Source organism: Eubalaena glacialis, chromosome X, assembly GCF_028564815.1.
Source record: "Eubalaena glacialis isolate mEubGla1 chromosome X, mEubGla1.1.hap2.+ XY, whole genome shotgun sequence".
NCBI classification, from domain to species: Eukaryota; Metazoa; Chordata; class Mammalia; order Artiodactyla; family Balaenidae; genus Eubalaena; species Eubalaena glacialis.
The window spans coordinates 26,064,789-26,136,877 of NC_083736.1; positions in this window are offsets into that span (position 1 = coordinate 26,064,789).

A 72,089-nucleotide genomic window follows, 5' to 3' on the forward strand; every position below is an offset into this window, starting at 1 on the left:
CAAAATGAAACTTTCCAAAATGGAAATACTGATTGAGTCTTAAAAACTTCAGTTTTCTGGTTGTCATCCTTTATTATATAATTATTAAAAATTTTTGTGTATGTTAAGTCTATGTTTTATTTATCAAAATGCAAATGTGATTTTTTTTCCATCATCAAATAGTTGGTGACAGGTCCATTCTATATACTAATTTGGGGAAAATTTTTATTAAATTGGAACTTAACTTTGTATATTTGAGAAACATGGGAGCAAAGCTAGAAATGTGGGACAGTTGGAAAATTCGTATCTCCTCCTGCTCCAGAGACCTGAGAAAACTCAGTGACCTGTCTCAAGTTCAATTTTTATTTTAGTGATCTGATTACTTTAGGAGGGTGGGAATAAAATGCTGCCCTAAGTTTGGCAAAAGTTCTCAGACCTTGTTCTCTTCTATTTACGAATATAGTTGTCGCATAGCTATTTAATACGTCCAAAACTGAATGTGTTTTATATATAATAATATAAAAATGACAAGGCAGGTACTGAGATTTAGTGGCATGTTTGATTTGTTTACTTTTCTGTATAATGTGAATTAAGATAGCTTCCCCCGGTATCTGTGTTAAGGTCTCACTGGATGGAAGTTTGTTTGATTTTTGAATATTAAGTGTACAATTTAGATAATATTACTTTACCCATATACTTTCATGGCTTGCACTCATTTCAACTGATGCCTGTTACCATGGCACCTTTGTTGAAAGAAGCAGATATGTAGCTTACTGAAGAGCGTCATTACTGATCTCCATAGATCAAGTAGAAGAGGAGTGCACTCGGCATCTTCTCCTTAAAAGATTAATGGCTCAATCTTCATGCGCAGCCCAACCTATAAAACCAGAGGCACCAAGGCCAGGGAATAAAAATCAATTTTTGATGTTTGATCTTGCATATTAACCAAGAGGGATACTTATCCTTGTTCTTTCTTCTTATTTAATTCTCTTTTTTATTTTCAATTTTGTAAAGCTTTTTGAAAGTTCAGTAAACATGATTCAAAACCCAATGTTTTTCATGTGTCTTTGCTAGAATATTATTTTTAATTCACTGTGAGCATTAGAAAACCAGAACTTGCTATTTTAATAACCAAGAATATATTAAGTATGATTATATCGCCCACAGTGACACTGAGTTTTTTAAGGCACGTTAATTGTGTATGGTGTTTACTTTAGGTAAACACATATGGTCATTCCATAAAAATTTAGAAGTAGGTATTTGCTTCTCGTTAATAGAACTAATTTGAAAGCAATAGGAGCTCTTCATACACAAGCTGGAAATCTATTATTTTTATCACACTGGCTTACACCCCCATTGCTAGTAATTTAAGGAACAAATTAAATATAAAAAGGCAATTATATTATCATAACATTCTTGATTGAAATATTAAAACTTGAACTTTATAATGTTTTGTTTTAAATAGCACTTCATGTATGTATATGATTATAACAGTCAAGGATTTAGTCTGGTCTCTCAGGTAATGTTCTGAAGTTTTGCATACGTTTAGGATCAAGGCCTTTAATATCTATGGGAGCAGATATTCAGCCTTTTTTACACAATAGATTTTTCTCTTGGAACAATTTTTTTACCTTCTTTTTAGTTTTTATAAGCAGCATTTGAAGAAAGAGGTAAAAACTATCAATATTACTCATTCTCCTCAAGTGCGTGAAGCATTGTAGCAATCAGAGTTGCTGTCATTTGTAGAATTCTGTACGGAAACCACATGTAAAACAGATTCTTGCTTGGAGGGTCTTTGTATCTCAACCAGTTTAGAAAGGTTAACTTAGTGTTCTTGTTGGTTGGTTTGTTTGTCTGTTTCTCTCTCTCTCTCCCTTCCTTCTTTCCTCCCTCCCTCCCTCCATTTTCTTTATTAGTGTATTTGTCTGCAAATGAAATAATCTGTTTTCAGTATTTCCATTGTGTCTTTGTAGAACTTGTTTTTAACTATAAAAATATTACCATGACTTTGCTTGAAAGGTTAAAGTCTATGAAATTCTATTTCTTTACAAGGTCATTCCAAGAGGATAGTATGGCCTCTGTTAATAATGACTGTTCTTAAATATTTATTTTTCTTTTGTGTAACTAAGTTTGGAATAGGATTCAGGGGCAGGGAAATAATCTATACATACAAAGTATTAGTATAGCACTTTTAGGTAACTGAAGTGTGAGTTGTGATTTGGCGTAAGAGTTTGGGACACTGGCGAGAAATGAAGCTAGAGAGACCTGGATGAGGAGATTAGGGAAGAGGAAGAGATCTAGACCTTTTGTCTATTTCTCCCTGCTCTCACATCCATCCCTAGAATATAAGATGACAAGTGCAAGAACCATGATTTATGTATGCTTATAACCTCTACAGTGCCAAATATGATGTGTGTTTCAGAGTCAGGGTTCAAGGAACTGTCTTAATGAAGTAATGATTATATGAATGAATGAATGAGTGGCTTTAATGTTGAGCCTGGGTTATGTCAGTACTAGGAAAATAAAGGTAAAATAAAGACATTTAAGAAAAAATGTTTTTTTATTAAATAGAAAGTAGTATAATGTGTAATATGAGACCACTGAAGCAAAAAGTGTCTAAGATATGCTAAGGGTTTATATGAAGACAGTGAACTTTTGCAAATCATGAGTGTTTTCATGAGATTGAAATGCACTTCAAAATCTGTTAGAAGGGCAGGAAAGTGATTCTTTAAATATGATTATATTGAAATTTTACTAGACTTACTGCTGCTTTAAAGAAGTATAGTAATCATGCATACGTTTTCGTTTTAATGGTATTGTTCAACATAGACCACCATGAAAAAGGGTGTAGTTCATGATTACTGATAAATGAAACGTAAGCAAGTGACTTCAGAATAGAAAAAAAAGTATTCACAATTATTAGCGCATATGGAGAAGAGGAAGTGACTATAATATATAAACCAAAGATTACATCTTATTCTAGAACGTATTTAAGAATCATTAAAGCTACCGAAAGCAGCCAGCTATTAGAGAGTAAAAGGGTTGCCACAGGGAGTTGATCTTCTCTTCATTCTAGAAATTGACAATGGACACTTATTTGTGTAAAAAGATTTAGATGCAATTCTTCCTGACAGCAAGAGGAAAACAAGTCTCTTGAGGGTTTCCCAGACTCATAACTGTAAGCCCAGATAATTTGTAAAAGATATGGGTAGTTAAATAACCAAAGACACAGTTTAGGTTCTAATCTTTGTGTGTGTTATTTTTGGATCATCATTTCTTGAAGTAAAAGAAATTATGCTACTGTATAAAGAAAGGGAGATTTAACTGAATAGGAGTGAGAAAGTCTAGTGGGGTGTTTCCACCTCATGCCAATGTGATTTATGTGTATCAGCTGTCTTGGGTGTTCCTGGATGTCAATGAGCTTAATTCCACATGATTAAGAGACAACCTAGTCCCCCAGCATCTGCGTTTTATTATGTTACCAAGTGTTTATTCCCAGTTTGTCAAACATGTCAAAAAGTACGAAACATTTCTCCTATTTTTCCTTTGGGATAACTTCTGAGGCTTTTTTCCTTTACTTTTTGAAGTTAAAAAAAGTGCACTTTACTTTTTCTTGGGGAAAAAAATCCCTCTCTTCTATTTATCTTGCTTTTTAAAATAAATTTTGCAATTAGATCTAGAATAATTTTAATGTTCATTTGAAATGTTTTTAATTAGAATAAGTCTAACAAACAAATGGACCTTACACCTGACAAATACAATAAAATTATCCAGTATCTTTGTTTAATAATCATGTGATATACTTAAGAATTTCACCATAAACTTACTTGTTCAGTTTTAGTTGTCAATACACTTTTACATAGAGTTGGCATAGACTAACATCAATTGTGGAGACTGATGCCTGGTTCATGGTGAATTTACATGTAGAAGATAAAAGTCAATATGGATGAATCTTGCAAGTTGAGTAGGATTTCATTGGGGAGGGGAATATCCCAAGTTAATGAATATATCAGTAGGACAGTGTATCATGGGGATAGTAAAAGGTATATTCTTCTGTATATTTAAAGGGAGAAGTATAGGAGAGGCAGAAGCAGTGAGGAGTCAGTCAGTGGTAGGCATTTTAAATCATGTTACAAAATTGATGTTCATTCTAGAGACAGCACAGAGGTGACCACTGCTGGACCAGAGGTTGAACCCCTGATCCATGGGCCATCTACTGTAGGCTTGAGGGTGATCCATGAGGTGGCTTGGAAATTAGGACACTGTTGTGTTAGTATCCAATTGCTCCTTTAACAAATTACCAAAAATTTAGTGGCTTAAAGCAACACAAATTTATCATCTTATAGTTCTGGAGATCAGATGTCTGAAATAGATTGGTAGGGCTGAGTTCTTTGTGCAGGCTCTAGAGGAAACTCTATTTCAGTGTCGTTTCCACCTTCTAATGACTACCTGCATTCCTTGGCTCATGGTCCCCTATCACTCCAACCTCTGCTTCAGTCATCACATCTCTTTCTCTGGCTCTGACTTTCCTGCCTCTCTCTTTCCCTTAGAAGGGCCCTTGTGATTACATTGGACCTGCCTAGATAATCCAGGAAAAACTTGCCATCTCAAGATGCTTAGTTTAATCAAATCTGCAAAGTCCCATTTGCCATGTGATATAACATAGTTATATGTTCCATGGATTATGTGGACATTTTTGGGGAGGTGCATTATTCTGTCTACCACAACTGATAATTTTCTCAGTCAATCAAACAAACTTACTGAATTTAGACTAGAGGTTAGAGAAAGAATGGTCTATCAGGAATTAGATGGGAATGGGGGAGATAAGAAAGGGAAGTTGAAAATTTTTGCTGAAGGGACAGTGTGATCTGTGGTCTATGATAAAGAGAAGGAATTGGGGAGAAAAGGAGGAAAAGGGAAAAGAAAACAGGACAAAGAAAGAGGGAGGCTGGGAAGGAGAAAGAGAAGAAACAGAATCTAGTGAAGCTTTGGATCTTGATAACTTTTAAGACTCATCTGCACCCCACAAATACACTTTCAGAAATAACCCTTTTTCCTTGTGGAATCCTAAAGGAGTCTGCTTTCCTCTTGACCAAAAATGTTTGACACAAAAATGATTTCCTGACTCTAACAGCAGTGAGAACAGGGAAGGCAGAAGACAAAGTAGCTTTAAAGTTAGAATCCATTGAGTTTGATGACTAGAAGTGGAACGTTTGAAAAAAAGAGATGGAGAAAATAATTCTGCAATAGGAGGATTGCTGTGCCATCAAATATATTAAAGGTCTTCAAAGAACAGAAACTTGGAAGAACCACTTAAATAAAGGGACTGTCGGTAGGTCTTTGTGACTAAGATGAAGCTGAGAAAGTAGATGGGGCATAGAGTATAATGGGTTTCATATGTACTGCAAGGGATTTGGGGTTTTATCTTCTAGAACAAAAAGTTTTGGCTGAGCTATTTAATTACTTTGCAGATCCCTTTAGTAGAAAATTTGGTCTTTGAGGTTGGGCCTCTGATTTGCAGATCTGCTTATTGTGGTGTCTTCTATACACCATAAAGATGAAACTCCTTGATATATATGTGATAGTGCTATACAAATGTTTGTACCAGTCCATCAGTAAAGCTGCTTTTACAGAGGAGGAAACACAGACAATCAAGCTATAAAGGGTCACACATGAGAGTGACATGGTCAGATCTGTTTTGGGACAGATAATAGTCCCTGTAGGAAAGACTGTAATGGGATTCCAGAGTGACGGTCAGGGACTCAATAAAAATGATGTTCCACTATACTAAGGGCCTGAAAAACAAACAGTCACAGGGGCTGAAAACATGTTTTTGAAGAAGAATAAATGGGGTCTAGTGAATATTTGGAGTTGGGTTGTGAAAGAATTTGAGGAGAAGTTATATTGATGGTGTCGTCAATTACAGAGAGAGGGAGGAAGGAGAGTTTTTTCAGGGATAGGAGATGGAGTGAGTTCAGTTTGGAGCATATGAGCTGTGGCAATCATTGGAAATAATAAGCTGATGGATTGATTGGTCTGGAGATGTATTAGTTTCTTATGGCTGCTGTAACAAATTACCACAAACTGGGGGACTTAAAACAACAGAAATCTATTCTCACAGTTCTGGAGGCCAGAAGTCCGAAATCAAGGTCTCAACAAGGCCAAATTCCCTCTGAAGGCTCTATAGGAGAATCCTTCCACATCTCTTCCACCTTCTGGTGGTTCCTTGGTTTGTATCTGCATCATTCCAGTCTCTGCTTCCATCTTTACATGGCCTTCTCCTCTATGTCTCTAGTCTCCCTCTGCCTTTCTCTCATAAGGACACTTGTCATTAGATTTAGGGTCTACTTGGATAATCCAGGATGATCTCGTCTTGTGATCTGAAAGAAGATGTCAGATTAAAAAATATACGTGTAAATATTACACAAAATCAGTATATTATTGATATAATGGCTGTTTATTTTGTAAAGTTTAACTCTTAGAAATTGTTACTTTTGTTATTTTTTTCTATTTAGGTACAACAAGTATAAAGCTCTTGGTCATGATAATAAGACCAAGATCTTCATTGTACTATAGAAAGGATAAAATTTTCTCCAATCAAAAATTCTTTGACCTAGATTTAAAATATGTTTGCATAGACTAATCTCCTGAAGGTAGGATAATACTGATTCAATTTTCATTCCCTCATTTCATACAAACAGGTGGGAAAGGTGGCTTACAAGTGTATTAAAATTTTCCATGGTTAATCATGCTGACTATTGCAGAACATTTCTACATAAAACTAATATTGACATGCCAACTTTTGTCTACAGCAATGATCACTAAAAACACATGCTTTGAGTTATTTTTACAGAAGTGATTTAGGTTGTTCTGGTGAATATTATTAAACCTGCAGAGTTGGAACTTAAGAAACTTGGATTTCAATCCAACCCCTAGTAAGCCTTGCTGACTGGGGACAAGTTCTTGAACCTCTTGGGACCTCGGTTTCCTTTTTCATAAAGTTAAAGTTTTGAACTGCAACATCATCAGTGGAAATAGAAGTTTATCCTTTTGTTCATTTCACAAGCATTTATTGAACACCATGAATGCATACTCAGTACATAAAATGGTACCTATTTTCTGTAACATTGTTTACATTTTTGCACGTTGATCAGACAAATTTAGATGGGCAGAGTCTGTAGCCAGAAATAGGTGGCTACATTTCACTTCATGCTACACAGTTTTCCTAAAGCTACAGAGCAGAGGGTGTAATCAGTTTAAAACAGAGGTTCGATTAAGGAAAAAATTATGATTTTTGTCTTGTTAAAAAGCACATGCTATATAGTTACAAAGCTCAAGTAAAAATAAGGTACTTTTCCTTGCAGGTGGTGATATGTCTAAGTGAAATTAGGTTTGGCACTTCAAAATACTAAGCCATGTTTTAGCCTATGTTTGCTTACTTATGGCAAATTTCCTTTTGTAGAGTTGTAGTCTCTTAAGACATCTAGAGTGCTGCATTGCATGGAAAATGTTGCCTTAAAGCAATGACAATGAATAACTTTGGTAAACTTTAAAATCTCTGGGGTTATACATAAAGATTTCTTTAAAAAGTGTGTGTAAGGCTCTTGCGGGTATCCTAAACACTATTCACTGATCATTTATATTTTACAAACTAGTAAAATATTTTCCTATTAGTATTGCTACCTTGATTTCAGTGAAGTTCTATCATTGGTATTTTACTTTGATTCCTAAAAGTATGTTCCAGTTACTTTGTATTTCACATATGATATGAATATGTTGTGAATGATAAAGAAAAATTATTTTTATCAATGATAAGAAAAGATTTAATATTCTGACAAATTAATATTTTTTCTTCAGTATATTTTCATATTAGAAAAAAAGACAACTTCAACTTGAAAAGACGATTCTTCCAGTTTTTCCTGTAAATGTGTCCTATAAAGTAATTGGACTCTCCAGTGCCATCTGGTGGCTTTTCAGAGTTGGTGAAAATTCAGTAATTATCACAGAAAGAACAGAGAAAACAAACATGAGAAGAAAACTTCTAATGAATTATTGTTCATAAATTATTTTAATTGGCCCTAATATTTTCCAAACATTTTTCTCCAATTTACTGCCCTATGTTTAAAAAAAGTATATAGATTTCTGTTCTTTTTTTAGATATTTTTAATAGAAATTTTCACTGAGATTTAAGGAGACAAAAAAATTATATTTTTAACGATATCATCATATCAGTCTGTAGCTCTGTATTATCAGAGTTCAAATTATGCAAACAAGTGCATTCATACTCTAAAGTATTTTAAAAATTATTTTTAAAACGTATGTTGCTGCCATTAAGGTCTCTTTATTGTAATGATTCAGGTATCAAAAGGAAAAAAAGTCAGTAAAGATTTATCATTTGTTCACTAGGTAAGAGCTGCTGGTAGGATAAGAACAGGATAATAAGAACATGGAAGGATGAATGTATGATAAACCACTTAGATTTTCCTGCTGGTCTAGAGGTCTGGGCCTGGAAGAGGAGGTTGAGGGGTCCGAGATGGTCAAGCTAATATAAAGCATTAGTCATCAGGGAAAGTTAACTTGAAAAATCAATGGCTCTTACCTGCATATCCCAAGAGAATGGGGTCCAATTTGAAAGGAAATTCTTGGTTGGCAATGTTTTGTATTTAAAAAAAGTTTCCAAAGGGCTTTAGCTATTATAAATATATTTTCAAATTAAAGGCATATATTACACACACACACACACACACACACACACACACACACATGCACGCACACACACACACACACAAATACTAACACACTAAGAAACTTTGAAGAGAATTTCTGCTTCCATTTATGAGTATTTATATATATAATGCATACAGCTGTATTTGCCTGTTAGTTTCTTTTAGGGTTTTATGCATTTCTGACCTAATGTTGAAGCCCCTTCATCTTCCCAAAGGACAAAGTAATAGGTTCTGCATACAGTTGTTAACAAACATTTATTGAGTTCCTACTGTACTACGTGCTCAAATAACATTGACTGACATCTGCCATTTAACCTTTGACATCAGAGGTTAAAATGCTTAGATAACTGTAGAATTGGACTTTTGGATTCCTTTGTTCCTTTAAGAACAAAATTATAGGAAGCTTTAGTGAAAGAATGTGAAATGCTTTATCTTTGTTAGGTTTGATCACTTCATTCTTCATTTTCCACATCCATGAATTATATTCTGAAAATTGTTGATACAGTTCCCACATAGCTTTGGTGATTATGGTTTTGGAAGCATATGGAGTGCTTATTTTTGTAGCTGCATGCTTTTTCACATTATAAAACCCATGTAGCTGTCATAACTTTGGAACTGGTGGTGCTATAGGCATTGTCCTTTCATATTCACTAGTCAGTTATAGTTACTCTTTTATACTTAGCAAATATTTTTCAAACAAAGCATACTATAAACAAGCAATTTGAATTATTCAGAGGATTAAAAAGATGAACAATCTACTATCTCTGTTGTTAAAGATCTTGCAAAAAAATAAGTGATATGAGACATACAAGTGTAGTGTACTATTGATGCTGTAAAAACTACCACAAACTTAGTGGCTTGAAACAACACAGGTTTATTATATTACAGTCCTCGAGGGCAGAAGTCCTAAAATCAAGTCCTAAAATCAATCAAGGTGTCAGCAAGGCTGTATTCCTTCAGGAGGCTCCAGGGGAGAACCTCTTTCCTTGTCTTCTCTAGCTTCTAGAAGCTATCTGCATTCCTTGGCTTGTGGCTCCTTCCTGAACTCAAATCCAGTGGCATAGCATCTTCCAAGCTCTCTCTCTGACCTCTACTTCCGTTGTCATATCTCTGATTCTGACTCTTCTCTTTGTCTCTTACAAGGACCTTTGTGATTATATTTAGGGTCTATATGGTTAATCGAGAATAATCTCTTCGCCTCAAGATCTTTAATCACATCTGCAAAGTCCCTTTTGCCATGTAAGGTAACATATTCACAGGTTCCAGGAATTAGGACATGGAAACCTTTGGGAACCATTATTTTGTCTATCACAGAAGTACATTAGAGTAGCTTTTACATGAAAGAGTTTAATATGGTTGGAATACACGTACATTTGGGCACAGTATGGCTGAAAGAAGGAGGGAGTATGTCAGGAGAAAAGGTGGAAAAAGAGCCATTTTACAAAGGACTTTGTATGACATGACAAGAAATGTGAATATTATCTTGTAGGAAATCAGGAACCACTGAAGAAATTTAAGTAGGTGTGTAACAGGATTAGCCTGACCAGATAGATTGGAAAGAGCTCTGAGACCAGAGAGTGGGAAATGGGGCCAGTAGTCCAGGTGAGAAAGTCGTGAATTGAGGTGGTAGCATTAGGAATAGGAAGGAAGAGATGGGTTTGATTGCTAGTACAATATAGAATTAATAAAAACCAGTGGCTGATTGTACAGTGGAGAGAAAGAGAGGTGGAAGGTGATTCCAGTTGCTTTTATTAAATTTAAAATTCCGTTGAGAGTTAATAGCTAATTTTGTATTTCTAGTCTGTAGTCTTAGTGGACAAATAAATATATAGGTTTTCAATATGGTGTACGTTTCATGGTTTGGGTTCAGACTGGCCCACCCTACATATGACATCAAAACCTCATTTTGGAACTAAACCCCTCTCTTGTAGTAGATCTCTCACATAGAGCAGCGGTCCCCAACCTTTTTGGCACCAGGGACCGGTTTCGTGGAAGACAGTTTTTCCACGAACTGGGTGGGGGGGATGGTTTCGGGATGATTCAAGCGCATTACATTTATTGTGCACTTTATTTCTATTATTATTACACTGTAACATATAATGAAATAATTATACAACTCACCATAATGCAGAATCAGTGGGAGCCCTGAGCTTGTTTTCACTTGTCACTCACTGATAGGGTTTTGATAAGAGTCTGTAAGCAATTGATTTATTATGGTCTCTGTGCAGTCAAACCTCTCTGCTAATGATATCAGGGTTGGGGACCCCTGATATAGAGCATCTTCCTAAAGTACCTGTTTCCTCCTCAGAGTTCTTTCGACTTTCTTCTATCATGTGTGTTTCTAGTGGAGGATTGTATCAATGAGTCTTCCTTTGCTAATTTCATTGAACTACCTCAAATGAACACAAAGGGGCATTTTTAAAGGTGTCAGGCTTTTAAAATATATTGTAACATATGACATATGCATACCTACATGCATATACACATACGCCCACATACACACATGTGTATGTACAAATATACACACAGTTACCTATTCATTCACAAAACACACATTTATCAAAGAACCGCCATGTGCCACGTGCTGAGGATTCAAAAATGATTAGGATATGTGATTGCTGTGCTTTTTAACCTCTGTGTTTTGTTTACACAACTAAATAGTATAAGCTCATTGAGTGCAAAAATATCTTATACATGTTTATGTATATGTCTTTTAGAATCACTGTGCTTAAAAGGAGTCATTGCATAATTAGTGCTCAATACATATTTGTATTTGATTGCTGGATTTAAGCACATCGACGGAATCTCATCACAACACTCTATTTTCCGGTGGCAATTTATGTGCGTGTCATAACTCTTCTCCAATATGGGAAGCTCCTTGAAGAATGATGTCTATATAGTTTAACTTCATAACCTTTACAAGCCCTTACCCAGGGCCTTGCACATAGTGTTCTGTGACTGATTGTTACATGAGCATATGAATGACTTTAACTTACATGAAATCAGTAGTTTTATCGGAGTTAACATTTCTCTGGAAAGGGAGAATTAAATTTTTTCTTTAGCTGTTAGGATGACCTGACTATTCATGGTTATTGTATGTGCTTCCCTACTGGAATTGTAATACCTGAAGCCAGAAGCACTGAGGCTGCCCTGGGAAATGGATCTTGAGGTGTGGCATTTCTTTTGCTCGAAAGAGCAGCTTTTCAGTTACTTCCTTGTAATGGAAATTGTGCAGCTTTTTACTCCTTCTTATCCTTGGAGTTTTGGCCACATGTGTGCATATGTAGGTCATTCCATGAAGGAGGACTAGATGCAAGAAAGGAATCCTGCGTGGAAAGGTGCCTGCCAGGAACGGAGTATGAGCCAAAGCAGCTTTCAGTGTTTCCATGCGTCCCAAGACAGATCACAGCAAACCCTAGGAATGCTGGGCAATAGAAGTGGCCTATGACATTGAGGGTGTTTTATTTTAATTCAGAACGTGAATTAGTTCAATTTGGCAACTCGCACGTTCATTCTGCCACTCTGTAACTGACGTGCTGCTCTGCAGTGAACAGTGGTGACTTACTGTTTGTTTCAAAGGCATGTTTTTGCTTCTTTGGGAGACGTGCTTGGTTTGTTTTGTTCAATTTTTAACGATACATGATTTTATTTTAAATTTCTTTGGAAACTGCTTTGTATCCTAGGGTTTCCAGCTTTCTCTGAATTGAGAGGAGGTTATTACCTTCTAAGTTTTCAATTAGGAAAACAAAACAAGTTTGGAAGCTCCGTTGGGATCTTGTAAAACCTCTCAAAGCATGTTTTGAATGAGACAATTTTTGTGCAACTAACTCTAATTGTCTGAGATGAGACAGTCTACAGAAGCTAATTGGAGAGGGTCTCATTCTGTAGTATGCATGGGGTTGATAAAACAATAATTTTGCTTCTTTGGCTTTTTTGTTTGCTGGTTTTTAAAATTATTTTGAGGGTTGGTTGTTTGTTTAGTCCACCCTTCCTTTCAGTACTTAGTATGTTTAAGGGGAACTTTTTCAAGTTTAACTTACTTATTCTCTAATGATAAGGTTCAGGCTTTGGGTTCACATATAAACCCTTCTCAAATTCTGCATATTGTTCCTAAATCCACATCCATTCTGTTGCTTTAATATGGAATTAGTAAACTATTAATGACCTTGTATCCCCTTGTGCTTTACCTGCATGTGATACTGGATTCTTTTTCAGTTTAATGTTTGTGTTCTGAATAAAGCTGGCAGGTACAGAATAGTATTTATCACATTTTCTTTCCTATGATCACCACCTGAGTGATTACACTGTTGACATATTCTGAATTAGACAAGAACATATGCTTGACTAAATTGATGCCTCACATAGAAACTTGCATATAATGAATTTTATTTGTGTAGTTATTTTAATTTTTGATTACATTCTTTGGTTTTAGTTTTATGTTGTTTATGCTTCTCCAAATCTGTTCCTTCATGACTGAAAAAATAGATTTCTCTAAAACTTGGAAACTTATGCAGACCTCGTATCATCCTAACCTGAAGAAGTCAGGCTTGGTATAATTGAGGAAGAATATTTAAACTTTATAGGTACATGCCATTAGTTCTCTTATCATCCTGAATTTGATTTACAGTTTATAATATTTATTGTTTAATAAATAGTTTAGTTCAATAAATGGGAAAAATAGAATCATATTGACACTTCCTTAGACATAATTGGAAGGTTTTCCGGAAAGCTCTCTCAGATTGTCTTTTCTACAAATCTTCTGGTGATGCTTGACAGCTCCAGAGGAAAACTCTCCATTAGGTGGAAGGAAGGAGAAGAGTCCCAAGGAGGAGGCTGCTGAGAGCACAGGGTAGGGAAAGTTTCTGAGGCAGAGTAATGAGTAACTCATGATGATAGAGACTCGTGTCTTCTAACCACTCCTTTCTGTGCCTAGTGCCATACTTTCCATTACACAATTTGGTCATAAAATCAAACCAATTTTCCTCACAGTAGAATGAGGTAGCATCACGAAGAAGAGGATAGAAAATGTCAGTGGACAACATGGCTTAAATCAAACATGTTTCTGTTGTGAAGAAACCTTGAGAAAAAGTTCAAGCCTAGGAAAAAGGATGTTAAAACCAGATGTTCTGATTTAAGGAAAGTATCTAGATGCTGTTTGAGATTATTTTAAATGAGACGCTTAGTTCATGTTGCCATGTGGTTATGCCACCCCATCTGTAAATTAGTGTTCAATGACAAATTGTTAAAACTTATATTCAAACTCATGGTTATATTTAATTTAGATACTACATCTCTGGGAATTACAAACATAAAAAACAGAAGTGAGCTTGCATTAATACATACAGCATTAATGAGGATCTGTTTTCCTTTGTATATGAATGTAAATGCATGTTCTACTATTTCATACAGATATTTTAAGTATTATTTATGTGATTATATAGTTACACATTTATATAATATACTGGAATTGCAATGGATATTAAGTAAACTATGTGCTTTCATTAAGAAAAAGTAAAATATTTTCTGAAAAAGTTTGGTATTCATTGGAAGCAAATAAATATGAGGTGTTTTAAATTTCTATCCCACTTTGTAACCAAAAAAGAGGTTATAGTAACCTTTTGCAGTTACTGTTTGTGGAAGGAGAAGGATGTTTATTTCTCCACTATTGTTGCTTTTTCTCAGCATTAGGGAATCAATGGGTAGAATGATTTTAGTTGGTGTTGTTTTGCTCTCGAATAGCCTGCTAAGTCATTATAGAGATAACAATTCTAAACAAGTATTTTTTTTTGAAGAAAATATTTGGAGGAGTGCAAATGAAAAGAGTCAGTCTATTTTCTATCAGGTTGTACAAACTCTTCTTAAAGTCTTCTAGCTATTTGCTTTTATAGTGATCGTTTGGGTTGAGTGTTTAACAGAACATGCCAGGGGGTTATTAAAAAATATATGACATAGTTTTCTTCTTCAAAAAGTAGAATACCTAGTAATTTTTTTCATTTCATACCCATTCAACATGTAACGTTTGAAGTTGTCTGTTATGCGTTGGCTGCTGTTGTAGGCACTGGGGATAAAATGATAGGTGCTTTTCTCATGGAGAGTACAGCCTAGGGGGCTTGAATAAACAAGATAATTTTGTAATACTTCATGTTGTGAATAAAATAAAAACATGGTAGCGTGATAGTGGTTGACAAAGCTAGCTACTTCAGGTAGAGTGGTCAGAAGAAGTCTCTTTGAGGAGATATCATTTGAGTTGAGACTTGCTAACCAATAAAGAGCTTGTTACATAAGAATCTGGGAAAAGCTCATCCCGAGCAGAAGGAATAGGGAATGACAGAGACATGCAGCAGGAGCAACCAGGACACGTATAAGAAATAGAATGAAGGTCACTGTGGCTGACAGGTTGTGACCAAGATTCATACAGTGAGGCAAACAGTGGAGTTTTCAAAGGCTGTAGAGCAATAATTAGGGGGGTGAAGTGGAAGGAAATGTTGGAGAATTAGCTATGACATGGTAGGTCATGATTTGGAATTTGCATTTTATTCTCAGTGTAATGTGAAGCCACTGGAGTCTAGTAAATGGAAGAATGGTAAGATCTGATTCACATTTTTTAAAGATTACTTTCGTTGTGGTGTAAGAGGCTATTGAAGTCTTTCTAGCAAGAGAGCACAGTTGCTAGGTCTAGGTTGGTAAATGGAAGATAGAGAGATAAAGATTGGTTTGGGTGACAGTTTGGAAATAGAACCACGGATGGCTTCTAAGTTTTGGGGAAAACTGAGTTCATCGTGGGGCTTTACTGAGATGCGGCCAGTTAGGGGTAGAGAGATTACAGTTTTAGACATGATAAATTTGAGATGCCCATTGAAAATTCAAGTGGATTTTTCAAGGAGTCTGCTGTCAGATCAGTGGACAGGTGAAGACTGGGTATCTAAGTGGAAGGAGTCACTGGCATGTGAGTGGTATTTAAAACCATTTGCGTGGATGAGATCTCTCAAGCTGAGTATAAGTAGATATAAAAAATAAAGGTTAAAAAAAAGTAGAGGTTGTGGGATGGGCCTGGGGTGCTTCAACATTTTAGGAGCTGGCAAAGGGAACTGAGATGCAAAAAAGTTAGGGGGAAAGTTGAGTGATTGCATGGAAGCCCAGAGTGATTAAAGAAGATTAAACTAAATGTATTTAATACAGCTGAGAAGTGAAGTAAGATGACGATAGAGGTGAATATATGTCCATTGGCTTGGGACATATATACAACTATTAGTAACAAAAAACAGTGAATGAACGTGAGAGAAAAGTAGAGAATGGTGGCAAGGCAGAGGCTGAGGGAGCCAGCCCTGAGGTCTTATTTGCAATATTGGTGCAACTCTTCAGCAAATTTTAAGTCCTCTACTGTATGTAACATGCCTGTGGAGGTCAGTATGCTCTATTAGACATCTCAAGGTGAGTATGTAGGCCAAAAGGAAAAGTGAAAAGAACAGAAGCATAGAGCTCAAACTATTTTAGAAAAAAACTAGTTAATATCAAATTGATTGAAATTTATTGCACAAACCCCTATTCCTTATGCCCACTGTCCTATTAGATCTATTATGTAATGAAGAGCTGTGTTAATTATTTCTGCCACCTGCATCTAATGAAATTAGATGTGAAATTTCTGATAGGTACAGATGGCCATTTGGAAAAAAAACCCCTACCTTTTTCCTATCAGCTGGTCAAATCTCGTAAGTTAGAAATGTTCAGACTATGAAATTAATCACCAGCCTTCTTCATAAGTACAGATAATAAAAAAGCACAAATGACAATTTCCTCAAGCCCAAATAAACTTGTTTTATTTAGACTTTGAGCTTAAATAATAGCCAACCATATGTACCATACTGACACGTTGTGATTTAAAACTACGGTAGAGGTTTAAGTTAGTTGAATTATTTCAACTTAAAAGGCTGATAACTGTCTCTCAATTTAATTCAGTAAGTTTTATGCAAATCCATGTTAATCTCAGGGCGCCTATAAAATAAGACCAGAATATGGTATGTACTGATGAATAATAAAGCTGGCAATATTATAATGAAGCTCATAGAAAAGGTGTGGCCTATTGTAATTAATAATATGCACCTTTGACAAGTTGTAAAGCATTAATTATCCTGGCAAGGAAATAGAAAATATGTGGTAATGATGGTGAAAATCCTGTTCATTTTGCGCAGACTGCTGCCAATGTTCTCAATCTGAAGATGCTTAAAATCGGGATGTAGGTGGCTGTGGGAAGATGCAGCCTGGAAATTAGGAGTCCCTGTAGAGCTATGTGTTCAGATAAAGGCTGCATGACAGACTAGAGGAGCAAAGACATGGTGCGGTTACTCGAGTTGAGGAGATGAATGAAAAAATAAGCTGAACTGGATACAATAATTAGAAATAAATAAAGTAAGCCTCGAGGTGAAGAATACACTGATTAAGAATATATTCATACCCACCTGTGTACCAAATGCAATCAGACATCTCGCTGTGAAAGCAGGGGCTGAGATATGCAAGGCTTAAGATGACTACAGCTGAAAGAGGATCAGAAACATACTAAGAATTCTCCTAAGAACAATGTTGAACAAAATAATTTTGAAGCCCAGAATGTCAGAAGTCATCTGCTGTAACTCCGTCATGTGAGGTGAAATAATTTACTTCAAGTTGTTCAGCTGATTGTGTGGCCTGTTAGGTTGGACCATCAGAGATAGTGTGGTTCTCTTTATAGGAACTGTTTAGGAGAATTCCGTGTGGCATAAAAAGAGGTCACAGCCCTGGGTTAGAGACCAATCTTTGTGCATTGCTCCTTCTGCAGAATGCCAGGGAAAAAAGTAATTGTTACCTAAGTGGCATATTTGAATTACAGAGATCAGCAATGATATAGCTATTGCACAAAAATTCATAAATAAAGAAAATACTTGTGTGCCCATCTATTTAGTTTTCATTAGTTTTGTCCACACAAAATGAAACAACCTGTTAGTACAGATTGTTTAAGCAAGCACCTAACTGAATTTCAGAAATTAGAAAATGCCTAGATTAACCTTGCTTTTTAATTTAATTATATTGATTTGCCAATGGCATCATTCTCTGATAAATAATTTTAAAGGGTCAACCCTCTGGGTTTTGCGAAAGATACAATTTTGGGCAAACTTAACCACATATTTTTGGATCCTTACCATTTTCTTCTCTTGAATAGAAAAGATTTGGAATATGTCTTGACTGTTTTTTTGTTTGTTGTAATTAAAATGTCAAATTTCAAGTTGTTAAAAATACGTATCTCTCTGATACTAGTAATTTTTTTCTTTTTAAAAAAGCTCTTATCTGTTCTTTAATTGCATACATACCTTGATTTGCTTAGGCAAATATAGAAGTGCCTGCTTTTAGAATTTGCCTATAATCAAATATGGTTAAATATATATAAACCTCAATGTGTATAATAGATATATATTCATAACATGGAAAGTGAAAAAAATTAAAGACAAACGTATTCCCTAAGGTTAAAAAAAAACTCAGCAGTTTGAAAGAAAGGCTTAAGGCTAATACTGTACATAGAGTGTCATAACAGTCTTGAAAGTCTCTGCTGAATGTCATATCCTCAGATACAGTTATCCCAGTCACACAACCAAGTGTTTCCTTTTCCCCCCAACACTTGTCACATTACCCAGGTCAATTTTCTTTACATCACTCTTGGCCCTCTAAATGTATTTTCTTTACTCATTTACTCGTTTAGCTTTTGACTGTCCCCATTAGAATGTAAGCTAGGTTATAGCAGGGGTTTTCCATCCTTGTTCACTCCTGTATCCCCAGCACCTAGAACAATGCCAGGCATGTGAAAGATCTTCGATAAATATCAGTGACGTGAACAATGACATTTTTCTTCATTGTAAATTTCATTGAAAAAATCCAAGGCCATTTAAATTGATTTTAGATCTTATTTTCTAGTACATGCATCTTGTGCTCTTATTTTCCCTCTAAGCACTGCTTTCATTGCATCATCCCACAAATTTTTTTTTTAACATCTTGATTGGAGTATAATTGCTTTACAATGGTGTGTTAGTTTCTGCTTTATAACAAAGTGAATCAGTTATACATATACATATATCCCCATATCTCTTCCCTCTTGCGTCTCCCTCCCTCCCACCCTCCCTATCCCACCCCTCTAGGTGGTCACAAAGCACCGAGCTGATCTCCCTGTGCTATGCAGCTGCTTCCCACTAGCTATCTATTTTACATTTGGTAGTGTGTATATGTCCATGCCACTCTCTCACTTTGTCCCAGCTTACTTCCCCCTTCCCGTATCCTCAAGTCCATTCTCTAGTAGGTCTGCGTCTTTATTCCCGTCTTGCCCCTAGGTTCTTCATGACCCTTTTTTTTTTCAGATTCCATATATATATGTGTTAGCATACGGTCATCCCACACATTTTGAAAAGTGATATTTTCATTATCACTTAGTTCAAAATATTTTAAAATTTTTCTTGAGACTTTTTCTTTGATCATGGATTATTCATAAGTGTGGTATTTAATTTCAAAATATTTGGGGGTATTTTCCAGCTATCTTTCTGTTGTTGATTTCTAGTTTAGTTCCATTATGGTCTGAGATAATACATTGAGTGATTTCTATTCTTTTAAATTTGTTAAGGTGTGTTTTGTTACTCAGAATGTGGTCTGTCTTGGTGAATGTTCCATGTGAGCTTGAGACAAATGTGTATTCTGCTGTTGTTGGATGGGGTATTCTGTAATGTCAATGAGACCAAAATGATGGTGTGATTCAAGTCATATATACCCTTACTGGTATTTTGCTTCATTGATCTATTATTTACTGACATATGGGGTGTGAAAGTCTCCAAATGTAATAGTGGATTTGTTTATTTTTTCTTTTAGTTCCATCAGTTTTTGACTCATGTATTTTGATGCTCTGTTGTTAGGTGCAGATGCGTTTAGGATTGTAATGTCTTCTTGAGAGCTTGACCCCTTTATCGTTAAACAGTGCACCTGTATATTACTCATAATTTTCTACATTTGGAAGTCTGCATTACCTGAAATCAATACAATACAATTTAAAAAAATAAAAATCCAGCTTTCTTTCCAAGTACTGAGCAGAGAAGTAGTTTCTGATGCTCTTGCTTTGCCTCTCCCAGTGTGGGGAATGAGCTGGGGCAAGGATGATCAGGACATCAGTATTCTTTATCCCTTGCACTTGGAGTTGAGCTTCTATCCAATAAGGGGAGGTGAGTGAGTGGAAGGATTACCCTGACTTCTCAGTTGGACTAACAAGCAATTTAAACTCTTCATCTTGGAATTGGAAGGAATGAGAAATGCTGGCGGCCTTCCCCTCCTAGTGGGATATGGTAACCCTAGATTGGGAACTGAGCAGGGAGGGAGCATTCTCTTCTTATTCACACCCACCTAGAATGGAGCTTCTCTCTAGCTGAGCCAGCAAAGGTGAGTTGTGGGAGGGAGGGAGCAGGTCGTGGTTCAAATGCCATTTACTCTGGCTGTCTTTACTGAGTCATAGTATATTTTCATGAATAATGTTTCTTCATTTGCTGTATTCCTTAGGACTATTTTCAGACACTTTAAATGTGTTTTTTAAAAATAATTTTTTACCAGTTGTGCTTGTTTCACTGGAGAATGCTCTACAGAGCTCCTCATACTGTCGTCACAGAATTGGAACTTTCTTTCTTTTGATTACTGTTAGCATGGTATATCTTTCTTCACCCTTGTACTTGTAACCTTTATGAGTCTTTATGATTAAGGTGGGTTGTTTGTAGACAACATATATGGTATTTGTGTCTTGTTTTTTTTTAAATCCACTCTAACAATGTCTATTTTTAAATGTTGTATTTAGCCTATTCATATTTAATGTGATTATTGAAAAGGTTGGGTTAATATCCACTTATTTGTAACCGGTTTCTATTTGTTGCATTTGTTCTTTCTCTTCATTTCTCCTCTTTTTCTGCTTTTTTGGTTTTAATTGAGCACTTATATGATCCATTTTATCTCCTCAGCATATCAATTATACTTCTTTTAAAAAACTTAGTTGTTGCTCTAGGTTTTGAAATATACATTTTTATCTAACTTAAGTCTACCATCAGATAACACTAACACTTCTTCATATGTAGTTTTGGTGCTTTACGTCTCCCAATTCTCCCCTTCTGTCCCTTGTAACATTGATGTCATTCATTTCACTTATCCTCATAATCACTCAGTACCTTGTTACTATTATTAATTTAGACAGTTAAAACTTTAGATCAAATTGTAATAAGAAAAATACAATATTTTATTTTACCTTCATTAGTCCTCCTCTGATGCTCTTCCTTTCTTCATGTAGAACCAAGTTTCTGACCTACGTGATTTTACTTCTGCCTGAAAAACTTCTTTTAGTATTTCTTACAGGGAATGTCTTGCAGGTTTTGTCTGTCAGAGGAAGACTTTATTTCTCATTCAGTTTTGAAGTGTAATTTCACTGGATAATGAATTCTAGGATGGTGTTGGTTTTTTTTTCTTTCATCCCCTTAAATATTTTACTACACTCTCTTGTTTGCATGGTTTTGGTGAGAAGTCTCCTGTAATTCTCCTCCATTTTCCTATGAGGAATTCCCCACTTCTCCCCATCATGGCTTCTTTCGAGATTTCTCTTTGTCTTTGGTTTTCTGCAGTTTGAATATGATACACCTAGTTGTAGCTTTTCTGGTAATTTTTTGGTGTTCACTGAGCTTCCTGGACCTATGATTTGGTGTCTGTCATTAATTTAGGATAATTCTTGTCCATTATTACCTCAAATATTTATTCTGCTCCAACCTCTCTTTTCCTTCTGTTAATTCAGTTATATGTTACCCGTGTTGAAATGTCCCATGGTTCTTGGACGTTCTATTTGTTTCATATTTCTTCTCTTTGCATTTTAGTTTGGGAAGTTTCTATGGCCCTATCTTCAAGTTTGATGATTCTTTTTGGCTTTGTCAAGCCTGCTCTTGAGCTTGTTAAAGACACTTTTCATTTCTGTTACAGTGTTTTTGATTTCTAGTACTTTCATTTGATTATTTCTTAGAGTTTACATCTCAGTACTTACATTATCCGTTACTCATATGTTCTTGCCTTTGTCTACTCTGTTATTTAGAGACCTTAACATATTAATCATAGTTATTTTAAACTCCTCCTCTGATAATTCCAACATATGTGTCATCTCCAAATCCCATACTGATCTTTGCTTTGTGTCTTCAGACTGTGTTTCTTTCTTGCCTCCTGGAGGCCTTGTAAATTTTTGGTGAAAGCTAGATATGCTGTATAAGGTACTAGGAACTAAGATAAATGGCCTTCTAGTATGATGATTTATGTTAATCTGGGTAGTAGTTGGTGTGTGTGTGATATTAGCTGTAGCTGTAGATGCCAGCGGCTCTAAATTCGTCTAGTGTCCTTGCTTTTTTTTTTTTTCCCCTCTCTTGCCATTAGTTTTCTCTAAGTACTACTCTTCAGGAAGAGTCTATGTCTTGCAACTCTTTCAGTTGTTATCTACTGTTGTTAGACTCGACCCTGGTGGCATGGTGGAGTGGAAAGAGAGAGGGAGAACATTGTATAATCTTATGATTAAATCTCATTCTTTTAGTGGTCCTGTTTGGGATATGTATGATCTTTACAAGTGTTTCTCCAGTGTCATAGCTTCCCCCCCACCCCCCAACTGCCTTCCTTGGCTGCAGTGTTTCCAATCCATTTGAAATCCTGTCTCCTGTTGACTGTGTTTTATTTTTTCCCTTTAGTTGAGATAATTCATTTCACAGAAAGTCTTCTTTGAGGTACTGGTCCTCAACTGAAATTGCCAGTTATTGTAGAATCTTATATCCTTTGTGGGGAATGGGTAAAGCGCCACCAAATGCTGTTTCACTCAAACCACAAAAGTGACCCAAAGCCAGTAAAGAGGTTATACAATCCCGTCCTTGAAATAATAGATATCCTCCACCAGGCAATGGTTATTGAAACCAGCTGCTTCTCAGATCAGTGGACACAGTTGCCAGGCCCTAGTCTAGAGTTGCTTCATGTCTTGTTGCCTTATTTGTGTGCTGGATCATTTACACTGGCACCAGACTTTTGCTTGTGTCCTGCTGTCTACCCCTCAGGCCTCTGAAAGATGACTCATGAACCATTATCTTCAGCCATAATTCTTTCTGTGTCCTCTTGGCCAACACCAGTGGTTGGATGCATCCCTCAGCCCATGCTGCAGTCTGCCTCTCAGCATATGTAGGCCACATCTTAAAGTTTGGTCTAACATCCAGGATCCTTTGGCAGGATTTGCTCTTAGGACTTCACTTCCATTCTTTTATCTATGAACCATAGATTTGCTTGCCAACCACCATCCTGCCCTGCCTTATCTCATGTTTATTTAAGACCCAGTTTTAACTAAGTTCCTGAAATTAGGGGAATGATAGTTTTCCAACTGAATTTTCAAATGTGACATCTCTGTGAGTTGAAGTTATATTCTGTGGAGTTAATTTCCAGCACAGTAGATAGGAATCCAAGATCAGATAGCTATAGTTTCCTCTCCGTGGACCCCGTCTTTTGCTCTCTAATCCTCCAATGTTTTCCTGATACTGGAAATGACTTTCTTGAGAACCTTGTCAAAGAAATAGTATTGAGGTACATTACATTAGGTTTGTCTCCTGTTCAAGTCATGGGCTACCTGATATTATCTAATGAACTCCAAGGAAGTCTTCCTCACCTTTGATCATGGCCTGTTACACAGGCTTAACAATGACTGGAGTTCTAATATTACACCTTTATTCTTCAGGCCAAACAGTTACCCCCTCTTTAACATGCAGATACTTGTTGGAAGAGTGATACTTTATGTTTGGGGAAGTTTTGATAGGAAGGAAAGAAGAGAGATTGTGAGTGCTGAATGGAGAAAAAGTATTACGGGAATAGAGGGGTCACTTGTTGGGCTAGAGGATGATGGAAGATACAGAAGAAAAAACTAGTGAGCTTAAGGACAAATGTTATCTTTTTCAAAATTAGCCTAGAGCTCTAAGTTCAAAAGAAAACCTAAATTTGAAGCTCTGCTCCTCCACTAGTTGTGAAGCTTTGGAAAAGTTATTTAGACTTTAGAGTCCACAGTTCTCTTATATGTGAAGTAAGAACAATAATAATACATCTCTCATACCATTGTTGATGATACTAGTAAAGTGTTTAGCACCGTATCTGATGCATATTTGGTGCTCAATAAATCTCAGCCATTATATTATTCACAATAACAATAATTATAAAACCAAGTCTAAAGTATTTGATGTCTAAACTTAAGATAATGCAGAGACATTTATTCAATTACACATATATGGAATTTGATCAGATAGCTCTTCGTGAAACTTAAAAACTCTTTTCTGGAATTATGATGATAAAGAGATCACTGTTCTTTATATATACTCAGTGATATTTCTAGAACTGTATTATAAATAGCGATTGTGTAAGGAAGACAGAAAAAAATCAAGTTTTTCTTATGACCTTATATCCTCCCACTCTGTCACTTCTAAGACCTTAGATACTGGATTTCATACACTGTAAACTATGACCTCCCAATATCCGTTTATTTGCAGTGGGTCACCCATATATCAGGCAGACCTTTCAAAATGATGGATAGGAGGAGAGTGTTTAGAAGCTGAGAGAATAGCAAGTTGCCATCATCTCCCAGAACAACACTAATAGACTATTAGCAGAATCCACATAATGTATAATGTGCTTAGAGACATCTCTAAACCAATTGTACCAGTCACACCAAGCGCAGGATAAATAAAGATATGTTAATGTTTAGTTTACTGTGAAACAGGAGATATGTGGTCTTAAACCAGAATACACAAACTGGAAAAGGTTTGGGGTCCATTTTTGGTACTGTTTTGAATATCCTTGTCAGTGTTGTGACTTTTTTCCCAAGTGCGCATTACTAGTCACTTTATCTTAGGATTCAGGCAGGTAGCTAAATAATTAATCTTCACCAGAGAGGTTTCTGCTAAGCCTCCTCTAGAAGATGACCTTTTCGTAATGTTGAACTGACATATAACTGGATGATGGACGTGTCATTTACTGCCAAGCAATTTTCTCTTTCAGTGGGGAGAGTTTTAAGATCATTGGAGTTGTAAATGGTGACAGGATTGTTGGTCTAGATATGATTGAGCAGTTTAGTAATGTACATAATTATCATGACTGCCTGAAAGCTCTAGGCACCTTTTCACTTTTGATCATGATTTCAACTGCTGACACCTAAATTACAAATCAAATGGTAGGAAGATAAATCATGATTCCAGAGGCATAGCTTAGTCATGTCAGCAAGCTTAAAATCGGGTTTTGTGAGGGGAGGTTGACTTTCAAAAATGGGAAAGGTTTGTGAAAAGAAAAGTTTATACCTGTTTAGAACTAATTAGCCTAATTTTGGATTTATAAAACTTGCAGAATAAGGGGGATTGCTATTTGGGGAAGGCTTGTTTTTGGACATGGAACCTTAGAAGTCTACATTTCAAAGAAGGATGATTAATATTATTTGGACAAACAACGGTAACAAAGCTAAAGGGGTGTTAAGTTTGTGGCATAACCAAATTATAGGCATAGAAAGACATTGGTTAATACCAAATAAGTTTTCTGTCTTATAAAACTGGCAGTAAGACTTGGCATATTTCTGTAAAATAATTTCACCAAATGAGCAGTCAAGAATAAGAATTTTGTTTATTACAGTAGTTGTATTTTACATGGGAATATACGGTCACAGATACATCAAATGTGATTTCATCTTGGACTCTGAAAGTTGGTTAAGGCCTGAGAATTTCTGAGCCCTAGTTGAGGTTTATTGTTTCTCATATGATGTAGGACTAATGATTTATAACTTGATTCTCATAAATTTTGTATGTTAAATAGGTTAACTTTCAAAGTCTCATGGAATTTTTAAGTGATTACAAGATTTACCTTTAAGTTCCTGAGCTAAATAAGACAAAATTTCTTCTGACTTACAGTTTGAGTAATGTCTTGAACATAACCTCTAGCTTCTGATCTTCACTCCCCGTCCACTCAGTATTCTAGTTTCTTTAGTACTCTCTGAGAAATTATAGACCAATATTTTTGAAATTTTGGAAGATAAGACAGTATGTACAGAGTTCCCATTGTGTTTATATTAAGGGATCAATGGAAGTATTTTAAAAGTAGGCACCCGGAGTTGTATTCACCTGGCTCCTTGATATTTACCCCATAGCTCCAGGAGCTCTGCAAAAGCCATGGAACCAAGCTACACACCGTATCTGTGCCTGTCTGTGAGTTGCATGTCAGTGCTCCAAAGAAAATAGATTTGGACGTATTCATCATCTTAAAACTGCTCTGATATTATACTATTAAAAAGTCATCAATTATTCCCTTAAGGAAATGCAGATTTGGCTGAGAAAATAAACACATGCATCTTAGGATACTGTAATCCAAAGATTTTTTGGGAGGAGAATCTTGATATATCAAGTAATTCAAAATGTTTCCTGTGTGTGTGTGTTTACGTGTTACACATAAGGTATGATTTCGAGCAAATGAATTTAAATCTTCTTGCTGATTAATATTTTCTTCCTTTACTGCAGGAATTTTTTAGTAAATATCTGTGTGACAACTAAAAATGTCCTATAGAATATATTGTAAAACTATCAAGATTTTCCTAAGACTGTGTAAACAAGCTGGCTAAAACAACTATAACAATCTTAGGGTAAACTGAGGTAAAATTCAAGCCAGGCACATATTGTTATGAAGTCCAAATACAGTCGGCCCTCTGTATCCGCGGGTTTGTCATCTGTGGTTTCAACCGACTGTGTGTGGATTGATATCCACAGGATACCGAACCCATGGATACAGAGGGCCCACTGTATTTGAACTTCAGATGACCCTTAAGATAATCTGTGCTTGCCCCTTCCCCACAATTGAGGAAACTGATGTCTGTGGTGATGAAGTGATATACCTAATGGTATGCAGCTAATTGGTTGCAGAGCCCGCGTTAGGATTGACTGCTACTTTCTATGATTTCCCCTTACATAAGTTATTTTTTTAATTAATTAATTAATTTGTTTGTTTGTTTGTTTTTGGCTGCATTGGGTCTTCGTTGCTGCGCGCGGGCTTTCTCTAGTTGCGGCGAGCGGGGGCTACTCTTCGTTGCGGTACGCGGGCTTCTCATTGCGGTGGCTTCTCTTGTTGTGGAGCACAGGCTCTAGATGCGCAGGCTTCAGTAGTTGTGGCTTGCGGGCTCTAGAGAGCAGGCTCAGTAGTTGTGGCTCACGGGCTTAGTTGCTCCGCAGCATGTGGGATCTTCCCGGACCAGGGCTCAAACCCGTGTCCCCTGCATTGGCAGGCGGATTCTTAACCACTGCGCCACCAGGGAAGTCCCTTACATAAGTATTAATGCAGTGTTGAGTTATACCACTCACTGCTTGATCCAGCTGCTTTGTTATTCAAATAGCAACACAACATGATCTAACAGGGTTAATAGAAACAGTAAATGTGTGTATTAGTCAGGGTTTCATCAGGAAAGCAGGAGCCACTCCAGGTTTTGCAAGTTGGAAGAGATTCAAGTCAGGGAATTATAGGATTGTACAACCATTGGAAGGACTGAAGACAGAGAGGTCAGGGAAACTACTGTTGGAGTTCATGAAATCAGAACATTGGATGGGAGGGAAGTCATTGCTGATTATCTGTGAACCTAAGCAGGTGATTCACGGGAGGAGTTCACTCAGGAGCCGCTGCAACTGCTATGGAGACTAATGGCCTGTCCTTGTCTTCAACCCCCAAATTGGCCGAAACAACCCTGAGACATAGAGGGAAAGGGATTCTAGAAAATTTACTTACGGTTTCCCCTTGTCAAATAGTGGAGACTACAAAAGCGCCATGATGATGCTGAGTTGACAATAGGCAAGATATAATCCAGCACAAAAACATGACACTTAAAGCTGTCAAGCACAGAAAATTGTTTAGTAAAGGATTAAAAACGAAACATGGCTAAGGCCCGTGTCCTATCTTGTTTTAAAATCAAAAAGAAACAACTTGGGACTAACCGAGATATTTTAACCTGATTAAAAACTATCTAAATAAGAAAGGTTAGGTATGTTGTAACTTAGATATGATTTTTAAGGCATGTGCATGTATACATATGAAAGGTAGAGAAGTTCCATTGTATTTCATATTGTTTGTGGATTGTTTTCTTCTGAACATTTTGGATTTAAAAAAAAAAAAAAAAAAAGAATAGCGGGCTTCCCTGGTGGCGCAGTGGTTAAGAATCCACCTGCCAATGCAGGGGACACGGGTTCTAGCCCTGGTCTGGGAAGATCCCACATGCCGCGGAGCAACTAAGCTGTGTGCCACAACTACTGAGCCTGTATGCTGTAACTACTGAAGCTTGCGCGCCTAGAACCCATGCTCCACAACAAGAGAAGCCACCGCACTGAGAAGCCCACGCACCGCAACAAAGAGTAGCCCCCGCTCACCGCAACTAGAGAAAGCCCGCGTGCAACAACGAAGACCCAATGCAGCCAAAAATAAGTAAGTAAGTAAGTAAATAAGTAAATAAATAAATAAAGAATAGCGATTCATTGTAACATTCACAGGTTCTGGGGATTAGCATGTGGACACATTTGAAGGGCCATTATTCAGCTACTGCTTAACTTGTAGTTCCAATACCATTCTCTAAAATTGCAAAGTTTTTTAGGTTGCTCAAAGATAGAAATTTCTCAGAAGACTAATACCTTCCAAACAGCGTTACGAATGTACACAGAAATCCAGATCCGTATGATAAAGCAGTATATTGTAATGTGGGTCATTTTGACTGGAGACGTTTTGCCTAGGCAAAAAGAAACTTTTTTTTTTCCTTTTGCAAGCAGTATTACCAAGATATCCCCCAGCCCTGCTTTAGCTCTAAACCTCACCATACCTCTGGCTTTCTGAGGCCTCAGGATAAGGTAATTGATGGGTTGTCCATCTGAAGATGACATGTGCCCCGGGATGGGGGGCAGAAATTGGGTGAGGTTTAGTGACGGAAGGAGGTATCTCTTTCACATTGTATCACTTAGCATGCTTTTGATCACAAGAAACATAAAATCCAAATCAAACTGCCTTAAATTATGACAGAAGCGAATAGGCTCATTATTTAACCAGTATGCACAGATGTAGGGTAAGCTTGAAGCAAGGTTCATATTTTGAGCCGGAGCTTTCGATAGCATTAGATCTCCAGCTTTATTCCTCTGTGATTGCCTTGGCTCTGTTCCCTGCTTCCCCCTCCCACCACGCATTTGGTTTGTTTTGGGATGATAACAGGATTCACTTGGAAGATACCAAATTGTGCACGGGAGGAGTTCCTTTGAACAGCTCCCCATCACGCACACCGAAGCTCTCCCCTAAGAAAGATTCATCTGCAGTCTCACAGCACCATGTCTACGTTTTCCTTAACCACCTTTATATTAAATTTTGTGTTTATTCTCTGTGTACACATTGATAATGACCTCCTAGACCGGGGGCTAGCAAACTGTAGCCTGTGAGCCACATCTGGCCCGCAGCCTGTTTTTGTCCATGGACTTAGAATGGTTTTTACATTTTTTAAAACATTGTAGAAAAAAAAATATGCGACACAAACTTTATGTGGCCCATAAATCCTAAAATATTTACTGTCAGGGTCTTTATAGCAAAGCGTTGCTAACCACTATGTTACACCGTTATGTGATGCGAAACTCCTGTCTTATTCCTAACACATTCCTGTTGTACCTCATGCAGTTCCTTCCATACAGCACTCTCACCTCTAAATACTTCTTCCCAGCTCCCCTCCTAGGTCAAATTTTCCTCTTTTATTTGAAGAGAAGGTGTTGCCAGGGGAAATTTATTAATTTAGGAAGGGGAAGACTTGCAGGGGATGGTTGGTGGAGAGAGAGGGAATGAAAATTCTCACTAATGTTAAAGTAACTGAGCATTGAAAGGACTTTGGAGAACATCTTGTTCAATTGCATCTTGTTCTAGGAGGGGAAATACCACCAGGGGATGGAGGGGGTTTGACCAAGGTCATAGTCAGCTGGTAAGAATTATCATCAGGGCCCAGCATTGTGGTCCAGTACCACTTCCACCGACTCCTGCTACTTTTTTTTTTTTTGATGCTGCATCTTTGACTTAAAGCCAACTAAGGCATACACTCAGCTGCTGTATGCATGCCAGGGCTGTCCCAAACTGCCCTTTTAATTTGGGAGTTTCCCAGCAGTTCATAGCTCCTGCTGGAAAGAGTGACCAAGAACTTCCTTAAAGGGATTTTCTCTTTCACTGTGCTTTATTTTCTTCAGCTCACCTCATAAAACCTCATGAAATTTCCCCAGTCTTCTAATACTGTGTCCATGTTCTTACCCACTAGTTATATTTCAGGAACCCTAGCTTCATTTAGACATCATTGGCTGCTTTCTAGGATGACTCCGTGGTATTCTCTCATTTATTTAATTTATTAAATAAAGCGGTGACAAAAAATTTACCAGATGATGAATGTACCTTCTTTGATTGTTTACTCAAAGATTGCCAGTGACCTGTTAAAATCCTTAGATTTATCAGTTTCCTCAGATTTCATTCTCCTTGATCTCTCTCTCTCATTCCAGCTTAACCAGCTCCCCAGTTATGATATCTACTATGATACCTCCACCTCTGACTTGCCTTCTGACTTTTTGGATAGTTTCTTTTTTTCTATCCTTGCCTCTAATTCCTCCTTCCACCCTCTAACTGTGGGTCTTAGTATATTAGTTCCCCATTGCTGCTGTAACAAATTATTACAAACTTAGTGGCTTCAAAAAACACAGATTTAGTATCCTTTTCTTTGGAGGTTAGAAGTCCAAAATGGGTCCTAAAGGCTAAAATCAAGGTGTCAACAGAGCTGTGTTCCTTCTGGAAGCTTTAAAGGGGGAATCCATTTCCTTGCCTTTTCCAGCATCTAAAGGCTTCCTGTGTACCTTGCCTCGTGGCCCCTTCCTCCATCTTCAGAGTGCACCACTCCAACCTTTGCTCCTGTCATCACGTCTTTTTCTGACTTTGACCCTCTTGGTTCCCTCTTATAAAGACCCTTATGACCATATTGAACCCACCAGAATAATCGAGAATAATCTTGCCATTTCAAGATCCTTAACCACACATGCAAAGCCCTTTTGCCATATAAGGTAAATTTTCACAGGTTCCTAGAATTAGGACGTGGTCAACTTTAGGGGCCATTATTCTGCCTACACCACTTAGGTTTCTACCATGGAATCTCAGCTGCATTTGGTTTTTCAGTGTTAGGGGCACCCTTTGCCTCTTTTTAAAAAATGTAAATTATCTTCCAAGAGTATGCCTGAATTCATGAAGATTATTGTCTTGCATCTCAAACTCATTGTCTGCAAAGCTATTCAAATCTATGCTTACTTCATTTCACCTGCCCTTCAATTTAAGCTCATATTGCCTCTTGAATGGATTCCATTAAAAAATATCCTGTGACCCTCGATTTCATCATCTGGACTATCAGCATACTCTGAAAGTAGCCTAAATTACCTTCCTTTGCTTTGTGTTTTACATACTTGTGTAGTGTCCTATCCTGTCCTCTTACCACCACCTAGGGGACAGAAAACACGTCATGCCCAGATTTCTGTCTCCTAAGTCCTACCTCCATGTTTTGTACAAAGAAAGTACTCAATAATAGCATTACCATGGCCTTTTTTAAAGTTGCAGAGTCCAGGGCTGCACTGATTTAAGATATGCGTTGAAGAATTTAGGTGTCAGCAAACTGTGCCTAAATGAATGACTCCTGAATTTTCCACTGGGAGATGTTTTTCTGATCTTAGCAAACATCTTCTGACACAGCCTCTGAATTATTTCTGAAATACCAAGCAATATATCTTTATTTGTGTATTCATTAATCACATCCAAATTAACTGGGAAGCCCTGTGCCAAATGTTAGGAAGGATATGAAGATGTGTATGCCGAGGTGGCTATCTTCTGTAAGCTTCTTCTGAAAGTCACACTGGAACGTGACTTTTCCAACTACACAGCTGTAGAACTCCAGCCTTTAGCATGTTTGTGAAACTCTTGTAAGTAATTTACACAGTATCTGACTGAACCCAGCTCCTTAACAGTATTAAAAATGCTTTTGTGAGGCCAGTGAGAACTTGATATATGTCAGGATAGTTCTTTTAAAATGTTTTTTTGTTTTATATTTATCAGAAATGAAGTTGCCATCAGGAGGCATTAGTGTTGCTCTGCTGCTGAAAGGTGGGCATTCTCCTGAGGCATTGCCTTTGATGGAGAATGGCACAATAGCATGCGAGCTGGCAGAGCTCTCTCTGAAGACCTTTGATATAGTGTTATCATCATGATGCCTGCAGTATTAATAGAAAGTTGAGGAAATTAACTGCTGACACTGGAATATCTTTGCAAGTTTTGGAATATGCCATTTCTTGTGGTGTTGACAGGTATGTTTCCCAAAACTTCATAATTACCTACGCCAGTCACTTTTCCTTTTACTGTTGAAGAACAACATGTTATTTGTTACACTCAAGAGGATAAGTTATTATTGTGGTGCCATTTCACTTGAAAGCATATACCAGCATATTTAAGAATCTTTAACATTTCAATATATGATATATATTGAAATAAATAAGGCCGCAGATATTGAAATTGTACTTTGAATAGCCATGTTGGCTTTCTGATAATAAGCAGTGAATAATAATTGATTGCATTAGTATCTTGAATATACTAGCAATGACTCATAGGTTTATTTGCATTCCTGCAAACCTATGGATGTTTCAAGAATTTCTTATTTTTGAATAATTTGAATTGGTAAGACTCTGAATTGAGTGACATATATTTAATATCAAATGACATTTGAATTTCAGCTTCTCTGAGTACTGATACTGTGTTCCATAGTGAAAATACAAAAACCAGAGAAATGCTGAGGGAGAATGAGTTTGTTTATTTATAGGCACAAATCACCAATATTAAACTGTCACGAAAATCACCACTTAAATTTATTGGTTTAAAATCCTCTGTACGCTTAAGAATTTACAATGTTCAGAAAGTAGGATCTTATTTGATTTGTCAGATGTGAAAAATACATTAGTTATGTCCACTCAATTATTAAAGAAAATTCATATCATTTTGTCTGTCTCTATAGGGTTGATGTATTTCACTTGAAAATATGAGACTCATGAACTTAGAGTACACTCTAAGAATAGTCATTGGTAGACTAAGATGTGAACTTTTATTTCTATTTTCTCATGTAGTTTAAAGGGATTTAATTTGTAAAAGAATTATTTATTGAACTGGTACTATAGACCAGTGCTCACTTCTGGAGGTACAAAAGTAAACAAAATAAACAAGTTCTCTGACCTCAGGAAGCCTATAGTGTGAAGGGAGTTATGGAAAAACAAAAAAAACTTTCTACTCACAGGACAATTTATGTCAAAGGTGATGTGTGGTTGGCTGCAAAATTATATCAGAGAAGTATTTAACCTAGATTTCTTTTTTGATCAGAAGGAATAGCACTTAATTTTTTAAAACTCAAAAGATTATTTGCTATTTAATAAATGATCAGTGGCTATATGCAAGATAGGTGTTGTACAACATACATGTGAAGGACTTTAACTTGGGGAACATTATGTTTAAATACAGTGTACTGTGTGTATATTTGGTAATATACTTTGTACATAAACATTGTACATGAAACATTACATTACCTTATTGACCATATACCTTATTGACTTATACTATTAGTGCATGGTGTATCCACATTTTGGTCTCCCAGACCTCCTGTGAAGTTGACTTAACTTCCCAGGTGACCGGTCATTTTTGAGACCCTGCCACCTCTTTGCAACAAAGATGTCCTGATTTTTGTGGTTATTTGTCACGGAATCAAGGCCTCAGTGACACAGAGTGTCCTTATGGGAAAGTTACTCTTGCCCCCAGATACCATGTTGCTATTATAGGCGTGGATATTTCTGCCCCATTAATAGTGGAGACAAGCTTACCTTCCCCATAATAGAGCAGTGGGGATAGAGAGAGAGACAGAGCTGGGACGTTTCGCATGACACTTTATTTGCATATTCAGGTGATTTGAGCGGCTGCCCAATTGTAAGAAGCAGGCTTGTGGTCCTAAATCTGCTGAGATCATTATCTGTGTAAATGTTGGAGAAGAGCAGTGTGGGTAATTAAATTGAATTTGTTTGAACATTGGCAGTTTTTACATTGGCTGTTGAAGTTGCTATTTGTTCAAAAAAAAAAATCACTGATTAGGATACTTTCTAAGAAGATTTTTACATGCACCATGTTTTCATGCTCAGTATTAATATATTTGGAGCATAAATATTTTATTTAGCTATGTATTTTCATTTAAATAACCCCCACTTTCTTAAATTCCTATGCATTTATATTATCTAAAAACCTGAATTAATCTCATTCTTAACTAGGTTTATAAGCTGAAAGCGTAACAGTTATATGTATATAGGAAAAGTTGTTGGCTTTTTATCCATTAGTCTAATCAAGACTAGATTGGACTAAGTTGAGTGTTCACTCATTATGAAATATCACAGATGGAACCAAAAATAGAATGTTTGCAAATAACACATTTAATATGAAGTTAGGAAGAGATTTTGATATAGGCTATAAAAAGGTTTCCTTCTGACTTGATTAGCTTATTTTCTCATTCATACGAAGAACCCCCAAGTGTCTTGAGCTTTTTTCTGAAATTTGCACAATTAAATTTTACCTTCACCTACAATAGCTTTGAAGAGGATTTACATTATGTGGTAGCTATTTGTACATTTAATTAATTTTTCCTGTCATCAGCACTGAAAACTTTTATTCACTTATTAGTACTTGCAGCAAAGATGAAGTTAGAGAAGTAATTAAGATGTGGGTTGTTTTGCTCTCCTACAAATATTGAATGTCATTAACATTTTAGTATCTTTTTTGTTAGCTTAATTAAGAGTTGAATTATTTTAAGCCACAGTTATATGTTTTAGTAATCCTAAAAGTTTAATCTACCTGTAAAATATATTTTTCTTTTCATGTACTACCTCACATTGTTTTATGTGATAACGCCTTTGTGTATAGCTTCTTTCTTTTTGACACTATAATTTTGCAAAGGGCTTGAGCGTTTCCAGTGTTTATGTATCTCATCAGTTCACTCTTCTATTTTGGCCTGTGACTAGATCTTAGGTTGGTTTGTACATTTACTAGTACTAATCATTTTGTCACTTTTAATTGCATCCTAGTTTCATTTTTGTAAATTGAGAGATAGACTTTGAATTAGTCATTGCAGACCACCAGCCAATGAGTTCACACAAGGAGATCAAAGTCAGTGTTTAATGTAAGGAAATTAAGATGTGAACTAGCACCTTTTAAAATGTGAACTAGCACCTTTAAATAAGATCCGAGTATATGAACATCAGTCCTTATAAACATCAATTCCCATCACAGTGAAATATCTATCAAAATCTTGCTGTTAATGGATGTTCTTTTCATTTCAAGTAATTTTTAAATATAACACTTTCCAGCATAATAAAATAATTTAGCACATGAAAAGCCTATTTCCATGTGCTTATTTGTCATTTGTGTATCTTCTTTCTGAAGAAATGTCTTTTTGAATCCTTTGCCCATTTTTTAATTGGGTTGACTTGCAAGAGTTTTTAAAAATATATTCTGGTTAGAAGTCCCTTACCAGAAATGTGTTTTGCAAATATATTCTCTCAATCTGTGGGTGGATTTTACTTTGTTAATGGTACCCATTAAAGAATATAAGGTTTTGTTTTTGATGATACCCAACTTATCTGTGTTTTTTTTTTTTTTTTGCTGCTCATGCTTTTTGTGTCATATGTGAGAAACTACTTCCTAACGCAGTGTATTGAAGGTTTATGCCTGTGTTTTCTAATTTTCTGTAAGTTTTATAGTTTTAGCTTTGACATTTACATTTGTCCCTTCGTATCCACGGGAAATTGGTTATAGAACCCCCCCCCCACCCGTGGATACAAAAATCCTCTGATGCTCAAGTCCCTTTATAAAATGTTATAGTATTTGCATATAACCTGCATACCTCCCTTATAGTTTAAATCACCTCTAGATTACTTAAAATACCTAGTACAATGTAAATGCTATGTAAATAGTTGTAAATACAAGGTAAATACTATGTAAATAGTTGCCAGTGTGTGGCAATTTTAAGTTTTTCTTTTTGGAACTTTTCGGAATTTTTTTGGGAATATTTTTGATCTGCAGTTGGTCAAATCCATGGATGCGGAACCCGCAGATACAGAGGGGCGACTGTATGTCTCTGATACATTTGCAGTTAACTTTCGTGTGTGATATGAAGCAGGGATACAACTTCATTCTTTTGTGTGTGAATATTCAGTTGTCCCTGGGTCATTTGTTGAAAAGACTATTTTTTCCCCTCACTGAATTGTCTTTGTGCCCTTGTCAAAAATCATTTAACTGTAAATCTGAGGGTTTATGTTTGGACTCTCAGTTTCATCCCATTGATCTGAATGTCTGTTCTTACGCCAGTACCACACTCTCTTGCATATGGTAGCTTTCCAGTAAGTTTTGAAATTGGCAAGTATGAGTCCTCCAAGTTTGTCCTTTCCAGGATTGTTTTCACTATTTTTGTCCTTGCATTTCCATGTCAGTTTTAGGCACAGCTTGTCAATTTCTGCAAAAAAGGAAACTAGAATCTTGATAGGGACTGCTTTGAGTCTGTAGATTAAATTGGCAAGTACTGTCATCTTGACAATGTTAAATCTTTTGATCCATGAACATGGGATATCTTTACATTTATTTAGGTCTTCTTTAATTTCTTTCAACAAATATTTTGTAATTTTCACTCTACAAGTCTTGTACTTTCTTTGTGAAGTTTATTCCTAAGTGTTTTACTATTTTGATGCTATTATAAGTGGGATTGCTTTTTAAAATTTCATTTTCAGAATGCTCATTGCAAGTGTGCAGAATTCAAATTGGTTGTTGTATATTGATCTTGAATCTTCACCCTTGCTGAACTTGTTTATTATTTCTAATAGCTTTTGTCTGTGTGTGAGGATATCTTAGAATTTTCTTTATATAAAAATTGTGTCATCTGCAAATAGTGATAGTTTTTTAAAAAAATTAATTAATTAATTTTTTGGCCACGCAGCTTGTGGGATCTTAGTTCCCCAATCAGGGATTGAACCCAGGCTCTCGACAGTGAGAACGCAGAGTCCTAACCACTGGACCACCAGGGAATTCCCAAATAGTAATAGTTTTACTTACTCCTTTCCATTTTGGATGCCTTTTATTTCATTTTCTTGCCTAATTTCATTAGCTAGAATCTATGTTACGATGTTGTATAGAAATGGCGAAAGTGGAAATTCTTGTACTGTTTCTGATCAAAGGGAAGCATTTAATATGATGTTAGCTCTGGGCTTCTTGTAGATGCCCTTTATTCGGTTGAAATAATGTCCTTCTATTCCTAAATCACTGAATTTGTTTTTTTATCATGAAAAGTGTATTGGAGTTTTTGAAAGTCTTTTTCTTTATCATTTGAGATGGTCATGTGATTTTGGTCCTTATTTTATTAATATGGTGTATTACAGTGATTAATTTTTGGATGTGAATCTAGCCTTAATTTCCTGGGAAATATCCCAATTGGTAGTGGTGTATAATTTTTTATATGCTGCTGGATTTGATTTCCTGTTATTTTCTTGAGGGGGTTTACATCTATATTTATAAAGGGATATTAATCAGTAATTTCCATTTACTGGGATGTCTTTTTCCTTGTTTTGGTATCAGGGTAATCAAGGTATCATAATGAGATGGGAAGTGTTTCATATTCTTCCATTTTTTTGGAATAGTCTCTGAAGGATTAGTGTTAATTATTCATTAAATATATGATAGAATTTACCAGTAAAATCATGTGAGCCTGAGATTTTCTTTGTGGGAAGTTTTTAATTACTAATTTAATGGGTTTTTTTTGTTATAGGTCACTGAGATATTCTATTTCTTCTTGAGTCTGTTTCAGTCATCTTTGTCATACTGGGAATTTGACCATTTCAATTATCTTCTATTATTATTCTACTATATATTTTGGAGTATCTTTTTAGTAGTTGACATAGGTACTACAATTAACATATTAAAGCAAGCTATCTTGGATTAATGTCATCTTAATTTTATTGTATACAAAACTGCTTCAGTATAGCTGTTTTCTTCTCTTTGTGCTGTATTGTCATACAGATTACCTCTTTTATACCATATGAGCTCATCAACACAGTTTTATAATTATTACTTTATGCAGTTTTCTTTTAAATAACGGGAGAAAAAAAGTGTTACAAGCAAAAATACATTTCAACTATTCATTATATTTACCTATGTAGTTAACTGTAATGGTGCTCTTTAATTCTTCATGTGCATTTGAGTGACTGTCTGGTGTCCTTTTATTTTAGCTGAAAAGACTTACTTTAGTATTTCTTCCTAAAGTAAGGGCAGGTCTGCTAGTGACAAGTTCTTTCAGTTTTTGTTTATCTGGGAATGTCTTAATATTTCCTTTATTTTTGAAGGATCGTTTTACTGGATATAGAATTCTTGGTCGGACTTTTTTTTACTTTTCGCACTTTAATATTTTATCTTCTGCCTTCTGGCCTCTGTGATTCCTGATGAGAAGTCAGCTGTTAATCTTGTTGAAACCCCTTTGTGTGGGATAGCCGTTTTTTACTTGCTGTTTTCAAAATTCTCTCTTTGTCCTTGAATTTTGGCAGTTTTACTAATGTGTCTAGGCGTGGTTACCTTTGAGTTTATTATCCTTGGAACTTGTTGAAATTAGTGGATATATAGGTAAATGGTTTTCATCTAATTTGGAAGTTTTCAGCCATTATTTCTTCAAATATTCCACTGAAGCCTCTGCTTGGTTAGCTTATTTGCTAGCTAGTGATTGGACAGACTTTTTTTAAAAAAGCCTCGAAGCAGTAAGTCTCCCAGCCTCTTCCTAGAGGTTCTGTGTGTGTTGAAGAATACCTTTAACACTTTGGCATTTGACAGCTTTGCCTGGGCCTTGACTTCTGGCTTGTGCAGAAACTCAAGGTCAGCCAGAAATGAAAGATTCGGGCTATCCTGAGTCTTTTCTGGATATGCACACAGCCCTGTACATGCCCTTTCAAAGCTGCCTATGGCCATCTTATTCCCTACATTTTCCTTTTAGATGTTTTGGTTATCTTCCTGTTTGTCCCATCTGGTTTTGCCACCTCAGGAAGATGAAATATTAAACACTTGCTGGTGATTATTTTTGCAAAAATGCAAAACATTGTGAAGATACCTCTTTCCTCACTGAGTGAGTTCTGAGTCAGGTCAAATAAAGAGAAGTCCTTGAATGGGGGTTTTTAAAGGAGCTGCAAGACAGATCAAATAGCAATAGTCCTGTTGAGATGGAGCTTTGTGAGGTGTTCCAAATCCAGCCTTCCCCCTTCATTGGCTGCTAGGCTACTGTTTCTTCAAGGGTAACACAGAACTGCGAAGAGGGGGTAGGAATAGAGAAGTTAAGATGCCACAAAGCTCACTGTTCTTACTGAGACTCGGTCATTTTTCTTGAATATACACTCCTCAGATTGTTGCCAGCTTTTGGTTAATTTCCAGAGGTCTGAAAAAATTGATTTTGACAATTTTCTCCAGTGTTCTTTTAACTGTCATAAAGAAGTAGATTTTCAGAGGTCAATATTGCACCATTCTGGAGGTGCTTCTCATTTGAATATTTTTATTTTCTTTATGATTCAATATTTTGAACAATTTTTCATCACTTTATACTTAATTTTAAAAACCTATTAAATTAATTAGTGCTTTCAGTTAAAAAAATAAATTCCAGTACATTAGGGTGTACTTGACATACTTTTAAAAGTTTAGGACCTAATTATTTGAAGAATTATACTTGCTGATTATTTTCTTCTACTTAGTACACTTTAACATAAAGATTTGCAATTCGTCTAAATGTTCTTTTCAGAATCCTGTTAAGATAGTTATTCATTTGGCCATGAAAACTGTTTCTTTCTAAAATTAAACATCTGTTGTCATTCAGTAAAAATGAACTAGAAATAGAAGATCTGAAAAAATCATCCAGTTTCTTCTGAACTTGAGAAGAGTCTAGTGTAGATCAGAAATATTTTGAAAAACATAGAATTTTATGACAGTAAACTGTAGCAAGTTACCTTTATTTAGAAGGCAAATAACCTAATTTTTTTCCTATACTCTATTTTAGAGAATTAAAATCATTTGAAAGCCTTACAATTTTATTTTTGTATTCAAAATAACTTTCAGAATATGCCTTTAGGTCAATACCAATTCAATGTAATTTCAAACACTTAGATTGACTGTATATTAAGGTGTCTTTGAGTTTCTTCACAATCCCCAAAGTACTTCCAAAATTTTAAAGATTTAACTGTGTTCTGTAGAGTTCATCTACAACTTATAACTTAATAAGTGATAGCAGATTGACATAAAAAGCCCTTGGTCTTTTCCCCCAATACTTCACGTAAGCAACTAATGAAGGAGAAATAGGCCCTGTTTAAAAACCTCTTGGTGACCTTTATATAATATAAATGGGATTAAGAAACTTTTTGATTTTATGGGTTCAAATATTATTTTATAACTTAAAAATGCATTTCTGTTACTATTAAGTTGGTGTCTTCAGGAAAGTGCAACAACTATTTAATAAACACCTTTTAAATTCTTATACTGAGGTGAAATTTTCTTCTTATGCAATGTATGTCTTTAAGTAAGTGATATTTTTTTTTAGTTTTACTAACTGTGTAACTCATACCTTAATCAAGAAATTACATTTCTATCACTGTACATCTTTCCCTCAGGCCCCTTTCAGCCAATTCCTACACGTGAAATGTAACCTATTTCTGATTTCTATTACTATCAATTACTTTTGACTGTTACTGAGCTTCATAGAAATAGAATTATACAGTAGGTAATCTCTCATGTCTGGCTTCTTTTGGTCAGTATAATGTTTTTGAAACTGATTCATGCTGTTGTGTATGTCACTGTGTATGTATGTATGTATGTATGTATGTATGGCATTTTCCCACGTAAATACATAGCTATTTTTAATTCATCCTCCTGGAATGGAAATTTTAGGTGAGTTGTTTCATGTTTGGGAGTATTATAAAGAAAGTCCTGGCAATGATTTCTCAAAAGGGGCATGAAGTGGGAATAGAAGGCATACTTATAATTATGTAAAAATTTGTTAAATGTGTGTATTATGTAATAAAATACACATACATTTGCTATACATCTAATAATAATAGTAATAATGCAGTTAGCATTTGTTTGAGTGTTAACTTGTGCTAGGCCCCTTCCTAAGTACTGCACACATTTTATGTCATTTACTCCACACAGCAATTCTACAAAGTAGATAGATTATGATATTTTTGCTGCAAATTTTAGAGTATAAGCATTTTGACTAAGATCACACACCTTGTGAGTGGCCAAGTGAGGATATGAATTCTAGTTCTTGAGTTGTCAAGCATTACCCTATAGCTGCTGCTTCCTAATAGTTAATATTTATTGAACTCTGTTATGTACAAAACTCCTGTGGGATGTATTCACACACACGCCTGTACTACAGTGTCGACAGAGTCTACGTAAGGATTAGCTGAATACACCGTGTAGATGTCATTTCCTCCTCAGGATTATTTGAGGCAGAGGCCACAATCTGTTGAGAGGCAGAAGCCAGTCAACAGATGTGTACAGTTTGACCTCTGAAGTGTTTGGAATTTATATCATATTTGTTGCCAACGTTTAAAAATCAGGATATCACACATTAAATTCTTGATTTCTGGAATATTTCAGGAAATCATGATATCTGACAACTTTGCCCACTGCAGATATCTGGAGCTGACCCTCAGCTACCTCTCATGGGTCTACAGCCAGCCCTGATAGCTTATTTATGCTTCCTGCAGACAGACATGTGAGTTTGTGAATCTTGACATAGCTTTTTGAGGAAGTGGCTTTAAGCTTTCGTTTGAAGGATTCCAACAGGCTGTACCAGGCTGAGTGAAGAAATAGCACAACTCAGGGAAAAAAGGACACTTGCTGGGTGAGCTGAAGCAATGGGAATTAGGCAGGAATAATATGGATTGGCCAAAGACCAGGATGGAGAGGAGGACTATGCTAGACTATGAGGTCTGGGCCTCAGGATCTTAGGAAATACCATGTTTCGATTGCTTTTACAGAGGAATGACAGAATCAGAGCTTTAATTTTCTAACGGGCCAATGTAGCCTAAAATTGCTACTTACAGAAAATGCCATTGAGTTGTGGTTATTTAAGCTCAATGTATGTGTGAAATGCATCAAATTACCATTTGTTGGTCAAAAGGAATAAAATATCAACAAGTATGTGTAGTTTGACCTTAAAAATATTCGTAGTAGCACTCTACTTTAGATGAGTCACTTATTTAATGTATCATTTGTATGTTAAAGTTTATATTTTCTGAACTAGGACAAGAAAACCAGTACAAATACATACTAAAATACCTCCTCAGTTGTTGTTTTCTTTAAGGTGTATTTAAATCTTTAAAACATGTTCTTATATTTATTTTTTGAAATGCTGAGTTTCCATAATATCTATTAGGATATTTATTAAATATATTGAGATGATATTTCAGTATATTAGGGTGAAACCATTTGAGTTATATAAACAACTAATAGTTAACTAAAAATAGAAGATCCTCTTTGAAATGTTGACGCTTATAAGATAAAATTATGTGGATGAACATACATAAGCTTCACAGAGCTTTTCTTGTACTAGGCATTTAGCTGTCTTGCAACTGTTAATCAGCACAGGCCTTAAAACAGCTGCTATCCGATTAATTAGAGGGAATCCAGGAAATAATTCAACTGAATGTAGCATTCATGTAAGTATGTTGAAGGCAATTAAGAGTAACTATAGTCATTATGGAGACTTCCAGGAAGTATGCCAAAAGGCTCAAAAGTTATAAAATGCCTTCCCAGTTTATATATATATATATATATATATATATATGTGTGGGTGTATCACATATATAAAAATGCGCTATTGGAAATTAAAAATAAATAAAATTGAAATGATTTGTTTGAATTGCGAGATATTAATTCACTTCTTTTTATGAAGTGGAGTGGCGAAGAGGAAAATAGGCCGTTGAAACTGGTTTAGAAAGAAGAGGGTTTATTTGATGATGCTGTACAAAGTATCACGATGTGGTAAATAAATTATGTTTCATTTATATATTTTTAATTTTCATAGCTGATGCAAGGCTTCAAATAAAGGAAGTTGATGTTTCACCAATGGCACATTATCTCCAAGAAGGAAACTCAAGATTTCCTAATGAGGGATTTAAATCCTTAAGAAATTTTACCCTTACCACATGGCACATCTTTAATACCTGGTTGCTCTCATCACCACCACCACCATCACGTTTAGCTGTTACTATTAGCATGACTCAAAGGCTGCTTGCCTGGCATCTCATCTCAGTTTCACTTTGCTTAGGTGTCTTGACCGCTTTACTGGTTAACAGTGTCTTACCCATAACTTAGCAAGGGAAAATTAAATAATTTTGCCCGTGGTTGTTCCTTGAAAAAAAAAAAAGAGAGGGAGACCAAGGAAGAGAGAGATAAGGATAGGGATGGGAAATGTGGGTTTTAAAGAATAGTTAATGATTCCTTATTATTTAATACGACACAAGCTGAACTCAGAGATTTTAATTTATGATGAGAATAGAAATTGGGTGTGTGACTTCATCTTAATGTGTGATACAGTGTTTTAAGCCTGCTTTCATGTCGTCTTAAGCATGAGCTACAAGGAGAGGATGGCTGACACTGCCCATTTTCAAAGTCCTGGCCACGGTTTTTTAAAACGGTCATGAAGTGGGAACAAAGGCCTACTTATAATTCTGTAAATAATTTTTTAATGTTTTTCGGGAACACTTGTCTCTGTGTTTTAAAGAAAATAAATTGTAGTTTGAGAACAGCTGAAGTGATTGATTAGAGTTACAGGTGGGACAAGGGACAGATGAGAAATATCCTTCTTGTGTCTTTATGCCCCGCCCCTCATAAGTAACAGGGTTGTAAGATGCTACTTCCCAGGGGAGGCAAGGTACGCTGGATACATCATAAGGCACTGTTCTCTCACAGAGTGCGACCGTGACTAATGCAAAACTCACCTCACTTTTCAAGACTCATTTTGATTACTAGGCCTTTGGTTTACCAAGCATCCGTTTCACCACAATTTGATCCTTTTTCCTATATCTCAAACACCCCTGCCCGCCACCCTTCCTCCCTCGCCGACATGCTAACACCACACACTGCCTCCTTTTTTGAGGTCTCATCTCTTGCTGTTTGTAAACTCTGCTGTTCTTTTTCATTCATTTTGGATCTCCTCTCACCAATGAAGCATTTTCTTAGGTGTTATTGTCACCATCAAACCACCAACTGTAGATTATGTATCCTCAGTATTCGTGGATTCCTGTTGTTAGTTCTACTTCACCACCAGAAACCCAAATTCCCTGAAATTGTTTAGGAAGAATTAGAAATTAATTTCTACACAATTAGTTGCTGTGTAGAAATAAAGAGAACAAATATTTTAAGGATATATATTATATCATAGAACTGCAGTTTTCAAAAAACTGGAAGAGGTCTTAGAATCTATCTAGCGTAAACCTTCAGTTCTAGAAATTGAGGCCCAGAGAGCTTGCACATCTGGTAAGCAATGGAGTGTATTTCTTTGATAGGAGGTACCAGAAATTAGGTCTTGTAATTCCGTATTCACTATACTTTCCACAGCACTGCACAGAGTCTAATCCTTGGGTTATATAGTATTTGAACAACTTGAACAAAGATGAGAGATCAGATTTTGACAGCTGGAAATAATGAGAGATGAAAGGGATGAGTGTTCCCCAAATAAGAAATAGACAAAGAAAAAGTGCAGAGGAGAGAAATGAGTGTGGTCCTTTTAGGAAAGAGCATATGGTTCAGTATACTGTAGAGTTGCAAGTCTGGGTGAAGGACCTCGGTAAAGGATATAAAGGGGCCACTTTTCTGGAAAACAATAGAAAATAATACCATGACCTGACAGTTGCAAACAATGCCAGTGATAAACTACTCCTTGAAAAATATTTTTGTTCTGAACTCTAAGTAACTTCTGTAGTTGTGATCGATGTTCAATAATATATGTAAGCTTCAAATGAACAGATATTTATTACTTATATGCTCAAATAAGCATTGAATTCTACTCAGAAGTTTACTAGGAGAACTCCCAGTTAGACAGGTAGCATACTCAGCTATTCCTGTTCATTTTTAGAGTCAGTTTATAAAGGTTTCAAATTATTAGCACTTGTTTCAGATGGAGTTCATACATCCAATTCCTGTAGTACTACATAATCCTGCATTTAAACAGTAGATTTGAAATCAACCAAGTTAGCCCATTGGTTATAAAGGTGAGGAGAACGAACCTGAGTTACTTCTTTCTTGCTGTATTTTATGTGACCACTTGTAGTTTTTATATGTGCTTAAAGTTTAAAACAGCGAAAGGGAGTACAGACTAGGTGGACATTTTGGTAAATGCAAATTTTAGGTCATAAATGAAATATTCTACTGAATTTCAATAATATTTCTAAAATTTAATCTTCTTATATGTTAGCACATATGCTAGACAGTGGTAGGCAGAATCTAAGTGAATATATGCTTAGAAGTAAAATTAATATACCCATATATTTTCTTATCTTTACAGTATTATAATACTATCTTAATTATTAAAAATTAACGACATGCATTTTATTTGTATCAAGATGGACTTAAAATATTACTATGAAGTATTATCCAAGATAGTACAGCAAATTGTAAATAATCGGGCACAGTTTTGAAATAATATCCTAGAACAATAGCTACTTTTAATTATAGATAATACCAAATTCTGTATAACATTTTTTATTGAGCAGCTACAGTGTTCAAGATATTGAACAAGTCCACGCTGACAGTGAGAGCTACAAGCCATGTCTAAACATCAAGTTGAGACAGGATTGATATGTAATGATGATGACAAATAGCTGGTAAATATTGTGTCAGTATACATTTATTTAACTTATAATCACTCTATTTAAAGGGGGAAATATTTTATTTTTATGTTGTGTATTTCAGTGACTTGTCTTCATAAGGAAATTCAGGTTGAAAGTGTTTCACCCGAAGAGAGCTTGAGGGAATTAACTTCTTGGGAAAATATGAGGAAGAAATGATGACATCAATTACACCTTCATTAAATAAGTTTCTGAAAAGACCCACAAGGAAAAGGGCATTTCAGAAAATATAGTAGAGTTTAAAACTGTGAAATATTTGCTCATAAGAGTTGCTTTGAGAGAAGAGAAAAAAAATTAACACAAATTAAGAAGTGCTAGTTATATCTTTTTGCACCAAAATGGTATTGGGTATTGGAGCTCTGATTATTTATCTCCTGATGATGACTTATGGATATGGAATTCTAAAATAATAGAAAGTCTGAAAGCAACTTCATATAGTAGTAAATATCACAAAACACATTTTTAAACTTATTATTTTGAAATAACATTGTACCTACGTAAGTTGCAAAAAATACTGTGGTTCCCCCCCCAACCCAGGGTGCCCTTCACTTATTTTCCTCTGATGATAACATTTTACATAATTGTCATACATTATCAAACCGGGAAATTGACATTGATACAATACTATTAACTTAATATAGACCGTATTCAGATTTCACCAGTAAACACATTTTTTCAACACTAAAACTTTAAAGGATTAAAAAATATCCTGTTTAGAGATTTTATTTTTATGCGTGGGGGAAAACACTTAAAATGAATTTAATCTGCTTTATCATAAATAAATACATATTTATTAATTCTCTGAATATGAGGGGCTGTATCTTTGGACTTTATCTCTTTTTTCCATTTCTTAGCTTCCAGTGGTTTCAGTCCCAGTGGTGACCCCATTGGGAAGCTAGAATGAGACAGATACAGTAGTAATAGGAGCTGTTGGGAAACCTTAGGTCCCCCAAATCAGCTTCTTAATGGCAACAGGCATGGAAGCGGATTTGCAATGGAAATATGTTTTATATGTGTTCTTGTGCAGTAGTTCTGTTTCTGAACAAATTTACTTCAGTATAGCATTACATATACTGAATATTAAATCTTGAATGGGAGCAGATGATTTCAGAGGAAAATAATTTTCAATATAATATGAAAAATATTGTCAGTGTTTGTCAAAATGTGACTGAATATTCTAATATCCTAAGCTTGAAGGGAAACTATAAATCTTTTTGAAATGTCTTTTCCAATTTTTATTGTAGCAAAATATGTAATACTTAATATTCCAATAGTCTACCAGTAGATACATTTACACTTATTATGTTCACCACAAAATCTTTTGTGACTAAGAGATTGAGGACTTCTTATAAGTACTATACCAAAATGCATAACTTAACAGGATAATTTACATAAGAAAAAATCCAACTCATAGACTAAACTGATCACCAGGAATTATGTATTACAGATTGAAAGTTAGAAAGCACACACAGATACATTTTAGAGATAATAGCAAAAGCTTTTTAGTGCAAAAGTAAAGTTAGTAGAAGAAAAACAAGGTAAAACAATAGATAGTTTTATCTTTGTAGAGTATTACTTAGAATACTTTGCGTAAAATAAACAGAGAAAAGTCTTATGCTCAAAAACTCCTCTATTTATAGTGTAAATTAAAAAGGAAAAAAATGACAAATTGACAATCATAATCTAAACCATGTTTCTCCACCTTTGGTACACATCATAACTGCCTGGGGAGTGATTTTTGGAATACATCAGATAAAACCTGGTAAGTGGTAGTCTAAAACATATGAGATAAAACATGTTTTTTTCTAGCACAGGCAAAAGGCCAACTCTGGTATCATTGGTTTCTGTGTAGTTTGGTTTATAGATTACTTAAGAATTAAAAGCATTACTAAATAGTAATGCTAAGATTGGTTTATAGATTACTTAAGAGTTAAAAAGCATTACTAAATAGTTGTATATATTTGACTGTAGACACTTTAAAATTTGACTACATATTTCAATAGAAATTATTATGAAAATGGATATAAAATAGTGCACACTGGCATAGTGATCAGATTTAGCTAAATTCTAAGTTCTAGGTGTACCAATGAGCTCCAGTGGCTGTAGGACTTAAAAGTGGACCATCTGGGGAGAAATGTGATGATCTGGTTTCTCAAACCTTTCTCAGCTGATAGTATAACCTTAATGGCTTTACCTCAGTTTGTCGCTGCTCACATTATATTTATCCATAATTAGAAAAATTTTAAAGCTTTTTAAGGCATAATTTAGAATAATTTGGAATTTCATATACTTAACTATTTTTGCACTTCAAGGGTAAATATGCTATGCTTACGTGATTTGAGGGGATGGCAAGCGTGGAGCCTAGAACTGAAGTAACCAGAGCTGTGGGATGTGTGTTACGGTGTGAATGTAAAAAATAGTTTTAAGGGTTCTGTAAAAATACTTCTTATTACCTTTTTAAATGAGCTCTCTGACATGTTTAAAAATATGGTACAGTGGAAAAAGTATAAGCATTACATTGGATAGTTCTGTGCTCTAATCTAGGCTCTGCTACATATTAGCTATGACCTTGGGCAAATTACTGAACTGCTGAACTTCCTGTAGTTTCTATGAGAAATTAAAATGTACCCCCCAGATAGTCTGACACATGGCAGCCAATCAGCAAGTGCTCCATTCTCTTGTCCCCTAATTATCGCACTATTTTTAATCCATACCTATTGAACTTTGCATGTTGTGGATACACACAACGTTTATTGAATGAATGAAATCACGGATTAAATTTGCTGTGTTATAAAGCTTATGTCTTTCACTCATGTAATAAAACCTTGGAAGTATGAATTGATGGACAATGAATAAGTCCAATCATTTGGTGATGATGAGAATTATTGGGATGAAGTTCCAAGGCAAGTTATAGAATTTTGTTCTACTGAACTTTTAAAATAGGGCTCTTTTTCTGTTCTTTGCTTCATACAGTATGATTCTGTTTAAAGACTCTGGTATGATCTTGATGACCTCTCAAGGTTGCTTCTGAATCACAGACAGAAAAGGTTGAAACAATAAAGACATGGGTTACAAGAAAGGCAAGCAAGCAAAATATATATATATATTTTTATTTACCATTTTTTTTCAGCTCGAGTAATTCTAAGGCTTATGTTTATGGATAAAATTAAAATTTCCACGTTTTCCTGTCAAGCTTCAAGGGTCTGGGGATTAGTTATGCAACACATTTTTTTTGGTCTTATAAAATTTTTTTGAGAATTTGACATATCTTTTATAGCCATAAAGTTAAAACGTGTAAGGTAGGTCCTAGCTATTTGGGATCATTTTCTTGTATAATTAATGAACTGAAAGTAAAAGATAGGTGAATCTATAAAAAAAAAATGCTGTAAATGGTTCAAGTACCATCCATTAAAGCATGTTGCTGCTGCGTGTGCTAGCTGTCAAGTTTATGGCTTTCATCATTATGAACAGTTTGTTATGTTTCTGTTGTTATTTCAACGGCCAATTTCCTTGTCACTAGTTTGATTGTTCAGTGAATCATTTATTGCAGATATTTTTTATAACTTGAACCTTTGGATTTTCTGAAAACAATTACAATACCTCAAATTTTTATTTATCTTTGGAGTTTAAAAAGCATGTTATATAAATTGAGAATTAATTGTGGGAATTGCTACAGATTCAAATTTTACTTAGTTCATTTTTTTTATTCCATATCTTGCCTTGTGAAAAAAACTAAACTTGCTTGTTGACAAGAACAAGGGGATTAGAACATGTAAATGCAAGATATTCAGAGAGAGTTGGTAAGGCATGCTTTATTTGAGTGTTAGATGCTTGCTCATCAGGATGAAATTTTCGTCAGGCAGTGTGTATGGGGAGTTTGCTACTTGAAAGTCAATGGTTTGATTTCTCTGCTGGATTGTTGCAGTAGCTTCTTAGCTGGTCTCCAGGCTTCCAGTATTGATCTGCCTACCCCTGTGTCCCCTGTGTCCCCATCTCCTAACCTCCCTGCCTACCCCTGTGTCCCCATCTCCTAACACGTCCCTTCTTGTTCCAACCTTAGTAACACCCCTCTCCCCGTCATCTACACTCATTTGTGATGTCTTTTCATTTTTTCCCTTTAAGTGGTGGAATTTACTTTCCTACCTCTTGAATTGTGGCCTGGCTTTGTGATTTGCTTGGATGAATAGAATGTGGTAAAATTGACAGTATGCCTTTTCTAAGCTTAGGCCTCAAGAGACCTTGATTGTTTCCAGTTCTCTTGGAATCCTGCCACCACCAGATGAAGAGAGGCCCATGCCAGCCAATAGCTAGCCAGCTGTCAGACATGCGTAAGGCCATTCTAGACCAATAAACCACCTAGGCTTTGCTAAGCTCACTTAGGGTCCAGGTTAGCTGTTGTGGGTATTCATGTCTCATTTTAAGACATGAACCCTTACTTACCTTTGTATTGTTAAAATTCCTCCAAGAAGATGTGAGATTAATGGACTTCCGTAGAGTTATTTGACTCTTTAATTCTCATGAGGAAGAATGTTTAATTAAAAAAGAGTATATTCTCTGTAAATAATTTACTTTCTCATAGACTCTTTAAACTTTTAAGATTAAATGTTTTTATGTTTGAAATTCTGGCTTAAATGGGCTACAGTGAGGAAAGAACATGTTACTTGACTGAGATACAGTATTTCCTTGAGAAAAGAGAGATGTAGTTCTTAACGAAATTGTCTTATGGCGTCATGTACAGTTCAGTAGCATTTGAGTATTAACTCTTTAATGACACAGTTTTTGAAAAAAGCTTTGTTTCTCATTTTAAGATTATATCTTGGGTAATTTTGAAAGTGAGTGCTAAGAAAGGATAGAAAAGATGTTCTACTAATGTGTACATGGCAGTAGAAATATCACAACCTTACAGAAGTCTTATGTGGTGAATTTAATTCTAAAGGTGAACAGTGTGAAAGTAGCGGTAAAAGGTATTATGTTTAATGTTATAAGCACATTCCAAAGGTAAAGAATCAGAGTCCATGCAGGAGGAATAGTGTGGGATCTTGTGTATTAGACATTTTCCTCCAGGGTTTATAGAGGTTAGGGGATGTTCACACAAACGTAAGATATGTGTAGTCTAAACTGAAGGTGCCATATTGAAATTGATATGTATGTATATCATTAAATACTGTTAGATTTTCTGAAATTCTCAATTTTTAATATTTTTCACATATGTGACTTTAATTTTAATTTTACTAAAAAGGTAAACATTTATCAAACTCATCAGTCTTATAAAATCTCTCCTCATATGACTTAATCTAGCTGTATCAGATTAAAGGGAGAATATTCAGTATCTCTATGTCTCTTGGTAAAATCAACTCGGGATTTAAACAAGAAAGCACAGGATACTTTTGATCTAATGAATGTCCTTAAGAAAAGACTTTTTTAAAAGAGCAATTTTAGGTTTACAACAAAATTAAGAGGGAGGTACAGAGAGTTCCCATATACCTTCTGTACCCACACATGCATTGCCCCTCCCATTATCAATATCACTCACTAAGTGGTACATTTTTGTTTTGTTTTGTTTTGTTTTTTACAAGTGATGAACCTACATTGACACATCATAATCACCCAAAGTTCATAGTTAACATTATGATTCACTCTTGGTGTACATTCTTTGGGTTTGGACAAATGCATGATGACATATATCCATCTTTAGAGTAGCATACAGAGTATCTTCACTGCCCTAAAAATCCTCTGCGTTCTGCCTGTTCATTCCTCCCCCCACTCCAGCTCCTGGTAATCACTGATCTTTTTATTGTCTCCATAGCTTTACTTTTCAAGAATGCCAATTAGTTGGAATCATACAGTATGTGGACTTTTTAGATTGGCTTCTTTCACTTGGTAATATGAATTTAAGTTTCTTCCTTGTTCTTTTTCATGGCTTGATAACTCATTTCTTTTTAGTGCTGAATAATATTCCATTGTTTGGATGTACCAGCTTATTAATACATTAACTTACTGAAGGATATCTTTGTTGCTTCCGTGTTTTGGCAATTATGAATAAAGCTGCTATAAACAGCTGTGTGCAGGTTTTTGTGTGGACATAAGTTTACAGTTCCTTTGGGTAAGTGCCAAGAGGTGCAATTGCTGGATTGATTGGTAAGAACATATTTAGTTCTGTAAGAAACTACCAACTGTCTTCCAAAGTGACTGTACCATTTTGCATCCTGCCAGCAATGAATGAGAGTTCCTGTTGCTCCACATTCTCTCCAGCATTTGATGTTGTCAGTGTTCCTGATTTTGGCCATTCTAATAGGTGTATAGTGGTATCTCATTGTTTTAATTTGCAGTACCCCATGACATATAATGTGGAGCAACTTTTCACATGCTTATTTGCCCTCTGTGTATCTTCTTTAGTGCAGTGTATTAATATTCTTTTTATATTGAGATCACTGATCATCATGAATCTAATGGTAGCTTGTTGAAACATCCACCAAACGCTTAAATTTCAAATCCAAGCAGTATTTTTTTTAACTGTAGGATATTATCTGAACAATAAAAGACTGACCCTCATATGCGAGGTATAAATAAATCATACTTATGCATACTCATATCAAATATTTATATATTAGAATTTTACTAGGATAAAGGAAGATTTCATTTCTAGTCATAAAAATCAAACAGTGTTTGGAAGGAATTTTAGAAAGCATCTAGTTAAAAATCACCACTCATTGTATGGTCTTACTTTGCAATATTTTAAGGGATCATTTATTTCATCCAGAATCCTTTTGTGACTATCTGTGGAATGTTTCTTGTTATGATTCCAGATAAAGTGTACGCTATTAAACACCCGAGGGCCCCAGAACTGAGTCCTTGGATATCTTATCTGTGTATACTCTGTCATGGAAATTTCTTCCAGTATTATGGCTTTAAATACCATCTTCATGCTGATGATTCCCAAATTTTCATCACCACTCTGGAACTCTCCCCTAAACTTCAGACTCACATATCCATCTTCATAGTCCACATCTTTACTTTTGGTCTAAATAGGCACATCACACTTAGCCAACCCCAAACAAATTCCTTACCTTCCCTCCCACACCTGACCCTCCCCAATCTTCCTCAATGGTAACTCCATCCTTCTAGGTGCTCAAGCCAAAACTTTGGATTTCTTTTGACTCCTCTTTTTGTATGCTCCAGCCCATCAGCAAATTGTATCACTTCTGCCTTGAAAATAGATCCAGAATTTGACCTCTTCTTAGCACACCTATTGCTACATTTTGGTCCAAGCCCCCTTATCTCTCACTTGTTTTATTTTAAGAGTCTACTAACTCTTTTCTCCACTTTTAGCATTGCTCCCTTTCAGTTTTTTTCTCAGCATAGCAGCCAGTGTGATATCTTGAAATACAAATTGTGTGATACCTTCCTCTGTTCAGCATCTACTTATAATGGCCTCTCATGTCTCTGAGAATAAAATCCCATGTTCCTACAGTTGCTTACAAGGTTCTGTGTACAATCATCTGACTCCTCATTGCTGCTGCTTGTCTCCTAGTGCTTCCCTCTTGCTTGCTCCACTGCAGGGCACAATGCTCCTCTGTTACACCAGATACTCTTCCTCCCACAAAACACCTGACTAGCTTTTCCCTTTGCCTTGGGATGCTTTTCCCCCAGCTAGCCTCCTGGCTCACCCTCTTCCCCCAACCCTGTCACATCCTTCAGATATTTGCTCATATATCACTGCGTAGTGAGGCCTTTTCTGACCACCTATTTAAAAGTGCAGACTATCCACCCCCCCTTTAGCTCTTATCACCACTGATGTGCGATACATTATTTATTTTCTGTCTCCCTTCATTTAAAATGTAAGCTTCATGGCAGGGTGCGGGGATTATTGTCTGTTTTATTCAATATCCCCAGTGCCTAGAAGAGTGCCTTCCTTAATAAATGTTGATTGATGGAATGAATTGTTTCTCACACATTTTAAATACTAGGGAAGTATGTATAATCTTTTCTCAACTGTGTACTTTTACAGTGGAGAAAGCAATCAGTAGGTTCTTTGTTTTCAATTTGGGTTTTCTTATTTAACAGATGCATCTATTTTATTTTTTTCTTCACTGAATCTGTTATTAAAAGGAATCCAGTGTGCCTGGCCAAAAGCTGTGGAGCCTTTAACTATTCAATGATATTGGCGTGTAATCATGGGTTCTTGGGATGCTTCCAGACTTTAATTTGACCTTTACAAATTAGCTTTGAATTAGGGACTACTGTTGGATGAGAAGTAAGGTGTAGGATGAAGAAAGAAATTCCAACTCTATCTAAACTATTTAGAAGGACAAAGACAACAAGGAAAGGAGACTTTTTCAGTGCATCAGGCCTTATTTCTGTAACTGCTGACACAAGCCTGCCATTAAAATAGTCATATTTCCTCAAGTATTGCACTTTCAGATGCAAAGTGAGCAGTCAAATGGTTCTCTTAATATGACCTAATTTTCAGAGCTAGGTGTTATATCCGTGCTTTCATTTTGAGTCTGTAAACCTTTAGACCGCTGATTCTTTCAGTCCCAAGCTGATAGTATTCTAGTCTAAAACCCAACTCTTTTCTCTGTAACTTTAACATTTTGTGTTTTATAAAATCTTTTATGCACTCCTATGTAGAGCTCAGAGCGTTACTATCCTAGGGAGGAGGAGGGAAAGGCAATTCAAAAAAAAAAACCCAAAATATATTCAAAGTAGAATGGTTAAAAAAGAATGTATTTCCTCTGAAAAGAGAAAAAAAATCACCATTGTTCTGCTGGCTGGAAATGTTGGAAGTGTCCCAAAGAAACACAATTGGATTAATTATATTTTCATCTTTTTGCCCCCATTCAAGTCTGAGAACATGCACTTCATTGTAGTTCTACATCCTTCTGGATTATATGAGAAGTTGCAAGATTATCAAGATGCATTCCATGCTCCTCTAGGGGTAAATGTCACCTTTACTAAGGACTTCTGTAGGTCTGATGTTCTTCCTCCTAGAAAATCATATGAAAGAGAAAATTCTAAAGTGCCAGCTACCAAATTCGAGCTTTTTTATTAATTCTAATTTTTAAAGATATTGTACTACATTAAGGTGACCTTTAAAAAATATGATAAACTCTGAAGTAAGAGTCTTATGTTTATCCAGTTTTTCTAAGAGCATCTAATCAGAGGACTTAGGTGGTTCACAGTTCACCTACTATTTTAAGGTCAAAAAATAGAAGTATAATTGAGTAATATCTGCATAATGAAATGAGAGTGACTTTGAAATTATACTTTTATTCTTATAAAATCCTTTTTTCTGGGGCTTCCCTGGTGGCACAGTGGTTAAGAATCTGCCTGCCAATGCAGGGAACACGGGTTCGATCCCTGGTCTGGGAAGAGCCCACATGCCGCGGAGCAACTAAGCCCATGCGCCACATCTACTGAGCCTGCGCTCTAGAGCCTGCGAGCCACAACTACTGAAGCCCGCGTGCCTAGAGCCCATGTTCTGCAACAAGAGAAGCCACCGCAATGAGAATCCCGCGCACCGCAACGAAGAGTGGCCCCGCTCATCGCAACTGAAGAAAGCCCAGGCCCAGCAGTGAGAACCCAATGCAGCCAAAAATAAACAGACAAACAGAATTTTTTTAAAAAATCATTTTTTCTGAATATGCATACCCCATGGTCCAGCATTTTCAACCCAGGCACTCACTGTTCACCCAAAAGTAATAGGTACTCACGTGCCCCCAATATTCATAGCAATGCTCTTTATAATAGTTTAAAATGGAAACAATCCAAATGACCACAAATGGATAAATACTATGTGGAATACTTTTGTGGAATGCAAATATAAAACAACAAACAGCACTGCCCCACAATCTCAGTTTTTCTTTCTTTCCAGAGTGGTCTCATGAATAAATAGTCTACTACTATGTGCAATGGTATAGGAGAATGCCAAGAATAAAATATTAAGCAAAAGTGGACAGACCTAAAAGAGTATATATATTGTATGATTCCATTTAGGTAAAGCATGAAAGAAGGGAATATGAATCTATTGGGTGTTAAAAGTCAAGTTAGTGATTCCCTTTGGGGGGTTAGTGACTAGAAGAGGGATGACGATTGCTCTTGGTGCTGCTTATTTAATTTACTATGAAAATTCATTGAGTGCTGTACTCATGATTTCTTTATTTTTCAGTATATCTGATTTACTTCAATAAAATGTTTACTTAAAAAAAGTCCTTTCTTTTAGGTTACTACAGATTACAACAAATGAGTAGTCAGAGGTCTTTCCAGGTGGCTTTGCATAACTCTGCCATCTTTGTTTGTGGCCCGCCTATGTTTTCAGAAGATGGAAAACAGGGCATCAGAAAAAGAAAGTCTTTCTCCTGTGTATTAGGTTCCTTTGGCTGCTGTAACAAATTACCACAAACTTGGTGGCTTAAACCAACAGAAATTTATTGTCTCACAGTTTTTGAGGCCAGAAGTTTGAAATCAGTATCACTGGGATGAAATCAAAGTGTCAGCAGGGTGGTGCTCTCTCCGAAGGCTCCAGGAGAGAATCCGTTGCCTCTTCCAGCTTCTGGTGGCTGCTGGCATTCCTGGGCTTGTGGCCATATCACTTTAATCTCAACGCCAGCATTTTCAAATTTCTCCCTGCTCCACCTTCTCCTCTGTGTGTCAGATCTCCCACTGCCTCCCTCTTACAAGGACACGTCATTGCATTTTGGGCCTACCTGGATAATCTAGGATAATCTCCCCATCTCAAGATCCTTAACTTTATTACATATGCAGAGATCCTTTTATTCCATATAAGATAACATTCACAGGTTTCAGGGATTAGGATGAAGATATCTTTTGTGGGGCTACTTTTTCAGCTTTTCACACTATGTAATGATCGACAGGATGTAAATAAGATAGTATTGTTCACCAACAGCTGCTGCTTGGGTACACTTAACAACTTACAGGTGTAGAAAAATTATTTTCTAGGGTTACCTTACCCCACTCTTTGTAAATATCCCACTAACAATTTTAATCAAAAGATTGGAATTGTATTGCTGCAGAGGCTTTAGAAATCACAATAATGTGGATATTTTCAATCCTCAAAATTTTTCTTCGGATGAGATCTTTTATGGAACACAAATATAAAACAGCAAACAGCACTGCCCCACAATCTCAGTCTTTCTTTTTTTTCCAGAGTGGTCCCATGAGGGAAAATTCTAGGGCTCTGTGGAGCTGTTTGAAAATGTACCTAATCTAAATCTCTTCCTTTTATTTGGGGCAGGCAACTAGCATTCATGGTGTGACAGTTTTCTTTTTTTTCCAAAGCTTATTCAGAAAGATTGGGACTGAATCTTCTATTTCCACTATTTTTTGTACTGAACCACCTTCAGATGGCTCTTCACGGAAGACAGTACTTCCACGCAGCACACAATTGCCACAGTGACATCAGAGAGGCTCCTTAAACCATTGGCCCAGATTTCTGGATTTCACAGAAAACACACAGTGTCATAAGGTAGCAAAACATGTGAGCAGGTTTATTTGAAAGCCCTAAACTCTCAATATCAACACTAGAGCTTGTCACTTAGCTCCTGTTAGGATTGTGAGAGTTACTTTCTGTGCACTCAGGAAAAAGAATGCCCCAGATCAGTGGTTTTTCATGCAAACAGCCCATCTATTCAAGTTTCTACCAGTATACACAGATGCCATCAACTCTAGCCAGCCCTTTGACAGCTTGCAATATCACAGCAAAATGGGGAGCTCCCCTATTATGCTTAGGTTAGTATGGAGGTGTCTTTCCTGCTCATCTTTGTCCCTTGTTGTAAAACTCATGGCATAGTGACACACACATTTTATATTCCACGTTAATTCCATAAATTTCTATTTACCTTTGTCCCGTGTCCTTTGAAACTTTGTTTTGATTATCTGAACAGTGTCACTGATGTGCTCTACTGGCTTTATTCAGTTGATGCCACTGCTCTCTTGTCAGACTAAGATCTTAAAAGTAATGCGTGCTTACATGTATTAAAAGCAGTTAATGTCAGCAAACAAGGAATAAATTTGAAAGGACTGATTAATGAGGATGATTTTCTATTTTTATGGTCATTTGAAATCTTTTGTTTATCCTAGTTGAGCTTTCTACAGTAATTTTCTTTTATCAGTAAGAGAAAAGTATTTGATTTTTCTGAGTGTGAAATAAAATCACTCATGTTGGTTTATCCAATGGAAGCTCAGACTTTTATTAAAATGGTTAGTCTCGTGAAGGCATAGTAACTGAAGGCGTACTAAGTGATGGTCGTGAAAATGCCCTCTCACATTTCCTGCTTTGGAGAGTGTAATTGACTGCTGGCTCCAGACGCTGCACTCTGTCCATCACGGCTTTGGTGCTGAGGCCACCATTCCCAGGAGCTTATCACACCCAGTGACTTGAGTGCAGCCTGAATACTAAGGTGGACCCATTCCTGCGAAATGTGCATTTCCTCTGATGGAGACTTTGGCTCAAAGATTCCCCAGTCAACTTGGCCAAAACTTTCTTAGATTGCACTACAGTGCAAAGCTTGCTTCCTTTCTGCCCTCTCATCCCTGTGTCCTTCTAAGGGGTCAGACATGCATCATCGTGGGATAGCTCTCCCATCCCAGCCTCCTCCAGCTTCGTCTTGTTTTCCTTCATAGGCAGTCCGCCCGTCCCCCACTCCCCCCACCCCGATAATTCTTGTGCCTGTCTCATCTCATTTTTGTGTCTGCTTCTCTAGAAGGATGACCTGCATTACCACATACAAAAAAGAGAAGCTTCTTCCCAAATAATTACATATTTAGGCCCTTTTATTCATATTTGGTCTCCAGTTTTAAAGTTTGATATTTCATCATAGACTTATATACCCCTATACTTTTTCAGGAAGCTGTTAGATAAACTTGAATATTCTCTTAATTTATTTTGTTGAACCTAATATTTACTTCCCTTCAATTTAAACTCTGCCAACCAGTATAGAAAAGTATAGTTTCTCCTGCATCTGCCAGTCAAAGGAGGTTTGTTTACCCTCTTTGGCAAATCAGGACGACATGGTGACTCTTTGCCACGTCTCCTGTGAAGCTGATATGTCGGAAAACAGTTTCACAGGCTACTAGGCCCTATAATGCAATTTTGTAATGCAGGCTTGAGTTAACAACTGACAGTTGCCCGGGAAGAGTCTTGACACCCTGCTATTTAGGATGAACTTGTAAGTGCTTTGTTTTTTTGTGTCTGTCCAAGATCAGGGCAGTGGGATATTTACTGTCCCACTGAATATCATTTTGTCATGTGTCATTGTGAGGGGGCTAAGGGAGATGGTAGTTATTAACTCCTTAACTGCATACTTACTTTGCAAAAAAAAAAAAAAAGATTACAGGGGAATAGCCTCCTAGATCAGTTATGGTAATGCATTAACAATCATTTCTAGCATATGACTATCAATACAAATTATTGGGGTGCTTTGGAAGTTGAGCATTATCTAAATCTTGGTAAAAATTCCTCCCTTATTAAAGTTATCTGCATACTGAACAGCCTGCTCTATCCATTCACAATTAATAACCCAATTTTATTAAAAACTCCTGAGAATGCTGATTTTATAATGTCAACTTCAAATCTGGAGAATCTCTGAGAATGAAACAGTACAGTAGTTGCCATCAAAGGAGCAGCTGAAGGTCAGGTTATGAGTGCATTAATTCTTCCAACACTAAATCTTGTAAAAATGGTACTTTATTGTTATTGAGTAGATGTTCTTAAAAGGCCCATTAACTCTGGTGACCACAAAGTGGCACATCAATTATAAATTTGTTTTATGTAAATGGGACTCCCAAATGACACTATCATCGTATTGCTTTGTACCGATGATCAAAATAGTCAAAGCCACTATTTGACAGTATCTTTGCTTGATTTCTCAGACAAAATCTGGAGATTGCTGAGCAGTTTACATCTCATGCATTGAAGACAAATTGCCTCAATGAAAATTCTGTTATTGCTTAAGAAAATTATGTCCCTGAATCTGACACACTGAGGTGGCTGGGAATATGGTTATCTAGCAACACCTGCTTAAAATGGCAGTGGGAGGTATTTGGGAACCTTTGTTCCATTCAGTTGCTACATTTGACCTTTGGAATTTCAAAGGCTATCTTACTTCAGAGACCAGGAACACACAAGGATTTCAGTAAAGCACTAAGCTTTAAGTAAGCACTAAGTAAAATTTGAAATGAAGCTAAATTTAAGAAGTAAATGATATTATACTTTTGGCCAAAAAAACTCCACACATTTAAAAACAGACAATGGCATGGTAGTTTATACAAATGAGGCTAATAAGACAGTATGATACATAGTATCCACGAGTATTTAAAATATTTTATACCCAAGAGCAGGCCAGCCCAGAGCTGTAAAGTTGCTTAATATTAGCTGCTGATATTTGCAATACGTTGCCTAAAATTGAAAGAATATAACAAATTTGTATTTTATGGTGGACAGTTTTTCTCTGGTCTCATAGCTTTGATTTGCTCCTATATCAACTTTGGTAGCTTGCTGTTTTCAACATTGAGGGCCAAAACGTCTTAATATGATTAAGTTGGCAAAGCTTGCATTTTGGCGTTTTACCCGACTCTGCATTTTCTTGGTAACGATTTTCCCATCCTCCAAATTTTTATACATGGGCATAATTCACTTGCATTACTTACTTGCCCAGAGATATTTCTTTGTAGGGTCTCAACTAAGATATTAAAGAAATGAAAAGCATTTTCTTGTTGATGGACTTGTAATCATCAAAAAACACAGAAAGGGTGAATTATGACTGAAGCTATATAGGGTGATGGCTAAGTAGGAAGAGTTGGTGCCTGAATGCTTGCCTTCAGATCTTGGCTGTATGATTTGGGGCAAATTCCTTAATCTTTCTGTGCTTCCCTTTCTCCACTTGTAAAAAAGGGACAATGACAACGCTCCTCACAGGGTTTCTGTGAGAATTCAGTGCATTGATGTTTCAATAGCAGTTAGCACAGTACATCTAGTACACTGAGAACTCTTAACTGTTATTACGGGCTGCTGAATATACTGATACATGTAGACATAAATACATATCAGTGATAGGACAGCGCTCAATAGGTAATAGCTACTGCTAAAAATAGGGGCAGGGGATGGATCCAGGTTTTCTGTCTCTGAAGCTTTTACATTTGGCCGGGGAGGTGCTTTATAAAAAAGAAAATAAAATTATGATGCAAAGTGCCTACAGCAACTTCAGTGCTATTGCATGAAATAAATTATGAATATAAATACCTGTGGTTTCTATGGGGAGGGCCCATGCTTGTGAAGGGGCCCTGAAATATGTCATTGTCTTCCTAAAAATTTACCTTTGATACAGGGACTTTGCTAACCCCATTGAAGTTATTCACGTTGCCTATGAAATAAATATATAGAGGTCATGAGGAGCAGGGCCAAGATTAATAAAGAAATGGGACCACATTTTTATACTTTAATATCCAGCTCCCCCAACACACACATGCAGTCACACACACAACATACACACACGTACCCCTAAAAAAAAAGTATGTTGTTGTAATACAGATTCTCAGTAAATGCTTGTTAAATAAAAGCAGCTATAATGTGTGTTTGTTAGTCTATAATTAGTGTGAGGAAATGAAGTAGGACTGTAGAGATAACCAAGGTGGGAAAAATAAAGAATAAAATTAGAAAAGAAATCTAAGGCTGCAATAAATGATTTTTTTAATTCAGGAATCATTTATCAACAGTCTACTTAATAGTATGCTATTAAGGTGCTAGAGATATAAATATAATTAAGATAGGGTAGCTGCCCTTTGGGAGTTTACAGTTTAGAAAGAGTTAGAAGATATATAAATGTAAGTTTCAAAGTCATAGAAACTGTAAGGTGGGAGTGTTTAATTTTACTGATTGTGGTAATGAGGAAAGTTTTTTTTTTTTCTCAGATGTAAGGGCTTTTATTATTGGTTTTTTATTTTTATTTATTTTTTAAATTAATTTTTATTGGAGTATAGTTGCTTTTGAGGAAAGTTTTAAAGAGAAGTTAATGCTTGATCTGATGATCAGAATAGCAAGGTTTTCATTGAGTAGATAATGGAATGGATTGGACAGAAATACAGATAAAGATATATGAAACATAGAGGATCACTCAGAAAACTCCAAATAATTTGACGTAAGTATTGGGATTTCCCAGAGATATGACAAGAGGGGGTCAGATCAGGGTCTGATTATATGTCTTACTAAGGAGTTCTGATTTTCTATAGTTAATGGTGGGGAGCCAAAACCATAAAGGTAATTTAATCAGATGTGCATTTTGGTAGCATTACCCTGGGAATATAGTGAAAAATCTCTTTTAAGGGATTTGAGACTGGAGGTGGAAATACCAAGTAATTCAGGTGAGAGAAGATGCGGTTAAGGTAGTCTCAGTGGGATGGAGGTGGTGGTGTGGGGAATGCATAAAAAAGAAAAAGAATCAACAGGACTTGATCACCAGTTACACATTGAGATGAAGGAGAGAAAGGAATCTGGGGTGCGTTTAGGTTTTCTGGTTTAGGGAATATAGAAATAATTTGGGGAACAAGATGTGAATTAGTTTTGGTTGTGCTATAAGGAACCTGTGTGATACTTAGGTATAGATAGTAGGGGTGGATGGAGGGTGAGTTCAAGGGATCTAGATGGATATATAAATTTCAGCAAATAATTAGTAGCTAAAACCATCAAAATCAATGTGTTGACTCACCAATAATGTGTGGAGAGAGAGGAGACCAAGCAGAGAATCTGAGCAGTCCAATATTTAAAGGGCAGAAACCATTGCGGGGGGAGGGGATTGTCAAGAGAAAACTCAGGATAAGAGAGTGGTGTTATGAAAATCAAAAGGGGAGAGAATTGTGCTACAGAGAGATTAAATAAAATGAGGTCATTAGTGACCTTGGCAAGACCAGTTCCTGAGAGTGGAAGGCACATAAATCTGGTGATGCTTGAAAAGGGAGAGATGAGAGGAAGTGGAGTCAACGAATGTAGAAGGTGGTATCAAGGGAATGAATTCTTCATTACACACAAGTCAAAAGTTATTTTGATGGCCTCACATCTGAATTTGTATCAGATTCTTTTATCTTGCAGTGGCATGTCTAGTGTATTTGACACACACATACACAGTATATCATTTTTTATTACTCTCCTCTACAACATTAATTTTAGTAGTCTCCAAGTCTTCACATAAAGTGTCAGCATTGAAGTAGCTTGTATTCTGTTTCTTGGTCTTCAAAATCACGGTGAGATCATTTCTTTATTTTAAATCTACTTTTAAAAGCTAGATTATGTAATAATCGAAATTTGGAGACAGCAGCTGCACCCAGAGAAAGCTTCAGTAACTCCAACTCTGAACCATTTGGAACTTACTCTTGCATTGAACCTGGGTAGCCGAATCTATATGTGTCGGGGCTTGAATATATAAGAGGGAGTTCTCCAGGTTAACTTGCATGTAGAATTCAGTGTTTATTCAAGAATAAGTAATAAAAATGTGCTAACTTAAGCTTATACAAACATTATTAAAACTTGATAGGAACATCAGCAATTGCTTAGAATTTGGAGCAACAGAGGGTTTTTTTTTTTTTTTTGAGGAATACTTTAACATGGATATTATTTAGAATTGCCCGCACACAGTGATAATACAATGCAGAATGACTTGAAGTCGATTTTATTATTGTTTTAAATTATCTACAGAAAATACCTCTGCTATTGCCTGCTCCCTATGCCTGGTCTTTGGAACTACACCTTATTATTGGGGAAAAAGTGCCCCTGTTTAAGTGACTAACATTCGTTTTCAAAATTGAACTTTTTCTCTGATAAAATTAAGAGAATAAAGATGTTAAAGATCACCAAGTTGTTAAAATATGAAGGATCTCAGACCTTCATGTCATCATTACTAATAATATTTACCCATGTTTTCCAAATTCTATTAGAAGAGTGAATCATTCTGTGAAGGGTAGACAGTGTACCTTATTATTGGTTAGATTTGATTCCTTATGCATTTTATAGTATGCAGAAGTACATTTTTTAAAACTGAAGTAGAGTTGACTTACAATATTAAATTAGTTTCAGGTATACAACATAGTGTTTTGATATTTTTATAGATTATACTATAATTATGATACAGTTATTATAATATTATTGGCTATACTCCCTGTGTTGTACATTACATCCCTGTGACTTACTTATTTTATAATGGGTAGTTTGTACCTCTCAGTCCCCTTCACTTGTTTTGCTCATTCACCCATCCCCCACCCTTATGACAACCACTAGTTTGTTCTCTGTATCTGTGAGTCTGTTTCTGTTTTGTTAATATTTGTTTTGTTTGTTAGATTCTACATGTAAGGGAAAACATAAAGTATTTGTCTTTCTCTCTGACTTATTTTACTAAGCATAATACTTTCCAGGTCTATCCATGTTGTCACAAATGGCAAGATTTCATTGTTTTTAATGGCTGAGTAATATTCCATTACAAACATACACACACACACACACACACACACACACACACACACACTACATCTTCTTTATCCATTCATCTGTTTGTGGACACTTAAGTTGCTTCCATATCTTGGCTATTGTAAGTAATGTTGTGATGAACATACGTCTTTTCGAATTAGTGTTTTTGTTTTTGGGGGCTAAATACCCAGGAGTGGAATTGCTGGGTCATATGGTAGTTCTATTTTTAGATTTTTGAGGAACCTCCATACTGTTTTACATAATGGCTGTACCAATTTATATTCCCACCAACAGTGTACTAAGATTCTCTTTTCTTCACATCCTCACCAACACTTGTATTTTTTGATGATAGCCATTCTGACAGGTGTGTGGTGATATCTCATTATGGTTTTGATTTGCATTTCCTTGATGATGAGTGGTGTTGAGCATCTTTTCATATGTCTGTTGGCTATACATATGCCTTCTTTGGAAGAGTGCCTATTCAGGGCTTCTGCCCATTTTTAAATCAGATCCTTTTTTTTTGATATTGAGCTGTATGAGTTCTTTATATGTTTTGGATATTAACACCTTATTGGATATATTTGCAGTATATTTTCTCTTATTCAGTAAGTTGCCTTTTACTTTTGTTGATAGTTTCCTTCACTGTGCAAAAGGTTTTTAGCTTTATGTGGTCCCATTTGGTATTTTTGCTTTTCTTTCCCTTGCCTGAGGAGACAGATCTGAAAAAATACTGCTAAGATTGATTTCAAATATGCATTGCCTATGTTTTCTTCTAGGAATTTTATGGTTTCAAGTATTACATTTAAGTCTTTAATCTATTTTGAATTTTATTTTTTTGAATTTATTTTGTATATGGTGTGACAAAATCGTCTAGTTTCATTGATTTACATATAGCTGTCCAGTTTTCCCAACAGCATTTATTGAAGAGACTGTCTTTTCCCCATTGTATATTCTTGTTTCCTTTGTCACAGATTATTTGACCATCTGTTTGTGGGTTTATTTCTGGGCTATCTGTTCTGTTTCTTTGATCTATGTGTCTGTTTTTGTGCCAGCACCATACCGTTTTTTGTTTGTTTGTTTGTTTTGTTGTTGTTTTACAAGTGGAATTTTTTATTACTGTGCCTAAAACTCTTCTTATTGCACTGAAGAAATACAGACTGAATAACTGAATGAACTTTGGACTTTAATGAATTTGCATTTTACCTTCTAGTTCACTAGATGAAAGAATCATACCATTTTGATTACTGTAGCTTTGTAATATATTGATGGTTTGAAGTCAGGGAGACTGAAAGCTCCAGCTGTGTTCTTCTTTCTGAGGATTACTTTGGCAGAAATGCATTTTTGAATGTACAGTATAAGTTCATTATACGTGCAGGTATGATATATAGTAATTATCTCTGACAAAAAAGATCTCAACTCTTTAAATAATATACTTAAAAATCTTTAATTACCTGCTATCCATCTTAGTTTGAGACCATTTGAAATATTATGAGTAATTTATGGTATTTATATTTAAAAAATCCTTTATTCCATTGAAAATACCATTTCCTCCATGTTATTTGTGTGTTTCTTTTAAAGAATTATCCTCTAGGAAACTAATGTTAGCTAGGTATTAACCTAAATTACTTTACCTAAACTATGATTACCTTGTCACTCTTTTTCAGTTTATTATAATGCAGAAAATGTAATTCAAACTATTAATATAATGGTGAAAAACATGGCCGCTGGTGGAAGATGACCAAGATAAAATTCTATCTGTGCTACTAAGCAAGTTATTTAACTTCTGTGCCTCAGTCTCTTCATCTATCAAATGGGGCTAATAATATTTCATAGCTTTTCGGTTGTTTTGAGAGTTAAGTATGTGTAAGTTATTTTAGGAGAGAATATATAATACTAATTATTTATTACTTCTCTTTGCTTGGGTTGCAAAATGAGCAGCATCCCATATTTAGCCTAATAGTCCCTGCAGCATTACCAATCTTGTTCTTTTTGACCGAGAAAGTCATACTGACAATCAAATCTAGATATATCTAAAGGAACAACATTTTCAACATATACATTATCCATATTTTCTACAATGTTAGAGCATAATATATAAAGTATGCGAGCTATATTTTATTGTTCCCTGTTGTAATTTTCATTTATTTAGTAAATCTATTTGTAAGATTTCCTCTAAATAACACTGCTGAAAAAAACAAGATGTCTTTCAAACATAGCATTAACTAGACTAGGAACTAACCCACTTCATTTTAAACGGAAATATTAATATTTTCCTTACAAAAACAAGAGAGCCACTTATGGTATAACTGAATAAGCTAAGAATGTCAAAAGGGCTCTCAACATGTTTTCTCCCAGCATAAAAAGTGAAGGAGATCAGTCTGACTTTCACAAGAGGTTCTCTGGAAGAGAACAGCATACTAATAATAGCAAGGTCAGGTAGCTTGTTTAGTTGTTTTACACTCCTTATTTCTCTCACTTTCCCAGTGGTTACAAGCTGGCATGTCTGACCCAAGGCTCAGATTCAAGATGACTAAAACACACAAGAAAAGGGCAAAATATGGAGGGACCAATAAAGACAGACCACTTCTTATTATAAAGGCATTAACTTTTTCCAGGACATATGACTTGGATTTTTGATCTGAAAATGCAGGTATTTAAAAGCAGAAAACTCAGATTGTGAGGACTGGCTGGAAGAACACTTCTGTCTATGAGGAGAAATGTGCCTTGTAATGAACTACAGTGGGCTCTAAAATGCAAACGCTGGGAGCTACACAAGGAAGAGAAAAGAACAGAAACAGAATGAACATCCAGATTTACAGCATCCCTGAAGGCAGCTGAGGGGATGATCCCATTACTTTCATTGAGCAATTTGTTCCGTCTCTCCTCACACATACCCTCACTAGGACTTCTAAAATAGAAAGATGCACAACATCCTTCAGCCTTTTCCACTGTCTCAAAAAGCTTCCCAACTTTGTTTATTAAGGTTTTAGAACTTCTTCATTTTACTGTTTTTAGTGTTTGGTTAACCTTCTATTTTTTTCCTGTGTTTATTTTTGTCCTTGACCTAGATCATTGAATCATATGCTAAGAGGGGGTTTTTCTAAATGAAATTTGTTAGAAATGACTTGGCAAAGACTGGCAAAACTCACAGTATCCTATAGCAATAGAATTAATGAAGAGCTTTAAAAAAAAAAAGACTAAGACTGATTAATTTTTTGATGCTTTGGAAAACTAAAGGCCAAGAAGAAAATTTGAAGAAATAATTTTAGAAAGATAATTTATATCTAAAATGTTACAAGCATTTAAAAAAACACTATCTGATTAATCAACAGCTTTGGTTTTGATTAATTCAAGGGATATAATTTTATAACATTAACAATTGATTTTATGGTGATAAATATCTTTATGCAAATTATATGTGAAGATATACAGGAGAGTAATTGTATAATGCCGTCACATCTAGCAACATTTGGTCTTTGTTTCTCAAGTCTCTTGCCATATCAATAGTTTTCCCTTATAGAAACTGAAGTCCTCTCTCAGGAAATCCAAATTTATAAGCAGATGTATAAGGTCATGAGATCCCTAGAATATATCATGTCATGTTCGGTTGTGCAATCTGATGATTCTGTCGGACAGAGGAAAGAGTTCCAATTATATGAAAGCTCTATTTTGTTGGTGGATCCATGCCACACATTCATAGAGGTCCGACTTCATGCCACAAGCTGTGTTAAGTGCTGGGGATACAAAGATATATAAGGCAGACACAAGCTACTGGACAGGTCTGGCTCCAGTGGGACTAGCTGCTTTGCAGGAAGAATGTATTACTTTACCCAAGAGATTGTTAAAAATGAAAAAAAGCTTTCTTCATAGCATTTGACTTTTTATATGTTTAAGTGGCTTGGCTAGCTTTGAAACTATCAGTGTAAAATGACCAAAAGTTAGTGGTTGATAGCAACTCTTAGAATCCTCACTACAACTCTGTTTCAAGTTACCTCCATAACACTATTAAAACCAATCGACCAAATACTCATTAAACTAGCACATGGAAAATTAAGCCAAGCCTTGTATTATTAGATTAAACCAGGAGCTGGCAAACTTTTTCTGTAAAGAGCCAGATAGTAAATGTTTTTGGCTTTGGCTTTGTAGACCACATGATTTCTGTTGCAGCTACTTAGCTCTGCCATTGTGTCGTGAAAGCAGCCATAGATGATATGTAAATGAATGAGTGTGTCTGTATTCCAGTAAAACTTTATTTAAAGAAACATATGGCTGGCCTGATTTGGCCTACAGGCCTTTGTTTGTTGACCCCTGGATTAAGTGATGAGCATAATGTTTTCTGCTAGCAAAGTTATGAGGATTATGTGATTTAGAGTATGTAAAATGCTTAGAACCATGTCTGGCATATAGTAAATGCTATAAATGTCTTTTTGATGATGATGATAGTAAATGTTATAAATGTCTTTTTGATGATGAAGAAGAAGAAGAAGGGGAAGGGGAAGGGGAAGGGGAAGGGGAAGGAGAAGGAGAAGGAGAAATATAGGAGAAAGACACATCTAGACCATTTCTAGGACTTACATTGCATATATGTTACTTTAAAACGTGGATTGGGCTTCCCTGGTGGCGCAGTGGTTAAGGATCTGCCTGCCAAGGCAGGGGACACGGGTTCGAGCCCTGGTCCAGGAAGATCCCACGTGCCGTGAAGCAGCTAAGCCCGTGCACCACAACTACCGAGCCTGTGCTCTAGAGCCTGTGAGGCACAACTACTGAGCCCATGTGCCACAAGTGTTGAATCCCGTGCGCCTAGAGCCCATGCTCTGAAACAAAGAGAAGACACCACAGTGAGAAGCCCACGCACTGCAACGATGAGTAGCCCCAGCTCACCGCAACTAGAGAAAGCCCACGTTAAGCGACGAAGACCCAAAGCAGCCAAAAATAAAATAAATAAAATAAATAAATTTAAAAAAACAACGTGGATTATTGACCACTACTGTACCTGGATTTCAACATATCAACCATTTAGATATTTGGTAAGGGGTTTGGTGAATGAAAATCTTCAGATGATTCAGTGTTTCAATTGCATATAGCATATATTAGGGCTGTCTGTAGTAATAGGTATCAATAGATTCAATAATATTTTATACTATTCCATTTATTTTTCATTTGCCGTTCATATATTTTTTAAACTTCTAACCATTTCCCAAAACTTGGTTCATTCAACTGACATACTTTGGTTTTCTGTTTATACTCCTGCTTTACTTTTGGGGGTTTTTTTGGTATTATGTAATACAGATATTTCTGAGCAAGACCAGCAAAGGAATACTAGTATTCTTGAATATTCTCCTCTCCCACAGTGATACACCTAATGACAATTCTACCTTATATACACTGTTCTTGATTTTACCAGATTTGTTGAAATCTCTGCAACCTAAAATGTTCAATTTTGGGGTGCCACTGTATTCTACTGGAAGAAGAAAACGAACAATTTGCCTTCAGTGGCCTGGAACCACAGTGATTTAGTTAAGCATAACCAGGTTTCAGGAATACACAGGTCTCACTGACATTTAGGATGCTTTAGTCCATCTTTTTACTTATAGGTAAGATTAAATAGAAAATGTGATACTTGACATTGTGAATTTTAAAAGATAGCTTTTGAGTGCCTGTGCCATACCCAGACTAAATGCTGGGCATGTAGCTCCTGCCCTCATGGAGCCAACATTTTCGTAGAGTAAGATAGGTAAATTAAAAAGAAATCGCTATGATTTTCACTATGGAAGTGCTATCACAAAAACTAGAGAGAGTAACTGAAAGAGTCGTGGGACTTGGAGGGAAGAACTATTGTAGATAGGGCGGTTTTGAAAGGCTGTTCAGAGAGGGAGGCATTTGAGCAGAGAGGGTTCTAAATGAAGTCAGAGAACAAGTAGTGTGAAGATTTGGTGGTAGAATGTTCAGCAGTAGGAACCACAGTGTAAAAGGCTGTTAGGTGGGAATGAGCTGATGCCTTTGAAGAACAGAAGGAAGCCAGTGGTGAGCATGGGGGAGAGTAATCTGAGCTAAGGCCAGCAATCGTGTAAGAACTTGTGGGCCATTATTAGATTTGTGTAGAACTCTGAGGCACACATGAGGTGGTTGTGGATAGGGCAGTACTGTGAACTATATTAATTGTTTTCCAAGATTATTCTAGTAGCTCCAGTAGTACCGGGTATACCAGTAAAGAAGGTATTGCAGTGTCTCATTAGGAAATGATGGTCAATAGATTAGAGTGGCACCAGTGACATTGGTGGCAAGAGGTGATTCAAGCTCCGTGTAGAGGTTGAGGTAGAGCTAATAGGACTTGCTGTTGAGTTGGATGTAGGGAGCTGAAAAAAAAGTGCCAATTCAAGGATGTTTCCTAGATTTTGATCTCTGCATCTGATGAACTGTGAGGCCATTTACTAAAATGAGGAAATTTATAGGGGAGGGGGGTTGTCAAGAATTAGGTGTTCAGTTTTAGCTTTATTAGGTTTGTGAAGCCTGCTCTATACCAATGGAGCTGTTGAGTAGTCAATTAAACATTGGAATCTAGAACTTATGGGAGAGGTCTGAATTGTAAATTTGAGAGTACTCAGAATGTAAATGTTATTGAAAATCATCAGTCTGTACAATATCATCAAGATAGTGAGTATAGACAGAGAAGTCCAAATACTGAGTCCTGAGGTATTTTAATTTTAGATATTGCGCAGAAGAGATGAACCTGCACAGAGGTCCAAGAAGCGGTCAGGGAGTTAGAGGAAAACTAGGAGTGTGTCTTGGTCCCTAAGCCAAGTAGAACATGCTTCAAGATGGAAGGCATGATCGATTGATAAATACTAAGAAGGGCTTCAGTAAAATGAGAAGTGATAAAACTGATCGTTAGATTTGGCAAGGTGCAGAAGATTGTTGGCCTTGAGAAGAAGAGTTTCAGTGGAGAAATTGAAAATTACATTTAAAGAACAAAATCAGAGGTAAGGAAGTAGTAGGTTAATCCGCTTATAACTTAGAGTTGGCCCACTGTATCCACATTTCTCAGCATCCATGCATTCACCCATCCACAGACCTTGTAGTAATGTAGTATTTACTTCTGAAAAATATCCACGTGTAAGTGGACCCACACAGTTCAAACCCATGTTGTTCAAGGATCAAGTGTATAAACAAATCTTTCAAGGAGTTTCCTATAAAATGAAGCATATAAAAAGACCTAGTAGGTTAGTAAAGAAATGGAACCTAGGAAGTTTGTTTTTAAAATGGGTGATACTATAGCATATGTGTATACTAACAGAAATGTTCCAGTAAAGAAGGAGATACTGTGATGCAGGAGAGAAAGGGGGGATTTTAAAATAGGAGATTCTTTGAGTAGATGAGAAGGAATGGAATCTGTGGAGCCAGTGGATGGTTTGGCCTCATATAGTGATACTACTAGCCATCATTTAATATGTACTAGATGCTATTCTAAGTTATTTACATATATTAACTCATTTAATCCTCAAAATCACCCATTTAAGCTAGGTTCTGTTATTATCTCTGTTTTACATGGACAGGATCCGAAACACAGAGGATTAAGCTGGTAAGCGGTGGAGCTGGTTTCCAAACCTGCTGTATGTGACTCCAGAATCTATACTTTTAACCACTCTATAGAGTACGTACATTAGAGCTAGGAAAAAGGCAGACTATACAGGTAAAGTTAAGGACATTTTTTACATTTTGTCATAAAAACATAGGATCATTCAGTTTCTATTGATTCTCTTTTTCACTAAAATTGAAAACAAGATTATCGTCTGAGAATAAGGAGGAGGGATCAGCTAAGGGAAGTTTAAGATG